This window comes from Pteropus vampyrus, unplaced genomic scaffold (assembly GCF_000151845.1).
Source record: "Pteropus vampyrus isolate Shadow unplaced genomic scaffold, Pvam_2.0 Scaffold340, whole genome shotgun sequence".
Lineage (NCBI taxonomy): Eukaryota > Metazoa > Chordata > Mammalia > Chiroptera > Pteropodidae > Pteropus > Pteropus vampyrus.
Window position 1 is genome coordinate 3,040,285 of NW_011889121.1, and position 63,431 is coordinate 3,103,715.

At 34.2% G+C, this 63,431-nt stretch overlaps 3 pseudogenes; all 3 read left to right on the top strand.

Annotated features, from left to right (window-relative positions):
* Positions 1-7,941: 7,941 nt before the first annotated feature.
* On the top strand, positions 7,942-8,688 carry LOC105304422 (annotated as a pseudogene).
* Positions 8,689-31,154: 22,466 nt separating this feature from the next.
* Positions 31,155-31,504, top strand: LOC105304423 (annotated as a pseudogene).
* Positions 31,505-56,513: 25,009 nt separating this feature from the next.
* LOC111730926 lies at positions 56,514-56,632 on the top strand (annotated as a pseudogene).
* Positions 56,633-63,431: the final 6,799 nt, after the last annotated feature.

Sequence of the window (63,431 nt, forward strand, 5' to 3'; positions counted from 1 at the left end):
TTTACCATATCATTTTTCATGACATAATAAAGTGTTCTGAACATGTTTATTAACTTGTCAAAGAACTGTTCATCATTTCCTTTGTTAGATGTAGCCAAATAATGTTTTCTACCATTATTAGCAACTATGCCCTAGTTCCTCCTGTGAATGAGGCATGATAAATGATACTTTTGCCTCTGGCTCCTCCTCTGTAAACTGGACACAATATATATTCCTCCTAAATTTCTTATGAAATCAAACAAATGGATTATGTATAAATCTCAATAATCTATATAACATGATTTTGCATGTTACCTGGCACAGAATTAGCATCCAGTATAATGTTGCTATTTTATGCAGCTTAATTATAACCAGAAAATAGAGGTAAGCTATATTCAGTGCATAAAGAGGAAGCAAATATCATAGGGATCTACTTATATCTCATATATATTTTTATTTATTGATTGTAAGAATGTGCTTTAAAGTCTCAAGATATTTAGTAGATTTCATGATGTTAAAGTAGTAAGACAGAATTTTGATATGGGTATACTTTAACTTCCTTATTTAGAGAAATTCTATGGCACTTGCACTAAAATCAAGAGGCAATGCTTCAACCATTCACTTTAACCATACTTTAACTAGCCAGCTAATATGAGTATTCACTTATCTAAAATATTCTAATGTTCAATTGGGCAACTTCAAAATTTTTCATATGACTATTCATTAAAACTTTTTTCTTTTGTACCTTGTATTCGCTTCATTTTTTTTCACTTTTCAAAAGAGTATATTTTAAAAAGGACTCATATCTAGGATATATAAAGAACTCTTAAAACTCAAAAATAAGAAAACCTAATTTTTACATATGGCATTAATTGTGTACTGCATTATATATTGTTTATTTATAAAACAAAGAAAAAAATTATGTCTTTTCACCAAAGAAGATATATGAATGACAAATAAAAGATGCTCAACATCATGTCATTAGGGAAATACAAATAAAATCACAATGAGCTATCACTACACACCTCCTAGAATAGCGAAAATCTAAAAACTGATGATACCAAATGCTGGCAAAGATTTAGTGCAAAAGAAACTCAAATTCATGACTAGTGGAAATGTAAAATGATACAACTACTAGGGAAGACAGTTTGGCAGTTTCCTATAGACCTAAACATAGTCTTAACATAGCAGCTTTCTGCCTAATTATCCCAACCTGGAAATAAATTGTCTTTCACAAGTAAATAGATAAACAAACTTGGTACTTGAGACAATGGATACTTCTCAGTGATAAAAAGGAAGAAACTATTGATTCGCACAACATAGATGAATCTTAAATGCATGTTGCTAAGTTAAAGATGCCAGGTCCAAAAGCCTACATATTATATGACTCTGTTTATTTGACATTCTGGAAAAGACAAATTATAGAGATGGGAAATGAATCAGTATTGGTCAGGGGTTGGAAAGGAATGATGCAAAGGAGACTCACAGGGAACATTTTAGGGTGATAAAACTGTTCTGTATCTTACTGGATGAAAGATACATGATTACATTTAAAAAAAATCAGAGTATCCCAGGATAGAATGCAGACTGTGACAAATGAATCTAACTGTATTACAAATATATAACATAACTGCACTAAAGGTTGGAGGGGAAAAGTTGCTGACATAAGTGCCTGGAAAATGATGTTTTGATTGGGAAATATAAGACCAAACAAAAAATAACTGTACACAAACACAATTTTAGTTGGTAAATTTGTTTTTCATCAGGGTATGGTTAAAAATATGAAACTACATGTATACTGGGGTTGAACAAGTAAATAAATGGTAAATAATATAAGTCAGATTTCTTACTATCAGTAAAAAATTACAAATAAGCAAGAGGAGAAGACTAGAATGAATTGTGTGATGCTGGATTAGAGTCTTAGACATTAGTATGAACTCATGTTTAGTTTAATATGTATAGAGACATGTACCCATAGAAATGATTATAGATATGTGTGTATATATTGGTTAGTATACATTCATATATTTCATAGCTCTGTCTGCTGAGAGACTAGAAACAATGACACCCAACAAGCAAAAAGCACATCTAGCATCCAGACCTTAGTTTCTAAATATCCTTCTCCAAAACAGCAAAAGCAAAACAAAACTCAGACATCCTTGGATAAATGACTAATTCAAGTGCTGGGGCAATGAAAATACAAGATGGGCCTAGAGCATTACGTAGTGCCAGAAAATATGGAAATACTAAAAAAACAAAAGGATGCAGGCAGATCAAAGGGACACAGAAGCCAAACTGAAGGAGTACTGATGGCCCAAGCTAAAAGAATTTGAGTAACAAAATTAACTAAACTTTAAAGTTACAGCACAATATAAAATAAATATCCATGAGTCCATACTAATATAAATAATTGAATACGTAAATGGGGAAGAAGGTACAAACCTTTCTTACAAAGAATTTCAAATAATATATGTAGATACTCCTTCCTCCAGGAAGTGGGGCTAAACACCCCCCTCGGAGTGTAGGCTGGATTCCAAAAGAATAGATTATAAGGAAGAGAACATAACCTCGCAGTGAAGAAATCCAGCAGACTTTCCCTTAATCCAATGAGCAAGGTTAACATCACCAGTTATATAGGTCATGTTGGTATTATGTACCCCCCGATATGTGATGAGAAAGACATTTCACCTCTATGATATTCTTCTCCAAAACCCAGAACTTGGGTCTAATCATGAGAAAAACTTAACAAACCCAAATTCGGGGACATTTTACAAAATACCTGACCAATACTGTTCAAAACTGTCATGGGAAACAAGGAAAGGCTGAAAACCTATGAAAGACCATAGAAGACTAAAGAGATATGACAATTAAATTTAATGTGACATACTGGATTGGATCATAGAACAGAAAAAAAAATTTTTAAAATAAAACTATAAATCTGAATAAAGTCTAGAGTTTAAAGTAATACATCATGGCCATGCCACCTTGAACGTGCCCGATCTTGTCTGATCTCAGAAGCTAAGCAGGGTCGGGCCTGGTTAGTACTGGATGGGAGACCACCTAGGAATATTGGATGCTGTAAGCATTAAAAAAATAAAATAACATAAAGTAATATATCAACATTATTTTTTTTAATTTTAATATATGTACTATGTAAGATATTAGCATTAGTAGAAAATGAAGAGTACATAGGAACTCTCTGTACTGTCTTTACAACTGTTCTGTAAATTTAAAATTATTCCAAAATAAAAGGTTTCATTTTTGTAAAGTATATATTGCAATATGATGGATAAACGTAAAATAGCTATTAAGTGCACTAGAGAGAAATGAGCTCCTTTAAAATGTAAATTTGTGGAATCCTGCTCCCCATATACCCTTTAGAATTTTCTAGAAATGGAGCCAAGAATCTGCATTTTACATGGTCTGAGACTTACTTTTCAAGAGCCCTGTGCCTTTTATAAGCCCAAAAGACTCTCGAAGGCTTTAAAAAAAACCCACAATAGTAATGGTATTATCCAAGGTAACCAAATTTAGAAAAAAATTAAAATTCAGCATGTGTAAAATGGAAAAGAAAATATCAAATAGAGGAGCCTGTGGACAAAATAATTCACTTAGATAATATGCATATAACTGGTGGGCACACAGGATAATAGAGTCATGCTAGAAGAGGTAAGAAGATACAAAGTTTTGCAAGTATCCAAGTAGCAGTAAACACACTAGAAATAGTAGCAACTTGCTTATGCAAAAATTCTTCCTGGGGTTAAAGAAAACTGACATTACTACAGAGTGCAGAGAAATTGCACTGGCCTGTTTAATCAACAGGCAACAACTGCCTCCATATGAAGTGTTACCCCCAAAATGAATAGTGCAGTACTGACAACCAAAAGCAACATCCACCAAGCTAATAAACAAATGCTCGAGCAGGTTGAAAGACTGACTGGAGCAGCATATAATGAACAGATGAACAAGGGAATGAGAACAAATTATGAAAATCAATGTGATGAAACTCATTGGTTAAATGAAGCTTAACTGGTCCCAATTCTGACATCCTGCCTCTGCCTACCCTCAACCGTCTACTTTGTTTATTGTAGACCTAAACGCTAGCTCAGGGAACCATTTTCATGCCCCAACAGACTCACTTGGTCTGCAACCTTGCTGCCTCCTCCACCCACACACAGCTTCCACCAGCCCTTCTCAGATATCCAATCACATTCACTCTGAGCCCACTTCATCATTCTTCTGCCTGCATCAGCCCTCACTGAGTTTACCATCTGTGATGATTAATTTTATGTGTCAACTTGGCTAGGCTATGGTGCTCTGTTGTTTGGTCTAGAAGTTGTTGTGAAGGTGCTTTTTTAGATATGTTTAACACTTAATTTAGTAGGCTTTGAGTAAAGCTGATATACTGGTTAGTAAACATGCATATATTTAATACCTGTCTGCTGAGAGACTAAAAGCAATGACACCCAACTAGTGTACGCCCTCCATAGCGTGCATGGGCATCATCAAATTAGTTGAAGGCTTTAGGAGCAAGGACTGAAATCTTCTCAGAAAGAAAAAACTATGCCTCCAGATTGCAATATAGAAATTCTGTTTCAGTTTCCAGCCTCTGGACTCAAGACTGCAACATGTCCGCAAATTTCTGACTTGCCAGCCCCCCAAATCACAGAAGCTAATTACTTAAATCTCTTTCTCATATATATTTATACACGCACTATATATCATATCATATCATATCATATCATATCATATCATGTAATGTAATGTAATGTAAATAGCCTATTAGATCTGTTTTCTGGAAAACTCGAATATGCTGTCCATTTTAATCATATTTCTACCGGTAACACTATAACTATCTTTTTTTTAAAGAGATATACTACAGCTATTTTACCACAGCTATGACCACTGACATTTTTTCTTAGCAAGGTATGATTTTAGATAAATTATAAGCAATACATAGGCTTAGAGAGTCCCATTTTGTTCTTTGCATCAAATAGCATAAAATCAGTATTCCATACCCTGGCTAAATATGAGTCACTTGTGGCTCTTTTTAAAAGTACATATAACAACAGAGTTCTACCCCAAACCTATGGAATCAGAATTCCCCCAATTGATTTTGATTCACAGCCAAGGGTTAAAATCCCTGGACATAAAATCATTTGGCCAAAGTATCTCCAACAGGATATAGTCCAAAACCACTTTTGAAAATAAAGAACGTGAAGCTAAAGGAGAACAAATTACTCAAACTCCCAAGATGAAAACATCAGGCTAATATTTTTTTCATGTTTCTAGAAGGTTCATTTGATTTTTTTATATAAATTCCAGATAAAAATATGAAGGGTATTCTTCTCTCAATGTATGCATATTTTATCATCTGATCCACAGCTCCAATTCACTAATATAGATCATAATATTTAGGAAGTAATCAAGCAGAAGCAACTCTATTTTATAAGGTGGTTCATGCTGGGTACACATGAAATTCTCTGGTATATAGTTAGAAGACCTCTCAAATGGCTAAAATCTTGGCCATTTATTGTGTTCTTAATGTTATAAAATTTTGTCTGAGGACATGTAAATGTTACTAATTTATGTCTACCTTCCTAGATATAGATAGATAGATAATCTCCTATTGGTTCAGTTTCTCTAGAGAACCCTGACTAATACTAATACGATATAAAAACTGACCACAAACATTTCAAAGAAACCTTTATTTTATAGTCCTATATTCATATTTTAAAAAATCTGCTCTTAAGTTTTCTCATTCTGTGCTTATATTTAGTTTTATATTTGTCATTAAAGAAAAAATGGACGGAATGCTTTTGTTTACACTTATCTGTATTTCCTTCATGGAATTCTAAAGTTCTAGCCATGTTTGTTTATCGACTTCCATTAAAAAAATTAGTTTTTAAACCTTAGGTTTCTCTTATATATCTTTTGCCATTACCTTCTTTCTTAGGAGGTAAAAATGAGGAATGAAATATCTGAGAAACACTATTATCACCCCTTAGTATACATATAACCATTCAATACAAGAGTATTATTATTTTAACTATCCGTAGGGTAAAATTGTGGGGATAAATTATTAAATAATCGGGACATAATGAGAAAATGTTCTACAAAAATCAAGATTTCTTCTATTTAAATAGATTCTTACAGTGCGGTCTACAATGAAATCTTGCAAGGAAATTTTGAAAGTGTACTTTCAACTGATCATGTAGTTCTTTCCCATCTCTAATGTGTGATTCTATCATTACAATCAACTTATCAAAGACATTATTACTCTAGTTTTTACAGAATCAACAACTAAATGCCTCTAAAACTGATTAGATAAGTTTACATTGTAATATTTCATATCTGATCCTTTATTTTCTTTATAAACACTGATTATAAAATAGCATAAGCTTCCAAAGAGGAATAGAAGCCCAAGAAAAGGTATGCTAGTCAAATTCATGGGAATAAAACTTGAAGTGAAAACAAGCAGTTTATCCATAACTTTAAAACCATTTGAGAACACTTATAATATTCTGTCACTCTGTCTTGTACCTTGAGAACAGAGACCACATTTGATTCTTTTTTGTATCTCCAGAATCAGTGTCTGACACATATTTGGAGTATATAAATGGTTGCTTAATTAATGCACAAATAAATTAATTATAAATACCTAGATTGCTCTTATATCTTCCACTATAATATCCTTGAATTCTAAGAATATATTTTCTATTTTAAATTTCCATATACATGTATAATATCTTTATGTATTTACTTGAGAAAATAAGGAGGGAAAAATGGCAATTTTGTGTTTGCTTTTGTTTTGGTCTGCTTCTCCACTAGAATATAAACCCCATAGGAAGAGACTTTGTGTCTCTTTGTTACAAATATATGCCCAAGTCCTAAACCAGTGCCTAGGCCATATTATACAATAAATATTTGTTGAATGAATAAATTAATGAAAGGCAATTTGAGATGGGTGGTACTCCCAACCATGGTGGCTCATTCCATAGAACATAATTGAAGGCTTGAAAAAAAGACTTGCTGAGTGGCGACGATGTGCAAATAGGTTGGAAGAAATAAATATATCTACACAGTTAAGTTTTTTGTCTAAGAATGTACCTAAATCTTTGTTTCCTGCCAGAGAAAACAGAGGTCTGTACTTGAAGGAAATTGGCAAGCTAGGTGAAGGGGGCGAGGAAATGTAGGATGTCAGTGATGAGGTCATTCAAACAGTCCATGTTTGGGGTCTGGACAGGGCAGAAGGAATGTGTTTCTAGGACCGTGCTGAAAGATTAAGAGATGAGAGAGAATGGGAGAGTTAAGAAAAAGTTCAAAAAGAGTGAAAGATGGAGAGGTGGAAAGAGTCACTGAGACTTTGGAGGTGAGGCTCTGCTGTCAGAGAAGTGTGAACTTGATCAGGAATAGAAGGAGAAAAGCGGAGATCTCTGGAGTTAATAAGGTCTAGGAACTGAGTGAGGAGGTCATCAGAACTGTCACTGGTCTGGACGTTGAAGTCATTCCAATAAAGCTTTGTGATAGTAAAATATAACCAGTGATACCACAAAAGCACTATGTGTCACGAAACAACCACGTTAGGACAATATTTAAATAAGTTCCTCAAAGAAATCATGCAGGTGATTAAATCAAAGTGGTTGCACCTATATTCATGAATAACATTTAAAAATATTATATATGCCAGACGCTCCGAGCCCGGAGCACCGAGCCCCGCGGTTCGCCCAGGCTCGGATGGAACCTGGAAGACGCGGACGGTGCCGCCCCCCTCGGACCCCTCTCCTGCCCTCCCACCGCCTCGCGCAAACCCTGCTGGGTAAGTAACCGTCACTTCCGGTTTACCTCAGAGCCCGCGGACTGGCGGCGGAGCGCGACCTCCTCTGACTGTTCCCCTAGTCCTTCGGAGAGGTCCCTACCACCGGCGCTGGTGACAACCCGTGGCTGCCCTCATCTACCACCATGGGGATGCTCCGAGGCCCCCGAAGCAGCCGCCGCCGCCGCCGCGGCCCCTGCCGCTGCCCACCTCGCACCTCCCCCGACAGTCGTTCGTTGGCCTTCATACCCGGAGGGGCCCCGCCACCAGCCATGCCTCTGCTGCCACCCATAGTGCCTGCGCTGCCAGTCCTGCCGCCTCCTGTGCTGCCACCTTTGGCGCCTGCGCCTAATGGGCCGCCCTCACAAGTGCGCCAGAACTACCACCGCTTCTGTGAGAATGCCGTCAACCGCCTGATCAACCTGGAGCTCTACGCCTCCTACGTGTACCTGTCCATGGCCTTCCACTTCGACAACCTGGAAGGAGCCTTGAAGCACGTCGCCCCCTTCTTCCTGAGGCAGTCGAGAGAGGAGCGGGGGCATGCCCAGACACTGATGTGGCTGCAGAATCTGCGCGGAGGCCGCATCCGCCTGCGCGACATCAAGATGCCAGACAGCAACCACTGGGAGAGTGGCCTGAAAGCCATGAAATGCGCCTTGCACCTGGAGAGGACTGTGAACCAGAGTCTGGCCGATACGCACCAGCTGGCTACCAACAAGCATGACGCCCACCTGTGCGATTTCCTGGAGCATCACTACCACCGCAAGCAAGTGAAGTCTGTCAAAGAATTGGGGAGCCATATCATCAACCTGCGCAAGATGGAGTCCCTGCAATCCACTCTGACAGAGTACCTCTTTGACAAGCTCACCCTGGGCGACAGCAACAAGAACTGAGCCTGGACTGCCTTCCCGATAGCCATGAGGCGACTTCCACGGGTCACCATGCTGAGCATTCATATTGCAGTATTGCCCTTGCAAAACATTCACTTGTTTTTTTCTTCAAATTTTGCGATTTCTTCCAATAAAGTTATTTGGTTCGTAAATAAATAATGGTCTCTGGTTGACTAGTGTGTGCAGAACTCTCACTTTTTAAGTTTTAAGCAGGTATCAAGGAATTTCCAGCCACCCATGCCCCATTCCCGTGCACCCCGGGATCTCCATGGATGGACGGAGAAGGTACTCCATAGGACCCTGGAAAACACAAAATTATTCTTACCCTTATAAATAATGTGGAGTGATGTGGGTGGTTCGGGAACCTGGTTAATGTGGGTGCATATGCGGAGTAAAAGTATAAAAACATGGCCTGAAAATCAGGATTGCAGTTACCTCGGGGGGAAAGGTAAAGGGAATGGGATTGGTTAGGGATTAAAATAAAGGAGGTCTTCAGCTTTATCTGGAATGTTTATTTTTATTAAATTATGCAAATACTAATAGTTAAGCCTGGGTAGCAAGACGGGAGTCTTAGAAGTCTGAATAGTAGAGCATCTCCTTGACAAGCAAACACTGGGCAACAGTGATAAAAACAAATGAGCCTTAAGCTGGCTTTCCTACAGACAGGGAGCTGACTTCTCATAGTCACCAATGTCTGGCATGCACGTCGCAGTTAAAAAACATCCACTTATGAATGTTTTCTTTCATTTGTATCCTGTGAGTGTGTGTATCCAGCAGCAGAGTTTATTTCAAATCTCCAGGCTAGATTCTGAATGTTTGCTCAGGAAGATACCCTTTGCTGAAAACCAATTCAGCGATTGCATTATTTGAAATGACATAGCTGCTTTCTAGGCCTTTCCTGAGCCTGGATGTATTTCTGCTCTTGAGTTTTGCGTATCCAACTTTGATTTAATTTTTGTTATTTGCTGCCAAGAGAACCTAAGCTAATATGTCTTCTTATCACCACACCTTTACCAGGCTCCGCTGTAACTACAGTAGAGTAAATAGCTCCTCTAAGGTAGTAAATGACATGTTTCTCTTTACCTCTTGTACAGATGCCACTAAAAAGAAAAAAAGATGAAAGGGTGAAAGGGATAAAATAACAATTTTCTGAATGGAAATACACACTAGGAAGGGCCACTACAGGCATCCCTTCTCACCTGAAAAGTGTTAAGTATTTTCCTCTTAAGTTGCAGGGTTTTAATTTCTTAGGTCAGTCTTTCCAAGTTCAGTATCAGACAATGCCACAAAAATATTAGTAGGTATTCAGTGAAAAATGGAGATACACATTTATAAAATGTTTGTATTAATTGAATTAGGATTTTTTGTTTTGTGTTTCTGTTTTTGTTTACACTAGGAATTTTTTATCTTTAATGTAAAAAATCTACATTGTAAATTTATAACATGGTGGTAAATTACCAAGAAAATAGCTTTGGAAACGTTAAAAAATCTCATCATGTGTTGCTTCAGAAGCACGTACCTGGGGTACCTAAACCTCACTCATTTTCACTAAGAAGTCATGAGCAACTGGAAACTTTGCTGTGAAGGTTCACACATATTCATTTTGTTTCCTAATGGATAACTTCTAACACCATATTTTTCCATCATATTCTAATTTCTATTTCTAAACGAATGGCTTTCTGGGAATAATAACATTGATATTTTTTTCCAGTACTTATATCAGAGTTGAGAGAAAGGCTGCTAAGTAGCTAATATTCTTCACCTCCTTCTACCTTTGTATTCATCTCACTAGCAGCAGAATTGTTCATTTTGATTTTCCAGAATAAATTCCTGAATTTTGGTAAGTAATATACCTTTGGGTCAAAATCAGTCTTTGCCTGCATTTTTTTGGAAATAAGATGCTGAAATTCCTCAAAATTCAGACGTTTAATTATTAGAAAAAGGCATATATGCTACAAATATTTTAATAAAGTCCAAGATTGTTAAATAAATATATAATGAGTAATGTGCTTAATGTGTAGCATCTTACACATCCATCTTTTTCATCCAATAAATATCATCAACATTATTACCTACATTATTATTCAATTTTGGATGAGTACCTGATTGCAATGCATTCTGCTTTAGGTTCGACAGACAACCTGTCAAGTTTCTCTCCTGCCCTGAAATACCTGATGCAAGTCTATAAATTGAAACTGCACTAGTCCCAAACGGTAGTTGGTGTGAGGCAATATCTAAGTATGAACTCCTGCAGATTTTTAAATTTAAATGTGTTTCCACAACTACTCTCAGATATCAATTCTCATGACACTTCCAATGAATTTGATAGCATGCCTATTTTCACCTCAGGCAAATATCAACATAATACAAAGCTATTATTTTCTCAACATGGAAAATATTCTATCATTTTAATAAATGATTATATTATGCTCAAAAATAACAAGGTGATTAAGTAAGCTTCTCAACAAGAACATTATTTGAGTCTGATGTATCTTATTAACAATTTTCATTTGTCTTCTCCTTGGCTGCTTAATTCAATTCAATGGCATATATTCTTTTAAAAAAACAATAGAAATTAAATTTTTTTTTCAATTACGCTTGACATTCAATATTGTATTACTTTCAGGTGTACAGTATAGTGATTAGACATTTGTATAATTTACAAAGTGGTCCCCTTGATTAGTCTAGTACCCACCTGGCACTATATATAGTTATTACAATATTACCGACTATATTCTCTATGCTGTACTTTACATCCCCATGACTATTTTGTTAACTGCCAATTTGTACTTTTTAATCGCTTCACCTTTTTTACCTAGTCCCTCAACCGCCCTCTCATGTGGCAACCATCAGTTTGTCCTTTGTATCTATGAGTTTGTTTTGTTTGTTCCTTTATTTTGTTTTTTAAATTCCACATATAACTGAAATCATGTGGTATTTGTCTTTCTCTGTGTTGTTTCACTTAGAATAATATCTTCTAGGTGCGTCCAGGTTGACACAAATGGTAAGATTTCATTCTTTTTGATGATCAAGTAACATTATATCGTATATATGTATCATCTCTTCTTTATCCATACATCTATCTATGAACACTTAGATGGCTTCCAAATCTTGGCTATTATAAATAATGCTGCAATGTGCATAAAGATGCACATATCTTTTCAGATTAGTGTTTTGTATTTTTTGGATAAATACGCAGAAGTGGAATTGCTGGGTCCTATAGTAGTTCTATTTTTAACTTTTTTGAGGTCCTCCAGACTGTTTTCCATACTGGCTGCACCAATTTACAATATCACCAACAGTGCACAAAGGTTTCCATTTCTCCATATCCTTGCCAACACTTGTTGTTTGTTGATTTATTGATAATAACCATTAGGACAGGTGTGAGGTGAGATCTCATTGTGGTTTTGATTTGCATTTCTCTGAAGATTAGTGATGTTGAGCATCTTTTCGTATGTCTATTGGCCACCTACATGTCCTCTTTGGAGAAATGTCTATTCAACTACTCTGCCATTTTTTAATCAGATTTTTTTTGGTATTAAGTTGTATGAGTTCTTTCCGTATTTTCAATATTAACCCCTTATCAGATATATCATAGATGAATATCTTCTCCTATCCCATAGGCTGACTTTTCGTTTTGTTGATGGTTTCCTTTGCTTTGCAAAAACTTTTTAGTTTGGTGTAGTTCCATTTGTTTATTCTTTCTTTCGTTGCCCTTGCCTGAGGAGATATATCCAAAAAAAAAAAAAAATTACTAAGAGCAATGTCAGAGAGTTTATTGCCTATGTTTTCTTCTAGGAGTTTTTTAGTTTCTGATCTTGCATTTAAGTCTTTAAACCATTTTAAGTTTATTCTTGTATATGGTGTAAGAAAGTGATCTAGTTTTCATTTTTTGCATGTATCTGTCCAGTTTTCCCAACACTATTTATTGAAGAGGCTGTCTTTACCCATTATATACTCTTGCCTCCTTTGTCATAGATTAATTGACTATAGAAGTGTGGGTTTATTACTGGGTTCTCTATTCTGTTCCACTGATCTATGTCTCTGTTTTTATGGTAGTACCATGCTGTTTTGACTACTATAGCCTTTTAGTATAGTTTGATATCAGGTAGTCTGATTTCGCCAACTTTGTTCTTTCTCAAGATTGCTTTGGCTATTTGGGGTCTTTAGTGGTTCTACATAAATTTTAGAATGATTTGTTCTAGTTCTTTGAAAAATGTCATTGATATTTTGATAGGAATTACATTGAATCTATATAGTGCTTTAGATAGTATAGACATTTTTAACGTTAATTCTTCTTATCCATAAGCACGGTATATGCTTCCCTTTATTCATTTCCTCTTCAATTTCTTCGATGTCTCATTTCCAAACACAGATCTTTTACTTCCTTAGTTAAATTTATTTCCAGGTATTATTTAATGCAACTGTAATCGGGATTTTTTAAAGTTTCTCTCTGATAGTTTGTTATTAGTGTATAAAAATGCAATGGATTTCTGAATATTAATTTTCTATCCTGCTATTTTTCCGAATTCATTTATCAGGTCTAATAGTTTTTTAATAGAATCTTTAGCGTTCTCCATACATAGTATTATGTCATCTGCTAATAATGAGTTTTATTTCTTCCTTTCCAAGTTGGATGCCTTTTATTTCTTTTTGTTGTCTGATTGCTGTGGCTAAGACTTCTAATACTATATTGAATAAAAGTGGTGAAAATGGCACCCTTACTTTGTTCCTGAGATTAAGAAAAATGCTTTTAGCTTTTCACTAATGAGTATGATGTTAGCTGTGGTTTCGTCATATATGGCCTTTATTTATTATGTTGAGGTATATTTCTTCAATACCCACTTTGCTGAGAGTTTTTATCATAAATGAATGCTGGATTTTGACAAATGCTTTTTCTGCATCTATTGATATGATCATTTGATTTTTATCGTTCATTTTGTTTACATGGTGTGTCACCTTAATTGATTTGCAAATGTTGAACCAAGCTTGCATCCCAGGAATAAATTCCACATGATCATGGTGTATGATATTTTTAATATATTGCTGAATTCAATTTGATAATATTTTACTGAGGATTTTTTGCATCTGTGTTCATCAGGGATATTGACCTATGATATTATTATTTTTGTAATGCCTTTGTCTGGTTTTGAAATCAGGGTAATGGTGGCCTCTAAATGAGCTTGGGAGACTTCCCTCCTCTTCAATTTTTTGGAATAGTTTGAGAAAAATTTATTAGATGTTAATTCTTTGAATGTTCGATAAAATTCACCTGTGAAGCCATATGGTCCAAGATTTTTGTTTGTTGGGAATTTTTTGATTACTGGTTCAATTTTGTTAGTAGCTATCAGTCTCATAGATTTTCTGTTTCTTCTTGCTTCAGTCTTGGAGATTGTATGTTTCTAGGCATTCATCCATTTCTTCCAGGTTATCCGAACCATTGGCATATAATTGTTCACAGTTTTTTCTTATAATCCTTTGTATTTCTGTGGTGTAGGTTGTCACTTCTCCTCTTTCATTTCTGATTTTATTTATTTGGGTCCTCTATCATTTTTTCTTGATGAGAATTTCCTTCCTAGAACTGCTTTGGCTTTGTCCCATAGATTTGGGTTGTTGTGTTTTCATTATCATTTGTCTCAAGGTTTCTTTTGATTTCTTCCTTGATCTTGTTCTCAAGCCATTTATTGTTTCGTAGCATGTTATTTAGCCTCTACATGTTTGTGTGGTTTTCAGTTTTCTTCCTATAATTGATTTCTAGTTTTATACTATCATAACTGAAGAAGATGCTTAGCATGATTTCAATCTTTTTAAATTTATTGAGACTTGCTTTCTGGTCTAATGTGGTCTATCCTGGAAATTGTTCCATGTGCACTTGGAAAAAAATGTATATTCTGCTGCTTTTGGGTGAAATGTCCTAAAAATATCAAGTCCATCTGCTCTAATGTATCACTTAAGAGGGCTGTTTCCTTGTTGATTTTATGTCTGGATGATCTATTCATTGATGTCAATGGGGGTGTTAAAGTTCCCTACTATTACTATATTATTGTTGATATCTACCTTTCTGTCTGTCAATATTTGCTTTATGAATTTAGGTGCTCCTATATTAGATGGGTCACCGTTTACAGGAGTTATATCCTCTTGTTAAATCGATCTCTTTATCATTATGAAATGTCCTTTTTTTCCTCTTGTTATTTTAAAGCTTTTATTTTAAAGTCTGTTTTGTCTGACATAATTATTGCTACCCAGGTTTTTTAAATTGCAATTTGCATGCAATATCTTCTTGCATCCCTTTACTTTCAGTCTGCATATATCTTTTGATCTGAAATGGATTTCTTGTAGGCGGCATATTATAGGGCTTCTTTTCTTATCTGTCCAACCGTCTTATGTTTTTTGATTGAAACATTAAATCCATTTACATTTAAAGTAATTATTAATAGGTATGTAGTTATTGCTATTTTATTATATATATATGTATGTATAATAAGGAATACACATATATATATTCCTTCTTCTTAAAGAAGTTCCTTTAATATTGGTAATACTGGTGTGGTGGTGATAAACTCTTTTAGCTTTTTCTGGTCTGGGAAGCTCTTATCCCTTCTATTCTAAATGATAGCTTTGCTGGGTAAAGTAATCTTGATTGTAGGTCCTTGCTTTTCCTCACTTTGAATATTTCATGCTAATCCCTCTGGCCTGCAAAGTTCCTGTTGAGAAATCAGCTGACAGTTTTATGGGAGCTTCCTTGCAGGTAACTAAATGCTTTTCTCTTGCTGCTTTTAAGATTCTCTCTCTGTCTTTTACTTTTAGCATTTTAATTATTATGTGTCTTGGTGTGGGGCTCTTTAGGTTCATCTTGTTTGGGACTCTCTGTGCTTCCTGGACTTGTATGTCTATTTCCTTTGCCAGGTTAGGGATGTTTCTAATCATTATTTCTCAAATAGGTTTTCGATTGCTTGCTCTGTCTCTTTGCTTTCTGGTACTCTTTTGATGCAAATGTTATGCTCGATGTCATCCTAGAGGCCCCTTAAACTATTCTCATTTTGTTAATCCTTTTTTTTTTTCCTGTTTCATCTGGGTGTTTTCTGCTACCTTGTTTCAAAATCAAAATGATTCGATCCTCTGCTTCATCTAATCTGATATTGATTCCATCTAATGTATTGTTCATTTCAGTTATTATATTCTTCATTTCTGACTAGTTCTTTTCCATGATTTCTATCTCTTTGTGTAATTTGTCACTGAGTTCATCTATTCTTCCCCCAAGTTCATTGAGTATTCTTATAACCAGTGTTTTGAATTCTGCATCTAATAGATTGTGTGCCTTCATTTTGTTTAGTTCTTTTTCTGGAATTTTGTCCTGTTTTTTTCATTTGAGACCTATTTCTTTGTTTCCTCATTTTGGCTGCCTCCCTCTGTTTGGTCTCTGCTGTATCTCCCAGTCTTGGCAGGGTGACCTAATATTATAGGTGTCCCATGGGGACCAGTGACACAGTCTCCCTGGTCATCTGAGCTGGGTTCTCCAGATGTGTCCCTTGTGTGGATTGTGTGTACCTTCCTTTTTTAGTTGAGCCGTGACTGCTTTTGGCATGTCAGTCGGTGGGATTGACCATGAGGCTGACTGGCAATGAAGACTGGCTGTGACTATAGCAGACATGCTATTGTGTGGGGACTGACCCTACAGAGTGGGCTTTGCTTTACTGGTGCTCTGATACCTGCCAAGACCACATTTTGGGTGTGTTGTTTGTGGAGTGAATTGGGTGGTGGCCTGGTGTGGTTTAAAGCTGGCCACCATGAGTGTTGGTTCTGGGCCCTCTTGGGAGGGCTCCCAGCAGGCCTAGGTCAGCCTCTGCCTATATCCAGCCTGGAGCCACCTGGTAAGAGCTACACAGTAATCTGCTGTTGGGAGCTTCCTGTGCTGGACTTGAAGGTGCCTAGGAGTGCTTAAGCTGTGAACTGATGCTGGCTACCACTACCGACAGCCTTGAGGCCACATGTAATAGGTTTAAGGCACACTGAACATACATACATACATACATACATACATACATAAATAAATAAATAAATAGATAGATAGATAAATAAATAAATAAGTTTATGCTGGGGAATCAAAGTTAAATAAGACATAGACTTAGTCCAGTTAAACCAAATATATTAGTATTTTGCCAATTTTCTAAAAGTAAAATACAAGTTCCAATATGTGATTATTTTAATAACCAATTAATTAAAGAGTATAGCTAGGTAGTGTTTTCATTTATCACTCTCCACTTTATAAAGAGGTATGCTACACAGTCATTCAAGATACTTGCACAAGTGAAAATGCAGCCATTTTTAATAAAGTATGAGGAAAAATGTAGGCCAACTATTCTTCCTCCCAGTGGACACTAAATGAATCTAAAGCATCATTATAATGACAATTATCTGGATTATGCCATCAAAATAATATGTTAAAAAATTTCCTCTTCTAGATAATGAGGGCTGTTACCTGAGAGGGAGAGAGAATTTGCGGAAGAGCAGTAATACAGCATGATTAACAGATTAAATTTTAGCAAATAAGGTTATTCATTTGTTTACATATTTTATGCTGTTGTTGCCTAGAAACGGAGGAGGCACTTGATGGTATGTTTTACTAGTGTGGATCGCACGAGAGTCTTCTAAGGGACTAGTTTAAAAACATTTTTCAAAGCTAGAAAAAGTTATTTTCACTGTAATTTGAACCTGTAAGCAATCTATAGGTAAAGGTAATCTAAAAAAAAAAAAAAAATGAGGGCAGCCTTAATGGTAACTCTTTATTTAAGAAAAACGTACATGTACTTATTGAAAGGTTTTAGAGCATCACTACTTGTATCCAACAATAAAAACAACTTGTACTTACTGAGAACTCATTATGTATTAGACATTAGATTAAGACATGTAAATGAATTACTTCATTCTTTCCTCACAATGTCAGAGGTAATACTATTTTTACTTCCATTTCACAGATGATCACTGTGAACTGAGAGATATATGAATTTCCTAAATGTCCCAGAGGTTAATAAGTGGCTGAACTTAAATTTAAACACACTCAGTATAACTTGGGGACCTGTGCACTTAACCATTAGTCTATATGGTAATGAATAAATGAGAAGTTTATAAGCCCTATGAGTTACAATAATGTGACAAAGTCTGTAGCAAGAAGTTTGTAGGAAGAGATCCTACAAGCCTGGTTTAACAGAAATCTCAAGCCAATAGGAAACACCTATAACAGGTTTATTCAGTTAAGTGCCAATTCACATTTCCATAGCACAAACTGACAGGGCCAATGGTCTGAAAAGTCAAAGAGATTTCTGGAATTATTCTAAAAAGGGCAGTAAATTTGAACATAGAGCTTTATGCCTTGTAGTACTGTAATGCACAGGTTTAAAAAGGTGATCCCTGGCTCTGATTGAGCAGAAGTCTGTTGCTGGGGATCTTTTGAAGAAATTCATTGGCGATATGAAAGAAAAGACGATGAAATGTAACTAGAAAGAGATTATTTTAAATGGCTAGTAGAGTGAGCATATTTAATCAATTAATATAATGCTTAGTAACAAATAAACTTTACAATGAATTAGCATTGATTTTCTAATCCAACATTCTGTGATTAGTAACAGTATGATTACCCTGTTGCTATCAACCTCAATCTCATTTTGAGAACATCTTTTCAATTCTTCTAAAGGTTTCTAATAAAGTACTAGAAAATGGCACCTCTTTTTGCTATATTCCTCCAAAGTTTACTTTTCTGGTTCTAAAAATCATAGAAAGAGTGAGAATGGCAGGTCCCAAGAGTCATTGTTGCCAATGAAGTAGGACAGGATAAATTTATGATAGAATGCAAGTAAGTGCTTTCATTTAGAATGTACTTAAATCTTTGTTTTCTACCAGAGAAAACAGAGGTCTGTACTTAAAGGAAATTGGCAAGCCAGGTGAAGGGGGCAAGGGAAATGTAGGATGTCAGTGATGAGGTCATTCAAACTGTCTATGTTGAGGTCCGGACAGGGCAGAAGGAATGTGTTTCTAAGACTGTGCTGAAAGAATAAGAGATGAGAGAGAAAAAAGAGTTAGGAAAATGTTCAAAAGGAGTGAAAGATGGAGAGGTGGAAAGAGTCACTGAGACTTTGGAGGTGGGGCTCTGCCTTCAGAGAAGTGTGAACTTGATCAGGAATAGAGGAGAAAAGTGGAGATCCCTGGAGTTAATAAGGTCTAGGAACTGAGTGAGGTTATCAGAAGTGTCAGCATCAACATGGACTCTTCTCTCTGTATATCTAGGTGATTTGCTTTGTGTTTTGGATTCCATGTCTGCATGATGCCGAGACCTTAAAATAATAAAAATTATAATAATTCACATTTCCATAGCACATTAAAATGTGCTAACAAGGTGTTTTTTTTCTTATTTTCACCTTATATAGAGCCCTTATTATAATTGCATATTCCATTCAGTTTCCCTTCTATAGCAAAATATTTTGAGACTGTGAAAGATGAAGAGGTCAAGGTGTTAGATATTAAGGTGTTAAGATATTTTTAGAATTGAACATTTTAACTGAGCATGTCTCTGGCTTGAGCAAAGCCAGTTTGGCAGTTTAAAGTGTGTTTGTTAAAAACACACATGATTTATCTGATTTGGGGTCTGAGGGCAGCAAGAATAAAGGGAGGATATATAATATATATAGGCTATTTAAAGAAAGCAGGGAATTCAGGGATTGGGCCTCACCTGCCATTGAAGTTATTTGGAGAACAAATATATACGTCTGTTTTGGGTGATTAAGTCCGTTAAGCTATAGAAGAGTAGGTGCCAGCATGGAAAATAATCAAACCACCATGGCCAAGAAACAGCAATTCAGTGGCTCTGAGAGGTGAAAGGAAAATGATGTGTATGTGTGCAAACATGATTCCAGTACCACATCTTCAGTGCTAGCTGTGTCAGAATTTCCTTCCCCAGTTATACAAAATCCCTAAATACTACTGATTTATTTATTTTTATTTTTTAAAGTGACAAAAAATTCTATATTCACTGAAGTAAAAAAAAATTCTGTCTATGTTTATCAAACAAAATGAGTTGGTTTGTGCCTTAAAGTTACAAAATGTACAAATTTATATCATTGCTCCTACTTTATAACACACTTATCTCATTTTTGTCGGAAGAAACTAATATATTTATATAAAACATAAATTAAAATCTAAAGTCCACAGTGGGAACTAAAATTATCACTAGAGTTTGAAGAATGCAGTGACACTTGTGAAATTATAGCTATTTATCACTGGACTTCCTGTTTAAAGACATCCGACAATGATTATAATCTTTGTGTGTGGTTGTGATTGAGAAGCAAATATGTGATCAGAACATTAAGGTGATCATTTAACTTTTTTACTAACATACTATTTTTAAAGTTCTGTTCTATTAGCAAGTGTGTATTATTACAATAAATTTTCTTAAACAAAGAATTGCTTAATTAGGTATTTCTAAGAGATCTCATTTCTTTTATTTATTGTTTAGATAGGAATAACTCAAAGGCCCAAAGAAGTCTCATATCTAAATAGTAAATTGGAAGTAAAAGTATAATCTCCCTTCTTTCAGTCAAGTTCTTGAACACGAAGTTGACAAATGTTTTCCTTAAAGCAGCAACCTATAAGGCTGATAAATCACTACTGCTTTTTATGAGTCAGAGCATAATTTTTAGGGGTGTTTCAATGTGAGCCTTTGGATTTTCTTGTGCATTCCCTCTTTATCCAATTTGGTTTGGTGAGCTGTAGCTCTTTCTATCCATCTTTTCCTAACTATTGTGTATATATGCTAATAGTTAAAATGATTACTCAAACAAATTCAATTAAAACCAAAATGAATTATATTCTTGTTGCCTTAAATACCAGTCCTGAAGTGAAAATTTGCCTTAAACTTTCAGGTTTATTGTTCCCAGAAGACTTTTTAAAAATGCCTCATGTAATCATCTGCCTATAGTCACTAATGCCAACAATGTAGGCCCTGTCTCAGTTTTAGAAAGATTTCAAGCCTTGTCGGAGGGGGAAATCATGATTTCAGTCAACACTCAAGTTGATCTGGCTGCTCCTGGACATATAGTTCTACTTTATGTCCTAGTTCTAGAAACTTAGTTTCTTCTTGGGATCAAGACCTCATCTTATGACCCAGTTTCCTATCTGGACTTTGCTGTTACTCCTGATTGTGATAAGCAACCCAGCACATTAGTGACTTCAGGATTGAGATTCTGATACCCCCATACTTGGCACTTGAGATCTGATTCTGAACTTCACACCCCATGCCTTAGGGATGACTTCCTCTTTCCTCACATCTCTTGACAAGTAATAGTCTGTCTGCTTACCACATCTCAACACTATATTGCTTCCCTGTAGATCCTTGTGTTTTGTGTCCTGTACGCCAGCTATACCACCTTTATTGTAATTCCTCAGGCTGACCAGTTACCTATCAGTTTCTCCCAGGATAATTGACTTTTCCTATATGGCTGGACTTACTCACCTGTCAACAACTTTCTTCCAGTGAGTACATCTAGTTCCAAGCCCAAACTCTCTAGGATTGGCCCTTGTCTTGCAATCAAAGCTTCTGTGAAGAGCCATTCAACAGAGAAAACTGAAATCCTCCATGCTAGCTAACATTATCTGTTCCAAGATTTCTTCGAAGATGGCTATCGCAACATTTTATATTATGTATAGATATTTGTTCAGAATTTTCCATGAATCTTTTATTATCTCCGAAAATTACAGATTCATATCTCCAAAACTCACTAGACATAAAGGCTATGAAAATTTAGATAGACTATGCCTATTCTTTAAAAATATCTCTTTATTTTATCACATATAAAATTTATCTATCAGAAAAAGGATAGCAACATTTCTGTTTAATCTATTAAAACATGCTACCTATTTAAATGAGTCATAAACTTGTCATATAGAAGACATCAATTTAAACACCACAAAAGAAAACCAATGCTTCCATTAGCATGACATCCAAATCAGTCAATGAGCTACAGAGACAAAGAAAAAGCACCAGAATTACAGAGAGGAAAAGTATGACCTTGTGCTTGCTTCTTTCAACATCAATAGATTTTTTTTTTAATGGAGTTAAGTTGAATTTGATTTATGTATTCAACTGTGCTTAAAAATATTTTTATCTAGAAAAAATAAAAGCCTTTTCTTCACACTAATTCCCTTAATCCATGTCAGCTTCAGAATTATAATCTAACCTGATGAAATCATGTTACTTCTTAAATAGACCTCATATTATCCTCTCGATATTTATGCATTAACATCATTTGACATAAACATAGGAGGTAAATGCATTGTGATGTCGTTCAGAAGCACATCCCCATTTCTGAAACAGTTATTTTCAGGATGACACTAGGAAAATAGTATCAAATAAAATATAAATCTTCCACAAAATCTCCCACCCCCCATTTCTAAGGATATATTCAAAAGCAATGGTAACTTCTTTTGAAAGGCAGTATATCAAGGATTTTAAGAATTTGTCAGGCAAGAATGGGTAAAAATCCTGATTCTACATTGTATTTGCTGTATGACTTTTGACCAGTCTTTCTTCCATTTTATCATTTGTCTACATTACCATACATTTTAAAAAATATTGAATGACCTAACTTATATAAACTGCTTAGCACTGTGCCTGGTATGTGGAAAATGTTTACTAAGCAGTAGCTAGTATTATTATCATCATATTATCAATAATCACTATATTCTTATAGTTCTTGACCTTTATTTTTATTTAACTTGTATTATAATATTCTGAAATTCCTTTGATGGCACTCACTTACAACGTTTTATCACAGACTATGTGTGCTGATTTTTAATATTTAATTAGGCTGGCGGTATTTTGCTTCTGCAAAAGGGTATGTTGAGATATGTAGAAAAGATAAATGAGAACATTAAAAAGGAGGCTTTTAAGTAAGTTTATTCCTTGACAATACATTCAGAGCACTGGAAAATCTATTCTTTCATATGCATTCTTTTGAAACCTCTTGCCCAGAGAGGCTACAGGATCATTCATCATTTCTTACCGTTTCTGCATCCATCACGTCTTTTTCCTTTACTCTCCATATGACCTCCTTGGCTTTTCTGATTGTAGTAGTTAGCAGAACTAATCATGAATAAATTGGGATTTGGGATAAAAGAGAAGCACTGTGGCCAGATATGACCTTAGGTCTCTATAACCTTTGGTCCTCAGGGCATTCTTATCTAACCTAAGAAAGAGCTTATTACATACCAGCTGTGCAGAGGCTAGGGTGGGCTTCAGAGAAAGGAATTTAAATGGGCCTGATCTGCCAGCTCTGGCAGACATCTTTACCTGTTGATTATTTAACATTTATCAAATGTTCCCTGTGCTATCTCTATCAAAACAAATCAAGGTCTCTGCTTTAAAACAACAACAACAACAACAACAACAACAAAAAACTTGTGTCTTAACAAAACTAAAAAGAAAATAGCCAGAGTAGATATATATATGAGATTCTGAACATAGATTTATGTATTTTATGATAAGGAAAGTAAACAAGTAGAACATGATCCTCTTCTTTCTCTGTTGTAGCACTATGATATTAGTACTGCTGAGTTAAAATGTTGACAATGGGCATAAATTCAAGATAATGAGGCGGTATGAACTATTGCAAAATATCTCCATCTCTTCTTTTATTCAGAAGTCCCCCCCCGCCCCCTTTTAGTTTTCTTTTTCTCTGTAAGTCAGAAAACTCACATTAAACATATTCGATGTTCCCAGAATTATGCTCTATCTGGAGGAATGGATCAAAATAGAGTAAAAAAACCTAAGAATTCCTCATCTCTAGGAAGAGGAGACACATATACTTGAAAATACTAGCAAACAATGCTAATAAAAATTTTAAATTCTACATTTTATCAAATAGACAATAGGGGTTGAAAAAGAAATCAGAGACTAGAATAGTTTTTAAAATTATGGATTCAATTAAATTGTAAGCAAAGTTTTTGTATCAAATTTAATACATTATATAGTTATTTTATTTATATTTATCCTTATTTTTTTCTTTAAACTGAAGAATTCTGAGATAATGTTATGGAGTGAACGATTCTAAGACCTATGGAGCCAATTGAGATTAATTATGAGCCTTTATTAGCTGGCTGGCGACTGACTCTCTACCACACAGGGTTAGAGGAGATCAGCCCCGAGCTTCCAGAGGAGGCAGTTTATAAAGCCTCCTACTACATCCTTGAATAAGCAGATTACAAGAAGCAGAAGTTAGCCGTTAACGTTTTGTGCAAAGATAAATGTTGCGCTTCTGGGGAACTCTCAGATCAAACAGGGCCTAGTAGACAGTTTATCATCTGCGCCTTGGAATGTTGCGCTTCTCCTGGGGCTGGCGCCTGGAGATATCACATCCCTGAAACTGGAGAATTTCCACTTTTACAATAATACTCAAGATTTGCAAATGTTATTTAAACATAAACACAGTATAAATATATAAATTCCCTCATAAAGTAATGAAGAAGGAAAAAGAAAGAAAGGACTTTTGCATAGCTTGATTTCTCTCTTGTTCTGGGTGACAAAATTATAAAGGTAATGATTGATTAAAGATCTATGGAAAACCCCCAAATTTAAGAATTGGTCAAGAGGAAGAGAATCCAGAAGATAAACCGGAGATAGTCATAATGGTCTAAGGAGAGCCAGGAGTATGGAGGCCCAGGATATAAATTTTCTATTGCTTCTTTTAAAATTTTTTTTTGTTGTTGTAAGAGTTCTTAACATAAGATCTACCTTCTTAACAATTTTTTTAAGCATAAACATGTTGTGTAACAAATTACCACAAATTTAGCATCTTAAAACTGCATTCATTTATTCCATCACAGTTATGTTGGTCAGAAGTATTGGCATGCAGTCTCATAATCTAAAATCAAAGTATCAATCAGGTTGGTCCATTATCTGGAGACTGTGGGGGAGATTCTATGTACAAGTCCATTCAAGTCGTTTGCAGAATTCGGTTCCATATAGTTATAGGACTGAAGTCCACATTTTCTTACTGGCTGTTGGTCAGGGACCTCTCTCAGCAAGTTGACTGCTCACATTCCTTCACACATGCTCCCCTACCCTCCATTCCATCTTTAAACAAGCACTGGTGAGTCAATTCCTTCCCATACTTTGAATCTCTCTGACTTCCCTTTCTACAACCAGCTGGAGAAAACTCTACCTTTAAAGGCTCATTTGATTAAGTCAGGTCCTCCAGGATAATCTCCATATTTTAAGACCAATTGACTTGAGATTTTGATCACATCTGCAAGATTCTTTCACAATAGTCCCTATATTACTATTTGATTGAATAATCAAGAGGGAGGAATTTTCGGGTTGAGGCATCTTTAGAAATTTTCTCATAACCAAAGAAAAAAAATTTCAACAACAAATAGATAAACCAAGTATAACCAGCTATGGCAGGGTAAAGAAGGTCAAGTACTAAGTAAAAGATGCTGTGTTGTTAATCGAGTGGAGCAGGGTGACTTTGGAGTGAGCTACTTTGGCAGAGAGATGGAGTTGAAGAGAGTATTGGAAGAATGATGAAATTGTAAAGAAATAAAGATTAAATGGGTGGTTGGAAAGCATAGACATTAAATATAGCATAGTCAAGAAGAAATAGAAATTGATTCTGAGATACATATAGAGTAACATTGAAGAAACCCAAAGGTAAATAGAAAAAACTTAAAAAGCACTTAGGAAAGATAGACTACTAGAGAGAAATGAGAGTGAAACTCACAAAAACAAAACAAATGAAAAACAAAAAATTCAACAGTAATAATGAAAGCTAGAAGATAGTGGAATATTATTTTCAAATTGTTGAAGAAAAAAATTATCAATCTAATAGTGTGTGCCTAGCAAAGCTGTGTTTCAACAAGGAGAAGAAAACAATAACATTTTAGGATACATGAAAATGGAGAGATTTTACCATAAATAAGCCTACATTAAAAGAACTTCTAAAGGATCTACTTTCTGACAATAACATTTAACAGTGAGAACAAAAAGATTAAAAAGTAGGCATATCTAACAAATACTTTCTGTATAAAATAAGAATAAAAACAATAGCTACAATAAGTCTAATATGTGGATTTCAAATAAGGCAGATACAACATACTTAATACAATATAACATGTGAAAACTGGGATGATTAAAGTTAAAATTCTAGGGTCTTTGTATTGGTCAGTAAGTGTTTAAACTATTAACTTTATACTGTTAAATAAATTTGCAGGATAAAATATCAAGTATAACCAGTAAAAGAAAATTGCTGTATGCATTCAAAACCAATAGAAGAAAAAATGATATGGAAAAGCAAATGAACATAGCTTAATCAAACCCTAAATAAACAATCAGAAAAAGAAAACCAAGAAAGGAGAAAAGAAGCAGCTCAGAGAAAATTAAATAAATATAAAAGAAAAATAAATTTATAGAAACTAATCTAGGTATTATCAATATTTATTATACTCATTGTCATGTAGAAAACTTATATGGCTATAAGCCCACATACCAGACATGCCTGGAGTAGTGTTTATTAGGGAAAACCCATGGAAATAGGAGCAATAACAAGTGTGCATGTCCTGTTGCCCATTGAATTCTATGAGCAATGAAGAGATTTTTCAGGGCAGGACTCAGACTCTGGAAGAAGGTCCTCACACACAAGCTGTGGAGCTTTAACACATCCTTAATCCATGGGAAGCATTACTCCCTCCCATGGTTAGATCAGGAACCAGACTATAATAGCAATTTGACATGGTAGAACCTTGACTCCAGCAATTTCAGCATTTATGTTAGGTAAGGAGCATTATCTGCCCCTTTTCGTTCTAGCCATGTGATTACAGCCATATGATATGTCAACACAGCAGCAAGATTTGACGTATTCCCTTCATATAATAAGGAGCTTAGGTCCAAACCCTCGTCTGCCTCAAGAATGATTTTCTTGGTCATCAGGCCATAACTCATTTCCACAAAGCTTTACAACAGTATATGAACTCAACGTTTTTGTTTCTGGGGACAAACTGCCAGAGACCATTCTAGGCAAATTAAATCTTACTTCTCAATTATATATGAACTAAGCTTATTAATTAAGATAAATATTTTCAGGTTATTAAAAAAAAATCTAATTTCAGCTATACGCTCTTTATAATAGGTGCACCTAAAACCCAAGGTCAAGTAAAGATTGAAATTTTTTAAATTAATAAATATGTATCAGGCAAACACTAATACAATTACAGTTGAGTTAGTTATACTAATATTAGAAAAAATAAACTTAAGCAGGATAGATTTAGTATATATTAAATATAGGTATATATTTATATATAGAAAAGTGCCAGTTCTCTAAGAAGATATTCAAATGTAATTCTTGTACATGACAGAATACTCTTAAAATATGTGAAACAAAATTGTCTAGAACTACAAGTTGAAATAGACAAATTCAACAAAATAGTAGGAGCTTTCAACATTCTTAGAGGTGGTATGGTTTTGAATTTCCCTTAGTTTCTAACAATTCGAGTGAACAAAAGAGCCAGTAAAATATAGAAAATCTGAAAAAAAAAATGTGAACACACGTTGCTTAGCGGCCATATGTAGAACTCTACAGCAATAAATGGAGGATAACTTCAGTATATACTATATATATGCATTTAGAAAAATGGTCACTTAATCCATAAAGCAATCTCAAAAACCTGTCAAAGCAGTATTACACAGACTAATTTTAAATAACTTATTGAGCAAAAAAGAAATCATAGTAGAAATTTTTAAAAAATATTCAGAACCAACCAATAATAAAATGCTATATATCGAGATGACATGTATTATAGACCATGAGTACTTTTTAAAATATAAGATATTTAAATGCTAAAATAAAATTGTACTAGTATTAAAACAAAATATGAGTGAATTCCTTTATTATCTAGAAGAGGGTAAAAAAAATGCCTTACTGTGATTCAAAATCTAGAAGCAGAAAGGAAAATTATTGATAAGTTTGATCACATTAAAAATGTGCATGGAATTAAAGAAGAAAAAGGAAAGGAAGGAAGGCAAATGACAAAGTTGGATAAAATAATGCCATCTTACATAACATATAGAAGGCAAATACTGCTATTATAGAAAGAACTTCTAAAAAATAGAAAGAAAAGAGGAAGGAAAAAATGGCATAGATGACAGAGGCTTTGTTCATCCCTCTTGCGACAAAATCAAAGTTAGGACAGAAACACGGAGCAAACAGCAAGGAAAGTTGCTTGGGATCTAGAGAAACAGAAGCACTACAACTAGGGAGAGAAATAATTAATCAAACTGCAACAATAGAAGGTAGAAGAGGGTGAGGACACGAGGCTGCCCAGTCCCCAGTAGCTGAGTGGGACAAAGGCTACAGCAGCAGCACCTGGCAGCTGCAGACTCCTCTTAAAGGGACTGTGTCCGTGACCAGACTTTCGCAGTGATGGACCTGCTCGCTCTGAGCACCAGTGCTGGGTTGACTGCAATGGAGGCATCAGGGACTTACAGGGGGATACTGAGTTGTCAGAGTGAGGGCCAGAGGCAAATATCTCTCCTAGATAGATGTGACTGCAGTATCTATAGTTCTTCTGTAGAGCCTTCCCCTTCCCATTGTGTGGACACAGCTCCGCTGTAGCTGAGACATCATCAAACTGGATAACAGAGGTCACTCTGCCTAGAGGATTCCCTGAAACTCCGCCTCCTCCAAATCGTGGCTCCACCCAAGCCATATCCAGGAGTGTCCTCAGCAAGTCAGATGCTCCTTGCTGAGCAGTGCCAAGACTCACAGTGGTGGCAACTGGCCTCGGTTTCTGGCATGGCCCCTTGAGGCAACTATAAGCACAGCATCTGTGGATTGCTTGCTGAATCTTAACAGGTAGCCCCGGAGGGGCACAGGTTGGGGCTAAACTTGGCCTGCAGCTGAACCCCTCTCAGGACTGTGCCACTGGACACTTACCACACAAAACCATACTAATAAGACCAGGAGACTTAGGAGCTTTGCTTAGTCCATAAAAACAGACACAGAAAGGCAGCCAAAATGGTAAGACAAAGAAGCAGAAACCATATGAGAGAACAGAACAGAGATCCAGGAATAATGGAGTCAAGCAATCTAATAGATGCAGAGTTCAAAACACTGGACATAAAGAATCTCAATGAACTTAGGGGAAGTGTAGATGAATTCAATGATGATTTTAAAAAAGAAATAAGAAAAACATAAAAATGGAAATGGAAATTATAAAAGGGAACCAGTCAGAAATGAAGAGGATATTACAGGGAATAAACACAGTAAATAAAGAAGAGGATTGAACCACCAATATAGAGGATGGGGAAGCCGAGGACACCCAATCAGAATGGCAAGGAAAAAAGAGCCAAGACTAATGATTTAAAAAGCCTATGGGACACTATTAAATTAAAATATCCATGTCATAGGGGTACCCGAAGGAAAACAAGATGTTGAAGAGCTATTTGAAGAAATAATGATGGAAAACTTCCCTTACCTGGTGAAGGAAATAGAAATACAACCCCAGGAACTCAGAGAGTCCTAAGAAAAAGGAACACAAAGTGACTCACAACAAGACACATCATAATTAAAATGCCAAAAGTTAAATACAAAGAGAGACTCTTAAAAGCAGCAAGAGAAAAGCAGTGAGTTACCTATAAGGGAGCATCCATAAGACAGGCAGCTGATTTCTCAAAAGAAACTATGCAGGACAGAAGGGTCTGGCACAAAATATTCGATGTGATGAAAACCCAGGATCTACAACCAAGAATACTTTATCCAGCAAAGTTATCATTCAGAGTCAAAGGAAAAGGTAGATAAAGAGCTTCCCAGACAAAAATAAGCTAAAGTAATTATCAACACCAAGCCAGTATTACAGGAAATGTTGGAGAAACTCCTTTAAGAAGAAAAAATATGTATCAAAAAGAGGATTAAAGAATGGTAATAACTACATTCCTATCAACAAGTATCTCAAATGGAAAAGAATTAAATGCTCCAACCAAAGGATAGAGTGGCTGAATGGATAAGAAAACAAGACCCCTACATATACTGCCTACGCGATACTCACTTCAGATTAAAAGACACGCAGACTAAAAGGAAGGAGATAGAAAGCAATATTTCCTTGATGGATCTAGAGGGTATTGTGCTGAATGAATTGCGTTGGATAGAGAAAGACAAATAATCGCATGATTCCACATACATGTGGAATCTAAAAAACAAAATCAATAACAATAACAAAAGTGGAAATAAACTCATAAATATAGAGAATATTTTGAGGGATACTAGATAAGAGGGGGGTTGTGGGGATAGCAAAAAAAGGCAAAGAGATTAAGGGGTACAAATGGATAGTTGCAGAATAGACATGGCGATGTAGAGTGTAGCATGGGGAAGATCGTTAATAATGTAATAAATATGCAAGGGTGAAGAGGGGTACTAGATTTAGTGGGGTGATTGCTTTGCAAGTTATGTAGATCTCTGATCATTATGCTGTACAACTGAAACTGGTATATTATTGTAGGCCAACTACAATTGAAAAAAGAAAAAGACTCATCGAATTGTAAAATATAAATACAAGCAGCTAATATTATATTTCAAAAAAGCCAGAAAAAAAAAAAACAGATAAGGTAAGAAGCAAATTTTACAATTGCATAAATAAATAAATAAATAAATAAATAAATAAATAAATAAATTTAAAAGTAGGAAGAAAAGTTCCAAAACTTGAGAGAAAATAGGCAAATGATATGGAAAACAGGTCACAGAAAAACAACCAGCAATGGTCCTTAATTATATGAAGTAATCATATATATATATATAAAATACAAATTAAAACTACACTGAGGTATTATTTATAACCTTTGCAAAAACAGAGTCCTTTGACAACACATTCTGTTGTTAAGGCTGTAAGAAAACAATCACTTTCACATTGCTAGTGGAAATGCAAAACCATACCACCTCTAAGAAGTTGATATTAGTAAATTATTAATTAGTAAAATTAAACATGCATTTACCCTTTGATTCAGTAATCCTACTGCTAAGAATCTATCCCTAAGATACACTCACAGAAATAAGAAATGGCTTATATATAAGGCTATTTATTTACTTACAATTTGCAATAAAAAAAAAAGAAGAAAAGAAATCTGTTACACTTTTTTGGGAGACCTTTTGGGTACCAAAGATGTGGGAATTCATGCACACTCATATACATATACATGCATATTTTCTAATATTTTCAAAAATAAACAGTGGAAGGATGAACCAAAAATTAATTAAAAGAAATAATAAAGTTTAGATGGGGAGAAGACAAAAGAGAGATGGTGGGAAGAATGAGAATAAAAGCTAGACAGGCTCTCCATCCCTGGACTCTATTGGCAGCGCAGTTCCCCCAGCCTCAGGCTGTTGCCTGAGGTCAGAGCCTGTGCTTAAGAAATCAGGCCTCACTGGAGACATTCAAGCACAGGTTGGATAACTACTTTTCCAGAAAAGAAAGGAAACTCATGCATCAGAAAAGGCAACTAATAAACGTACCAAAAGAATATGGCTGCACAAATGCTAGAATCTGATCAGATCAAACAGTTTAAGGAATTTCTTGGAACCTACAATAAACACAGAAATTTGCTTTTTGGACTGTGTTAAAAGACTCCACAAGAAGAGAAGTAAAACCTGAAAAGACCACGTGTTCAGAACATTGCTTACAGAAATATTTAAAACTGACACAAAGAATATCCATGAGATTTCAGGAATATCATATTCAGCAGAATGAAACTCTGCCAGCCAAAGCAGGAGTCCTTGGCCAACAACAATAGAGAAGCCCTGATGAATGAACTTTTCATGAAAGATTGCCAACAGCTGTTGCACTGGAAATGAGGATTCATCTGATAGAATCCCCTGAAAGCAGTAGCCACCATGTTAAACCATCTGTCATGACTGGCAAATGGAAACCACTGGAGAAACAAAATTGCTGTTTACCAGGAATAATAAAAATAGAAGGTCTTATTGTTCAATAAAAATAAGAAGATGCAACATTTGTTGAAGCTTTAAGATTCAACAGCTTAGTCATTTGATTGGAAAAATAAGCCATTGTTTCAATTGTGACTTTTAATTTTAAAGCAAAATATGTGTTCAGTCATTTATGAGATAGAAAAAAAAAGTTTTATTACTAAAAGTAAAATATCTGGGGAAGAAAATAAAAGCTAGATATTTTCTAATGTGCCTTGTTTTACAATTTTCACCTTAGAACCTTGTTCTTTTTTATATATTTGAAAGATAACAATAACTAAAAATGGAAAAAGTGAAGCAATCCTTAAGATAAAAAAAAAATGAAACTCACTAATGTTACTTTATATCAAATTTGTGGCACAAAGCCAAGGATATTTATCCTAATGAATTTAAAAATACGATTTTGGCTATATATCCCTAAATAGTTTCGCTTACATAACAAATACTGAGAAAGGTAAAAGTAAAGATCACTAAATCAGAAATTGCAATTAGTGGTCCTGTTATTAAGTTTAATGTTGGTATAATTTAAAAACTATTATACATACATACTCCACTACAAACTAGATTATAGCATATAAGTAATTATACTAATACCATTAGAAACCAACATTTTTAGTATAAAAGACAAGGACATAAATCAAATAAGTTAAATAAAAATCCTATAATCTCCATTTAAATTTGGGGATTTAGTATTATGAATTTAGAATTTATTTACTTACTTTTTTTTAGAAACTTTAGTTTCCATCAACTTTATATTTCCATTTTTATTTAAGGGTCTGTGGAAGATAAGATCACTCGGTGGTTGTTCCTACCCATTTAGTGGCCTGAGCAGTGGTATCTGCTCACCAGTCTTCGGTGGGAGCTGAGAGCTAGTCTTTAGTAGGGAAACACTGAATAGGCACCACGGGCACTTGCGCGCCTTCAGCCCAGTCGGCAGCCTTGAGTTTAGTAGCAGTAAACTCAGAAGTGGAGAAATCCGTTCACCCGGAAATTCCTCCTTGGTCACAGCCTTTTTGGCAGCAGCCTGCTTTTTCTGTTCAATCTCTTCAGGGTCTCTGTAGAAGTAAAGAACATCGCATGGGTGTTCACACAAGATAATGCTGCACAAGCGGGACAACTCCCGCCCAGCACCCACCACATCAGACCTACAGAGTGGGCTTCCTTGTTGTTGCTGGGGATGACAATGTCCACATAGTATGGAGGAGAATCTTTGTTATGCGGAGATACTTGTTACATAGGAAGCCTCTGTGAGAGGCTGATGGTCAGCCCAGGGATCAGTAACCACCGGAAGTCGCAGCTCCCAGGAGGCTGCCCTCCATCTAGTTCATGAAGCTTCTGGGAGTGAAGCAGCCAGCAATAGATATGGCCCCAGGGGCAGCTACAGTCTTCGGCACAGCCGGCTGGCCAGTATTCCTAAAGGGTATGACACTGACATCAGCCAGATTTTCAGTGGTAATAATGGCATGAGCTGCCAGCAGAAGCTTCTCCCAGGTTCTGCTGAGAATTTTGAGGTAATGCCATCACTTTTCCTTTTGTAGATATAGCATTCTATTTAGAAGTCAAGGTTGGTGCCACCTAAGTCCCTGCTACAAGAAATTTGAGGACATCATCCTCCTTCATTTGCAAAACATCAAGGGCTCCTGACATTGCAGTTTCCATTTCTCATAGGAACCCAGAACAATGCCATATAGATTCCTCTCTGGGTAGCATGGAAAGATAAAATTTATTTCTCTTGCTCTAAAATAAATAAAATACATGTTCCTAGCTCTCCACTGAAATGCCTGAGAAACTGTGACAATCCAGTAGAAAAAGCAAACCTACCACCCAGATATAATTTCCAAATATCATTTTCCACTAAGAGAAACTACCAAGGCTCCTTGGAGATATATATAATTCAAAGCTATGACCAGAAATTTCCAAGATGAGACTGATTATCTTGTTATTTCAGAAATCCTATGTCTAGACTTTATCACAGAGTATAAAAGCACATAGGAGGCAACATGGACTCCCATTAGCCAAAGATGGAACAATTTGAGCTTCGAAAAGAATGAATACTGAAATGTATGAAATCTATTAAAATTGATAATTACCATGATTATTATAATTATAGTTAATATCTCAGTGTTCATCTCTTGAGATTTTATTTAGGTAACCAGTTCATTATTCAGGAGATACATACATAAGGTAAAATAATCAATAGGAATTACATAGCACCAGTTATGAAAAATTCTTACCAAAATAAAGAATAAAAGGAAATAAACTGAATCATTTGGACATCTAGATCTAAGTTACATAAAATTTTGACAAGTAACAAAAAATTATGAGAATTTCAAACACACAAAACAGAATAGTATATGAAAAGTGAGATAAACCAAAGAATATAGATATTAGGAGATAATGAATATAAGATCAGAAATATATGAAATTCAAAACAAATATACAATGGAGAGAACCAGCAAGATAAAAGTTGACTATTTTAAAAAGTAAAACTGCACAGTCACTGGCAAGAAGAACAGCAGCACATGTAAGCAATGAGGGAGGAAAAAGGGGAATAGGGCAAAAGTAAAGATAAAATTTAGATTACAAAGAGAAAACAAATGTAGAATTTTACAACAATAAGCTTGAAAATTTAGATAGTCTACTCGATTTCCTAGAAAATAATAAGTTATAAAAATTGGCTCAAAACATTGTCTTATAATAAATAAATCGAATCAGTGTTTTAAAATGTAAAATGATAAACACCAGGCCTAAGGTTTTTAGGCAAAGTCTATCGAATTGCAAAAGATTAATCTTTTTAAAAAAATTATTTATTTAAATTAGTTTCAAGTACACAGTACATTTGTTAGACATCTATATAGTTCATAAAATGATCTCCCCAATTGCTTTCTCCCTCCCCTGGCCCTCCACCTAGCCATCATATTAATGCTAACTGCTGTGCTCCCCATCCTTGTGACCAACTATCAACTACTAATTTGTACTTCTTTAACCTAATCTTATAAACGCATTTGCAGAGAAAAGAGGAAAAAAAAGAAATAAATTACTTCGCAATTCATTTAATGATGAAAATGTAACCTCAATAGCAAAACCTGATCATGGCAGGCTGAGAAAGAGAAATCAGAGACCACAGGGCTTAATAACATAAATGCCAAGATATTAGGCAAAATATTAGCAAATTTAACCCAGCAGTGTATAAAAACCACAATACGTTGTACCCAGTTGAGCTTTTTAGAACTTTTTAAGATTGAGTTGCATTTCTATAATTGTACTCTTGCTGCCACGTTGAGAAGAGACTGATGTAGGAGAAGAGGCAGAAGGTGGGAGATCAGTTAGGAATAGGGTTACCAGATTAAATTTTTATTAGCTAAATCTAATAACTTTAGTTAATAAGTTATTGCAATAATTAAGAAATGTTGTTGGCTTGTACCAGGACGGTGAGCAGTGGTCAGATTCTGGAAACATTTTGATGTTAAATTCAACAGGCTTTTTTTTTTATAATTTAAATATGGATTCTTTTCTATTCTTCTGTCTGTCATCACTTCTCCACACTGTTCTAGGCCATTACCCTCCCTTACTGCAGTTCTGAAACAGTCTCCTAATTGCTCTGTTGCCTCTAGCCTTGTTTCTCTACTGTTCAAAATTTCAGTCTAAGTTATATTTCTAAAAATACAAATGTTATTATTCACTACTTAAGTCCCTTCAGTGACTTATTTTTGCCCTTTCAGTAATGTCTGACTCCTAAAAATAGATAACATTCACTGCGCAAGGCCATCACTTCCACTATGTAATCTCCACCTTCTGTCTGACTAACTCCTATTCATTCTCTAGTTCTTAACCTAAATGTGGCATTCTCAGCAAGACCATCACTAAGACAGGTTTTGTTCTATGGCCATAGATTCCTATAAATTCTAATTTCTCCTACCATATAATTTGTCAAGCTACATTATAATCATTTGTTTAACTGGATGTTTTCTCAACTGTTTTGTAACTTTGGAGAGAAGAGAGATGTAAATATCTCGTTTATTATCGTATCCCTAGACCTTGAAGAATGTTTGACATAGAGTACATCATTAATAAATATTTTAAATGAATTATTAATAAATTAACTAATTATGTACTTCCATTTCATATTTGCACAAGGATTATTGAGACCTCCAAAATAACAAATGGTGTATTTCATAACAGCACACTAAATGCTGCCACTAATTATTATATTTGCTGAAAATAGCTCCATAGAATGAGCTTTTTTCTTTAACTTAAAACATAAATTTGTACATATATATCACAAAATGAAATTATGACAGTATACATTTTGACATTTTGCTTTAAAAATAATTATTTCAATCTCTGATTAACTAGAACTTACTTTATTTCTACAATATAAAAATAAAGTAAACTTTTATTTCTGTATATTTTATTTCACTACTCATCAATAAGATGACCGAAAAGAACAGACACATTAGAAAACATTTTTTTCTCCCACTGTAACCAATAGTGAAAGACAACGAAGTGACTCTAGAATGGAAGTCAATGAGATATAAGAATTATAAAAGAAAAAGGGGCATATTTAACTTTGAGGAAGGATTAATAATCTAAGTGAACATGTCATTGATAGAATAAACTAAGCTTCACATCAAAAATAAAGATTTAATAACATTAAACAGTAAATAATATGAATTCATGATCCTTTTAAAAGTAGTATCTTTTCTAGTTCTAGCTAGAATTTGACCCAGCAATAATCTCATCCTATCTACCAGAATTACTCATGTAGAAAAATCTGATTTGCAACCCTTGGTGCCAAGATATTAATTTCTAATACCTTTTCTCTTCCTTTGTAAAAAAACAAGAACAAAATAAAACAAAACCAAAAAACCAAAAAATACCTAGTACTTCTTGGATAACACTACCATAATTATTTGGAACAAGTCGACTCTGTGAATAAAAGCATGACATGACTCTTTTATTTCTAGCTTTATTGAAATATAATAGTTGCTCATATTTACATTGTACAATTCAATCAGTTTTTTGCAATTATTGTTGGCATACAATAATATATTAGTTTCAATTGTACAGCATAGTGATTAGAGATCTATATAATGAACAAAGTGATCAATCCACTAAATCTTGTACCCCTCTTACCCCTTACATATTTATTACATTATTAACTATTTTTCTTATGCTACACTTTATATCTCCATGTCTATTTTGTAACTATCCATTTGTACTTTTTAATCCCTTTGCCCTTTTTCACCATTCCCCCAACCCCCCTCCCATCTAGTAGTTCTCAAAATATTCTCTGTATCTATGAGCTTATTTCCACTTTTGTTGTTGTTGTTATTGATTTTGTTCTTTAGATTTCACATGTACGTGAAATCATGCGATATTTGTCTTTCTTTATATGACTTACTTCATTCAGTGCAATATCCTTTAGGTCCATCAAGGCAATATCTTTTTCCATCTCCTTCCTTTTAGTCTGTGTATCTTTTCATCTGAAGTGAGTCTCTTGTAGGCAGCATATGTAGGGGTCTTGTTTTCTTATCAAATCAGCCACTCTATCCTTTGGTTGGAGCATTTAATATTTCTATTTGAGGCGTCGTTGATAGGAATGTAGTTATTATCATTCTTTAATCCTGTTTTTGATACATGTTTTTTCTTCATAAGGGAGTTTCTCCAACATTTCCTGTAATACTGGCTTGGTGTTGATAATTACTTTAGCTTATTTTTGTCTGGGAAGCTCTTTATTTGTCCTTCGACTCTAAATAAGAGCTTTGCTGGATAAAGTATTCTCAGTTGTAGATCCTGGATTTTCATCACATTGAATATTTTGTGCCAGACCCTTCTGTCCTGCATAGTTTCTTTTGAGAAATCAGCTGCCTGTCTTATGGGTACTCCCTTGTGGGTAACTAAGTGCTTTTCTCTTGCTGTTTTTAAGAGTCTCTCTTTGTATTTAACTTTTGGCATTTTAATTATGATGTGTCTTGGAGTGGACCTCTTTGGGTTCACCTTTTTGGGGACTCTCTGAGCTTCCTGGAGTTGTATGTCTATTTCCTCCACCAGGTAAGGGAAGTTTTCCATCATTATTTCTTCAAATAGCTCTTCAACATCTTGTTTTTTTTTTTTTCAGGTACTCCTATGACATAAATATTTTTACATTTAATAGTGTCCCATAGACTCCTTAAATTATTATTGTAGTCTTGGCTTCTTTTTTCTTGCCATTCTTATTGAGTGTCCTCGGCTTCCCTATCCTCTACATCAGTGGTTGGATTCTCTTCTTTATCTACTTTGTTGATTCCCTCTAATATACTCTTCATCTCAGATAATGTGTTCTTTATTTCTAACTGGATCCCCTTTATAATTTCTATTTCCATTTTTGGGTTTTTTTTTTTATCTCTTTGTTAAGGTTCTCACTGAATTCATCTTCACTTCCCTTAAGTTCATTGAGCATCTTTATAAACAGTGTTTTGAACTCTGCCTCTGTTATATTGCCTGACTCCATTGTTCCTGGATCTCTGTTCTGTTCTCTCACATGATTTCTGATTCTTTTTCTTTGCATTTTGACTGCCTTTCCATGTCTATTTCTATGGACTAAGCAAAGCTCCTAAGTCTCAGGACTCTGCCAGCACTTCTGTCTGGGAGAAAGCTGCCCCTCCAACCTTTGCCCTGAAGCCAGTCAATTCAATTCCTCCTCATATGTCCCTGCCCCCTTTTGAGCTGCAGCCACAGTGCTGGAGCTCAGAGCAAGTGAGTCCAACACTGAATAAATCCATGTGTGCAGTCTCCTTAAGGGGAAAGTCTGTGATTCCCGCAGCCCTCCATTTCACTCAGCCACAATCTCTGCTGTTTTTCACAGCCAGAAGTTGTGGGGACTTCTCTTTTTAGCACTGGACCCTGGGCTGGGTAGCCCAATGTGGGGCCAGGATGCCTTGCCCCTCTCGGGGTACCTCCACAACCAAGATATTTCTCTGGATTCTCAACCGCCACACATGGGTGTGGGACCAATCCACTTCACATCTCCACCCCTCCCTCCAGTCTTGAGGTGCCCTCTTCTGTGTGTCCCCAGTTGTAAGTATTCTGTTCAGCTAGACTTCAGGTGACTCCCAATGATGGCTATTCTGTGATTTAGTTGTAATTTTGATGTGGTTGTGAGAGGAGGCAAGCACAGCGTCTACCTACTCTGCCATTTTGACCAGAAGCCTGATATAGTAATTTTTACTTACTTAATTAGTTAATTTTAATGATAAGAGTATAATATACATAATATCCTTTTTTCTATTAAGTAATTATCTTTTTATGAAAAGCAAAATTTTATCTTTCTCAGTATTTGTTATGTAAGCCAAACAGTTTATGAAAATTAAATCCTACAGAAACAAATTGATTCTAACTGGTGGTCTCTCACCATATACAGGAAGAAAGAAATTTCAGCTGGTTTTGCAAAATGAAGAATGAAACAAATATTATATTCCTCATTGATCAGGACATGAAATCTCTGAATGGCAACACTAAAGATAATCAGATGATGATAATGCTTACCTGTCTCCATTAATGGTAACAGACCAGATCAATATACAATATTTAATTGGCAGTAGGCTATAGAGCTTTGGACAAATAAGAGTGAAAGAATAGATTGTTTTGGGAAAGCTGATCAAGGTACCAAAACTTAAATGAATGGCTTAAGTTTGACATAGCTACTTAATCTTTATTATTAAAATAATGGGACCAGGAGCTCAATTTGAATTATCTTAAAGGGCACAACAATAGCCCATACCCCATTCAAGAAGCATTTAGTTGGTGTCCAGAACCTACAACTTTGACTGGTCTTCTTGACACTTGAATTGTTTCCGACTTAAATACCATGATGACCACAGCTATAAACTTCCCAGCTCTGCTTGGTGAGACAAAATTACTCTGTTTCATTAGAACAACTTTCTAAAAGTGAAAATACTCTGTCAAACTGTATAAACATTTAAAATTTTTGAAACCAATTTGCCAAAATTTAATTCAGAAAGTCTGTAAAACTTCATACCATAAACAGTGTATGAGAGTGATTTCCCCCACAGTATGTTTATAGCAGAGACAACTAGTTGCCTCCTCAATGTTTATTCCCTCCTTTACTAACAGAGAACACATTTTATTCCAGACAGCAATGTGCCCAGCCCAAAAGTGCATTTTCCAATACCCTTCCACCCAAGAGTAAACAAAGAGATGGAACATAAATCAGGTAAGTCTCCCAGATATTTTCCATCTTTCCTCCTTTACCTACCTGAAACAAGGACATGAAATTAGGGCTACAGCAGGAATATTGGAACCAGAGGAGAACTTGAGAATCAAAGTCATTTGCTAAGGATGATGATAACCTTGAAACTACCAAACCAGCCCTGGATCACACACACATGTGATTTATTTTAGGTGAGAAAAAAATAGACCTCTTATTACAGCCATTTATTACATATCTTCTCATAAGGAATTCTTTTGTAAAATTATGTTTATAAAAAATTGTATTCTTAGTTTAATTTTAACTTCTTTCAGGGCTTAGTACTAGTTCCCCTTTACCAGGCTTATATATTTGTGAGCTCTTTCCTCTGTCCTATCCAGTTCCAAAGTTTTAATAAATCCTACATGTTATTATTCAACTTGTGTCTATGAAAACTCTCCTCAGAAATGCAGACCTAACTGCTTTCTCAAAATTTGATATTTTCATTTAAATGTCTCAAAGGATACACTTAAAAATTCCCCACACTGTACATGTAACTTTCTCCCCAACACTGAACTCATTCCTTCTGTTTTATTTTAGTGAAAAATATTAATGTTCAATAAATGGGCACATCAAAAACTTAGTTTTCAGTCCATCACATCTATAAAATGTCCACTTTTGCCATTTCCATCACCACTACTCTAATTAATCTCCAGAGGTGTGCAAATAAAATAACCCCCTAGATTGTTTCCCTGTATCTATATTGCCCCAATTGTTCCCTTTTAGTGTATTCCTCAATACTCAACCACTGTGAACTTTTGAAAATGTAAATCTAAACACGTTCCCCATACATACACACACACACACATACACACATACATATGCACATGCACACACACACACCTCAAATCAATCAATGGCTTCCCATGCTTTTCAGATAAAGACCAAAAATGTTAATATGGCCTATAAGTCTATGCATGCTCTGGCTCCTATCACTTACCATTTGTCATGTGACACTATGATCCTCTTTTCTCCTTTATAGTCACAGTGGTTTCAGTTCCATGACCATGTCATGGTTAGTCCCTTCCCAGAATCTTTGAATACAGTTTTCCCTTTATCCCAATGCTTTTAATTACTCTTGCTCATTCTTTAGTTCTGAACTAAATAAAAATTTTCTCAGGTATCCTTGATTCCCTCTGCAGGTCTTATCTCTTAGTTACACTCTCTCTAGCACTGTGTAAGTACAAGTATCATCTTGTAGTATTATGTGAAATTTGGCCCATCTTTTTATCCTGAATGCCAAGCATAGCGTCTGACTGTAATAATTGTACTACAGATAGCTATCGTTAAATATTTAATTAAGAAATTCATAAATAATTTATATTTATGCTGACCAGAATATATATTCAAGTGTTTCTTATGAAAGAATATGGGTAGGTCACTTTCTCTTCCCTAGACACATAATTGACAAACCACCTGGCATATGAATTTTTACTTCCTTTCTCTCTCAATATGTTGTAAAATTTACTCTCTTCTGTACTTATTATTGCAGAAGTTTCAAAGGTCACTTTTTATTCTTTGGAGTAAGAATCATGCCTCTTTGATTGTAGAATTATTCATTTTCTTTGATTGTAGAATTATTCTGCCTCTTTGATTGTAGAATTATTCATTTTTCCTTGAAATGGTTTACAAATTCGCTAGGATAAGATTAGATATTTTTCTTAGTAAATACTTTGTCTTATAAGTCAAATCTTTCTTCAGTTGTATAATGTTTTCTTAAATTATATCTCGTATTGATTTTCCTTCATATCCTTTGGTTTTAATCTCCTCCTTAGGAACATAAATTTTCTCATTTGACCTTCTCAAGTCTTATCTTGTGGTTTGTAATTGTCCCTTTTTCTTTCTGTTATTCCGTTTTCAGAGTAAATGTCCTAGATTTGTCCTCCACATGACAGATTCAGTTTCTGCAACACCATCACTACACTTCATTATTTCTAAGACTGAATTTCAGTCTGCAATATTAAATCCTTTTACATGTTTCCTTGTCTCACTGTATTCTCTTTTCATTTCTTTCTGACACTAAAATCAACTCAATTTTCATCATGGTTTCTTGTGTTTTCATCATAGCTTTCAATACTCTGACTAAGAACATAATAGAGAATCAGCTTCCTAAAACTAATTTCAGTTCATGTGGTATATCTTCACATGTTTGGGTTTTTGTTTTCCTTTGTTATTATCGTTTTTGCAACTTGTGACATCCATAAACTAGAAGATATAAAACTTCATCTGGTGTTATGTTGATATCAGCTCTAAATCAGTGAATTCCCCTTTCTCATCATAGCCATGAGATTGCTATTAGAATTATTTTCTTAATTTGAAAAATAATGAGATAACTGATTAGCCCATACCATAACTGATGCAAAATAGTTTTTGTTGTTGCTATTTTATAATTGTTCAGTTTTATGTAAATTTTCTGGTCTAAAGAAGGACACCTTGGTCTCACTGCCTGGTTATATACCCATGAGAAAGAGATCTGTTTCTGAATACTTTTAAAAATTCTTTTTTTCCTTCATTAGCAGTGATTATAAAGAACAACATTCTCCATAGAACACCATTCTCACAGCTCTCTCAACTCAAACAAGATTGATTGAAGAATGAGGGACATAAACGGGGCAGATTGTGGAGGACAGATTATATAGTCCTCTTTTTCTTTCATGGAGAAAATTAAGCAATTTAACTTGATAAATGAATGAAATTTTCTATGGTCTCTTCTTCCCTCCCTATCTCTATTGTTCACACAACATTCTACTTCATGACCTCAACTACACTGTAGTAAATAGAAATACTTCTTTGAGTTTTGCAGATTGGAGATTCCTGGCTTCCAATGCTGTTGAAAGTTTGAAACATTTGGAAGATTTGTTGTGTTTTCTAATGGTTCAAGAGCAAATTATTAGTCATTATCTGCCATCATAACTTGAAAATCCCTAAATTATTATAGTTTCCAAAGACTGACAAAAGATTGTTTTGGTGCACAAATAAATAGAATGTTTAGACTACCTATCAGTATTTTAATTTTTTCTCTTTCTGTACTTTCGATTAAATTTTGAAGCCTAATAATATTTTTATGTTTATATTTACAGTCCAAACTATCAGTTAGAATATTACCATGTACTGCAGATGACAGAATATATAGTCATAGGCAGTGTTAGATCTTTTGTTTCATTTAGTCAACTGTACATTGATTAATTTAGTTGACATTTGTGGGAAAATGAATACGTTTGATCAATCTGAATTGTTGGTGAAGTAATACTACTAATAACTTATTTTTATGCTGGCAATTTTTATTTGAACTCACCACATAGAAGGCAAAGTCTCCTAGAAGTTAGAATTCAATTTTTGCATGTATTTAATTATCCCTCTACACTAATTGCCTTGATCATCTCTTTCTCAATAGAAAATGTCGCACTTTTCTTACTGACCTAGTTAAAGTATATATCCTAAGAGAAAATATCTATTACTACAAATTAACAATTTTGTGGAGATTCTTTAATTATTCAAAATTCATGGTCATTCCCACATTCAAGGTAGAAAAAGTATTTCTCTTTCAAAATTATCTTGTTTTCTGTAGGGTTTTTATTGAATAGGTATATGAATAATATTATAACAACCATTTCAGAGCTTTTATCAATGAATATTTTACGAGTTAGGTATAGATGATATTTATGAAGTATAGTTTATCTGGTTAACAACAAAATTTGAAAGGATCTATAAAAATACATGAGAAATTATTAAAATGGAAAGGAAATACTTTACAAATTGTTGAATTTGTAAGAAAGTAATATAATAATGACCTAGGGTAATAGTTTCTGTCATTTAGTAAACACTAAATTTTTCTAAAGCAAAATAAAATTTAAAAGGAATTATGAGTCTCATAATGCAATAAAAGGAAATTTCAAATGAGAAATCCTTTGACCAGTTTAAAAATTTTTTATATTATCACAGGATTAAATGGACTTAGATTAGGCCTATTCATTTATTCATTCATTCACTTCATTTGATTCAATTAATTTGTGTGTATTGAGCACTTACTATGTACCAGACACATTTATTAACTAGTGGGTTATAGTGGGAAGAAATATATAGACAAAATTCTGACCTCGTGAAGTTTATACTTTAGTAAGGAAGAAAATTACCAAATAAAAAGGTATTATGTTATATGTTGATAATTTCCGAGAAGAAAAGTGTAAGGACTGCAGGTTGGGGATGAGGGGGAGTGTGAGCTTTTAAATTAAGATAACAAAAATCCTTATTGTCACCCAGATGAGATGACAAAATTATTTCTCAATTCTAAGTAATTTTGCCTATAGACAAGGTCAGCATTTTTCTTACAAACAGCTTTGAATTCATTCACCTGCTTTAGCAAATAGTGGATGAAGACCCCAGAGTTCCATATTGCAAACTACGGTATAGGTACTTTACATGGAAAATTTATAGGTGCATGTATATTCCATCCTGGCCAGAGGAAAATTTCGGTATTGCTCCTGTGTGGAAAATAATTCTAATTTTGTGCAACACCATTTCCCAGTGGCCTGCCAAGTTTGAGTCAGCTACTAAATGCACATTAATATAACTAAACAAACTGCTGCACTGGCTTCATTAGTATTCACAATATGACCTCTGGAAAATATCTACCAAAAATTTTGGCCTTGGCAGACTTACTGTTATTCTGCCATTTCTGAAAGTAATTGGAAAATAGGATCAGTTATTTCTAGAGACAATTCTTGGTTCACGACATTAAGACCATTTAGTCTGTGTTCAGAATGCCTGCCATTCTCTTTGCCATCACAGAAGGATACATATCTCATTAATCAAAATTCTGAATCAGAAAATTTAAATATAACTCAAGGTAAAAGGAGACTAAAATCTAGCCTTATTTTCTATTTTATGACATTGAAACGTCATATGATTACCAATATGAATTCTTTCCATAAAATGCAAGCTTTTATAAAATGAGCATGTAGAAAATATTTTATTAATGAGAAAACCACCAAAATGGTAAAATGTGCTCCAAAAGCATTTGATGAACAGGAGTTTATACCGTCTATCAAGAACGCCATCTAAAAATTTTTAGAATAGGACTGCTAGGTTAGATATAAATTTATTATTGTCCTATGGGGCAATCAAACTATAATCAGGGTTATCTTTTCTATCAGATGGAAATTTACATGTTACCAAGCAACTTCATACTGTCTGGATTCTGATCAAGTGGTAAATAGCAAAGTCAAACATAGGTACATTCCCATAGAAAATTATATAATCTGTGGGTGAGCTTACTTAAAGTGTCTCAGAATAACATCGAAAAGACATGTCACCCCCCCCACCTTTTTGCCTTTTTCCACTTTTAATAATTTTCTTTGAAATATCCTTTAGTCCAGGCTAGTACAACAAATACATTAAACTAGGTGGCTTAAATAACAGTTTATTTCTCACAGTTCTAGAGGTTAAGAAGTATAAGATCGGGGTGCCAGTATGGTCAGGTTCTGGTGAGAGCTCCCTTCTTGGTTTGCAGATAGCTATCATATTGCGGTGTCTTCACATGGCAGAGAGAGACAGATCATCTCTATCATGTCTCTTCTTATAAGTGCACTAATCCCATTCATGAAGGCTCCACCTGCATGACCTAATTACATCCCAAAAATCCCATCTCCAAATACTATCACATTGGGGATTAGGATTTCAACATATAAATTTTGGCGGGGGGTGGGGGGGAGGACACAAACATTCAATTCATAGCATTACTTGTCTTGGTCAAAAATTATCTCCAAATAAAATAAAATAAAATAAAATAAATAAAATAAAATAAAGTAAAATGAAATAAAAAGTTGGACTGATTATTTTCACAGATGCAATAAAAGGTGTTAAATAACTGTATAAGCTTCCTTGATTATATAGTATTCAACAGATACTAAGGCAAAACTATTAGCTTTTGTTTGTAAATTTTCTTAAAGAATCTAAGATTGAACAATTTAAAAGATTCTATTAAGCCTAGGCTAAGAAGTCAAGGCCAAGAAAAGCTCTCCCCTAGATATCGCTGTGGTGGTACCCATAGGACTAGCAAATTCCTCCTTCTTAAGGTCCTCAAAATATGCTAAGTTCTTGGCCTGCCAGGACATGACTTTATTTATCACTTGTGAGTCTAGAGTCCTATAAACCAAATAACAGGCCAATTTCCCGTGAGGGTTTTGTATTTATTGGCGCTCTTGTTCTTTAACAGTGTGCTTGTCGTGCCTGATTAAAAGTTATTCGTTCCCAAATATATTACTGCGGTATATCTTTGGTTGCACAATCACCTTTTCCAATTTGAGGTAAAATTGGAAATGATGGAAATAACTATTACTACAAAATAAGAAAATGTTAAATATATTTGGTTCTGAATTATGAGACTTCAGTGAGAATTAGATTCCATTTTTAATGTTTCATTTCCATTTATAAAAACATATAGTTCTAAATCGAGGGTAAGAGAGCTAGAAGGAAGAAAAAAATGATTCCTTATATATTCATCAGTAAATAGAGCAATAAAACATCAACAATATTTCAAACACACAACTGCTATTAAAATTTTCTCATCAGTTTATTCAGTCTTATGTAATTAATTCTTTATCCTGTGGACTTTGGATAAGCAGTCATCTTTCATGAAGTCATCTTCTTGTAAAATAAGGAGTCTTAGAAAGTCTGATGCAGTTCTCTGATACAGTTGAAAAGATTTCTAAGCTATAACAGCTTAACAATATTTAGACAAAACCTATTCATTGATGCATCAGTAATTAAGATACCTGGTAGAGTCTCTTTCTTGAGATACAGAAACTAGCCTTCTTTGTTGAAGACATGAGTTCTAACCTTTGAGTTTTCAAATATGAACCAGAGGAAAGCAAACTTCACCTGTAAATAAGAATAAATGTCTAATCAATAATATCTAAATAGAAAAGAGCCATTGGGATGTACTATACAAAACTATTTCATAAGAGTTTAATACTTTTTCCCTTTAGGATAAGAACCAAATATTATGAATAGTGAACATATTGACAAATATCCAGGGCCTTACTGTGAAGTTTTAAATCTCTTAAATTATTATATTAAAAACATTTCACATGTGAAAAATTAACCTAGGTAAGCATAAGCTTCTCTTATTTTTTGATTATTCTTCTCATTCATCTCTTACAATAGTATTGAGCTCATTAATAAATATAGAACAAACCAAATAAACCTAAATATTTAAACTATCTTTTTTTAATCAAGGGAGATTTAGATACTTGATTAAGGTAGGATGGATGATGGGAACCTGAGAAACAATATTTGGTTAATTAACCAAAGTGGCAATATAACATTTTTAAATAAACATAAAAGTTTACATGGCTGTAAGAAGTTTTAGCTCTTTCAAAAATGAGGACCCTTCATTCTTTTATTTCTGAATAATCTACTGCAGAGGTTAGCAGTCCATAGGCCTTTTCATGAGTTCATGGGTACAGTTTATAAGCTAAGAATAGTTTGTACATTTTTAATTGTTTGAAAAAAATGAAAATAGGAGTAACCTTTTGTGACATGTGAAAATTATATGAAACTTCAATGCTCATAAATAAAGTTTTATTGAACAAAGCCACACTTAATCATTTACATATTGTCTACAGCTGCTTTCCTGCTACAGTGACAGAGAAGTTGTACCAGATTTTATAGTCCTTATAGTTCACAAAGCCTAAAATATTTACCATCTAGGCCTTTACAGGGGAAAAAAAATGGTGACTCCTATTCTAGAATTCAATGAAGTCAACACAAAATGCTAAAAATCTTTCTGGTAGATAATGAATCTCTGCTCTCTGAGATTACACAAAGAGTAACTTTTTTACTACTCTTTGTTAAAACTAAAAATTTCAATATCAATTTTCATTTTAACAAAGAGAAAACCAAATAAAAGATTTACAAGCTCCTTTCTTTATAAATTGTCTTTTGAATAAGCCCATCAACAATGAACAACATTTGTCAAAATATTATACACTTCAATACTTCTTTTCAACTTCATCGTTTGAAGTTATTATAAACCAAGACTAAATTTCCTACCTGCAAAAATTCTGCAGCTTCCTATATCTGTCTTTTGTTATCCTCTTTTATATTTTTGAACAAACACTTTGTTTTACAAACTACTCTCATTTTTTTTAAATAAAATACATCCTAATGCCTTGCACACACAGTTGTCCTTTTTTTGCTATTATTAATTTAGTAGGGTCTCAGTTATCCACAGAAACCATATGTTTTAATCAACTTAACTAACTTATTTTTTACAAAGAAATGTCTATCATGCAAAATAATTAGCAAAATGGAGCAAAGCTCATGGTTCTGTATAAGAATCTTGGAAATTATGTACAGACATCCATACTACTTTGTACATAATTAACACTGACATATAAACTTTGTTAGAATTATAAACACACAATTTTAAATTGTTCACAGTCTTAAAGTATATAGAAATAAATTTGCTTATCTAATCAATAAGCTAATAAAAAGTTTACAAAACTCAGAATTATTAGTCTCTTCATAAAAAATAAACCTAAAATAATAAGAAATAAAATGCTTTGACTGTATTATATTTAACACTTATAAAATTAGAGAAAAGTCATATATTTTGAAACAATTCTAATTTGTACAAAGATTCAACTTGAATATGTGAACTCGGTTCTTATATAAACATGCTCACAGTTTCTGTAAAAAAAGGATTTTTGTCTTTTAAAAGCCTAGCACATTTAAAATTTCAGTTTCTTTAGTTTCTAAAATTCTTTAGAACTGCAAGATATAGAGAAGTATTTATAAAATCTCTATAAATCCATTAAAATAAAGCTCCATTAATTTTGGAGACCGAATAATCTAATTCACCCTCCAAAGATAGGAAAATATTTCAAATACCAAAAGGCTTTTCTCAATTAGACACTCCAGCACTGAGAGATTACAGATTCATTTTTCTACCTCAATCATATGTCAAAAATAAACATAGAAAGTGCCTCTTCAGATATCAAAGGACTGTTTTTGGTCCTATGCTAAATTTCTACAGAATAACTTTTGAGATTGTGGTACTAGGAAAGTAATCATCAAACATTTTTTGATAAATTCCATGGAATGAAACAAGCAAATAGTGAAGTCCCCAGGATTGGGTCCTGGAGGACTGGGGCCTGTGGAGCCAAGACCCTGGCTGCAGCCCAAGAAAAGTCAGAGAGGATATCTTTTAGGATACACCCTTCCCAAATGACATAGAAAGTTCACTCGTAGGCAGCACCTATAATCTTTTATTCTGTAATTCCTGTTAGATTCCCATTGGTTTCCATTTTCATTCCATTGATGCTTCCTTGGCTGCTTTGATAGGTTACTTCTGCCTTACTTCTGGTACACTAGATCTTAAAAATTAAAGCTTTAGTAAGTGCATCTGAGATGGGAAATTACAACATATCTCTACCAGAAGAGATCGCAGAGCTGAAAGAGAAGAAAATGCTTATACATACTTGTTAAAATTCACTAATGAGGATTCCAGGGAAGAAATTACTGTTATCAGTCCAAGACTGATTCAGAATCTAGTCTTTAGTACTAAATGCAGCCTTTATTGTGATCTTCAAAGACAAGTGCTGTTAGATTATTTTTCAAGAATGGTCGGCTTTGAGAATGGGGGAAAATGACGTTTATTAAACTTACCTCTAGGCTGATTTTACAAGTCATTTGTGAAGCTGTTATTAAAAGGCGAGAAACTAACAAATCTTTTGTTTAGGTTTCATAACTAGTTTGTCTTGAGCTTCTCATCAATTTCATAATATTTATTGTTTAAAAAAATCTTTGATTATAAATTTAAGGATTATGAGACAATGTTTTATGTGTATTCCAATCCAAAAATTCATGGTTGGTCTGAAAATAGTATTGAACTTAAGGTTGACTACTATTAACTCTACAAAGAGCAATTATTATATAAATGAACCATTTTTCTTATGCAAAATATAGGTACATATATATTCAATAAATTGACTGGATAGCACGTAATTTATCTCTCACTTTTCAGTAGTAAATAACTAAATCTAACAGAATAATAGTGAAATGAATGATAAAGTATATCAAACATATTCACTAAAAGGTTATTTACTCATATTTTACTTTATATATTACTTTGGCTGATTCTTTCTGATTTGGCCTATGTAATTTTATTACTACAGTTTTACCATCATATTTGGCAATGTATGGGAAAATCATATGTTATTTTAAACTCACCTAGGAAAAAGCATAAGTCACATAGCATCTGTTTTAAAAAGCTAAGAAAATACAATGTTGAATAAATGATTTTTTTTGCTCTTCATTAGGATTTGGTTGCAAAAGTTGGTTTGATTTCTAGTATTATCAAACCTAATCTCTTTATGCAAGATATAAATGAGTTGAGCAATAATAATAATAAATTATTTCATTTTTAAATGATGATTATGTTCCTACTTCTGGGGTAAAATGCCAATGAAAATTAGAAATTAAATTTTAATGAATTAAGTTAATGAAAAGCAGCTTCTAAGGCTATGTAAGGTGCCTGAGAATAAGTACAACAAAAGAAGTGTGAAACCTGTATGAAGAATATTATAGAAGTTTACTGAAAGACCTAAACAAACGAAGTTAATGGGTAAGAGGATTCAACATCAAATATTCAATTGTCCAAAATGCAATTCAAACAAGTATCCCAAAAGTGTCCTTTATGGATCCTGAGATCTTGAGCTTGTGTTAATTGAAAAGAAAATGTATAGGAAAGGGCAAAGGAAATAACAAAGCCACTCCTAAAGAAGAAAAAAAAGTTGAAGGGGGGCACATATTCTGCCAGAAAATGAGACAATACCCATTAGTAATTTAAAAGTGCTGTACTAACATAAGGGTAGATAAGTAGATGGATGCAATCATATTATAATGTCCTATTTTATAAACTTGGGGGGAGGGGCAGTGTCATGGATGTTTTATTACTATATTTTATAATAAAATATTATAACATATTTATAATATGTTAGATATAGTCTTTTCTGTGGTATATTATTTATCTATTGCTGTACATTACCCCAAACTTTAGTTGGGCAGCAATTCAGGAGCAGCTTAGCAGGATGGATCTGGCTTCAATTTCTTCAAGTTTATTATGTTCTATAAATGAGTTAATTTATTCTATGAGGTGAGAAAGATTACAGTGTGCGCATGATGGTCAAATGATGAAGTAGTATTTTTTTTTTTTACAGAAAGAGAAGGAATATTTTCTTTAAAAATTTAGACATAGTCTACTATCGAGATTTTTCTTGTAGACAGAACCTGGGAGATATATTTTTAATGAATGGAACTAAACACTAGGATACATTAGAAATAAATATCACCAAAGATTTAATTCAGTCAGAATTAGGAAGTACTGAGCCAGCCTATTTAAATTAGAAGCACAGATGTGTGAGGGTGGAAGATAAAGTCAAAAGATCTCAAGAGAGAGTGGCATATTCCATCAAATATTTACTCTACACTGGCACTATACAGAACTTACATTGTACTAATAGAAACACAGTTTAATGGACCTGTTCCTTTAAACTGTGGGTTGTATATTAGGCCGTTCAGGACACTAACAGGAGTAGATAGGCCGTTCAGGACACTAACAGGAGTAGATAGTGAAAACTACACAAAGTTAAAGTAGTATAACAAAACATCAATCAAAAAATGCCATAAATAAAAGTAACAAAATATATTTTTTTCTGTAGAATTCAGCGAATCCAGTGAAGCTTCAAATTACAATTAAAAAATAAATAGTATATGAAAGCTTAGGTGATATGGATTACAATAACTGCTCACCAGTGCATTCAAATGGGCCTTTCCTTAGTGGTCAAGAAATAGTTAATTCTACTTTCAAAATTAGTCAGTTATTATAGAGTGTAGTTATATGCACAGATACACTCTAGGTCTATAAGTATAGTAGGTTTTGAACAATTCTTACTTATCCAAAATAATTATGTAAGGGAAATTAATACCAATACCTTTCAAGCTGAATTTTCTAAAGTGGTTATTTTTGTAGTATTCAAGTGAGGATTTCTTTGTAAGACTCTCCCTTTTGGAGATAAGATCTGGGAGAATCTCTGAGGAAAATGAAAGGTTAAAATATGTATCCACTTATCCTATATATAGTTGCCTGCAGTCAAATATAAGTGAGCTCACTTCTGAAGTGATTGACTTTCTTGTAGAAAATATGGCTTTAAGCAACATTCTCTGTGCTTACTTTCCTGCTCATAGACTAAATTCAGTATCAACTATTCGAATTCATCAGGATCCAATTTTGTTTTAATTGAAATGTATTATGTAAAATGTTAATAATCCACTTAAGTTACAATTTACTAAATCATACCCTAGTGACTCAAAGAGTCAACATAACTTCCCAAAGTATCTAACATACCACAAGGGAGTAGTTTATGCCCCTGATGAAACTAATTGAGTATATATGTAAAATTCTAGATATTGTTTGCTTATGTATTTTAATCGATTTCTTGTAAAAGTTCCTTTAGTAAAAAAAATGAATCAAAATCCATGACTTTTAAGTAAGAGACATTTCTACCAATTTTAATTGTGTGTGTGTGTGTGTGTGTGTATATACAAAAATATATAAATATATATATATATATATTATAATAAAAATATTTGGTCTTTGTCCCCATTTCCTGGCACAGAGCTCCTAAAATGCTTGGAATTTCCTGGGTGATAAGAACATTTTTTCTTCTAATGTTCTAAGGAGGTGACTCTTGGTGAGCCCCTAAATAGTTTCAGGATGAGGGCTGGTCCTAGAAAGATCAAGCCTTTATTAAAAGCTTGGAACTTTCAGGCCCTCCCCTCAACCCCTGAGGAGTAGAGAGGGGCCGAAGACAGAATTAATAATCAATGGCCACGATCATGCCTATGGAATGAATCCTCTACAAAAAAACCTAAATGATGGAGTTTGGGGAGCTTCTGAATTGGTGAACACATCCATGTGCTGGGAGAATGGCATACCCTAATTACACAGGACAGAGGCTCCTGCACTGAGGACCCTTCCAGGCCTTGACCTATATACCTCACACCTGGCTGTTCATTTGTATTTTTTGTAACATACTATAATGGTAACTTTGACTTTTTCTTAAGTACAGATTTCATTACTTAATAGTTTAAAACAAATATAATATCCAAATCAATGCATGAAATTAACCAAAAATTTTTCAGTCAAGATGACAGACCAAATATACACTATTTTCTCCCCATGCACTCTTAAAACCCCATTAAGTCACACCAAAAGAATAAAAAATATATAAAAACTCAAAATAACAGAGAGAATGGAAAAAAAGGGATTTCTGTGAGTTCCTATAAGATAAGATGCCATGGACTAATGAAGCAAGGTAGAGGAAGCAAAAATCTAGAGTATGCATGGAAGATACATGCATACAGCCAAAGGGAGATTTACAGTACATTATAAAGTGCCAACATTTGAAATGCCAGAAATATTAATTAGCAGAAAGATAAAATAAATTCAATCTTCTCTTATTGCTCACTGTCTTTCAAATGGAGTATAGAAAAATAAGTTGGGCAGATGCACAAATGAAATATCTCTTGAGTGCCAAAAATAGTTAATAAAATTGATACAAAGCATTGACTACTTCGGAAAAGGGGTGGTTGCTCTCTCAGTCCATTCAATTATTTTCAGAATTACCTAAGAATAATGCAATTGAATTCTTTGCAATGAGGTAGATGCTAATACTTTACAAAGATGATTTTTGTCATTAGGTGGTTCTATGAAGGTTTACTTATTCTTCATTTATTTTTAATTAACTAAAACCAGCATTATTTCCTGTCCATGTGTTAAACAATACTGGGACCAGGCATGCTTTCTTTCCCTATGTTTAACTGTACTGATACTAAAGAGAAGTACTTGAGCTCTTGAGCCAAGAAACATCACTCCTCAAAGGTAAAACTATAAGCTAACTAAAAAGTTCTTTTAGCAAGAATAACAGCTTGCTCAACAAGACTAATTCAAGTCCTTGCCCCACTGGATTTACCAATTGAAAGTTATTTTTATAAACTCCACCTACCTGCAGTCAATTTCCCCACATTGCAAGACCTGCCTTAAAATCATCCATCCCAGGCCCCCAAACCCTATAAATATCCTTTACTAACTTCCTCACTTTGAGACATTGCTAATCTTCTGTCAAGATGTTCCTCCTTACTACAGTAAATCTAATAAACGACTTGCTTGATCAACAGGTATTACATTACCTTAAAAATTACAATATTCATGTCCATTATTTCAAATGCTGGAGTGCCACTCCGTAAAAGGCCAATTTTGGATTACCTGTCATTACTACAGATCCCATAAGTAGGCATGCATTTAGTCTAAATATAAATATTTTATATGCTCTCACATTAAATCTAAAATACAAATACTTGAATCCTCTTGTGTTCCAGGATGGTATTTTCAACTAAAAAAAATTACAATTATTGAAAGAGAGGGTAAACTAGAAGGAGAAACTATCCTCATATATATTTTCCTTGCAGGTCTTGATCAGCTATTTGTTACTAGATTTATACTAGACTTAATTTACTTCTAGAATCTAGGAAATAAAAGAGGCTGGCAGATAAAAACAAAGTCTGTCTGTCAATCTAGAATGATGTTGATATGAGCTGAACACAAGAAATGTTGAATCCAATCAATAAATTTTTTGAACTAGATTGTCTCAAAAACAGGCACAGAAGACATCAGTAGGAGTTGATGAGTAAAATGTTCCTCTGCAATAAATTCAGTCTTTATTATATTTATCCTAATGTTTACCAGCCTTTTGCATGGAAAATATTTCCCCCTAGAAGAAAAATAGGTTTTATGCATGATTAAGCAACGAGATTCTCTGGTAATAATACTGCTAAAAACACATTGCATCTAAAGAGACAGAAATTTATAGTTCTCAATCACTGAATCTATGTGTGGACATCAGAGAGAGAGTGAGAGGGAGGCGGGGAAGAAGCAAGAGAGAGAGAGAGAGAGGGAGAGAGAGAGAGAGAGAGAGAGAACAAGAAAGAAGAAAAAGAGAACGAAAAAATAAAAGAGGAAAGAGAAATGTTGAAAAAGAAAGGCAGGCAGACAGGCTTTTGGAAAGTGTTTAGAATTTTCCTAAGTCTCCCAGCTTGTCAGTGGTGCAATTGAAACCTGAATTCAAGTCTGATGCCAAAGTCACGTAACTATAATGTCTTTAGATTTTCTATCACCAATTATTCCTTCTATTGCTCCCTCTCCTTTAAGTTATAATTTTCCACAGGTTTCTTCAATGTTATGCATTTATATAATTATTATAATCAAATAGTCATCTACATGTTAGAAAAGGAGACTTCACTTCTTTAACATGAGCTTAATGTCTTTAAAGTTTGAATGTCTTTTTAACAGATCCTTTAAATCTTATACTTCTGAATTATATTTGTTATTCATATTCTTTGGTATTAATATGCCATATTCTATAAGGCTTCCAATCATTCATTACACAGACTTAAAATCATTGATACTCTACTAAATGCTTATTGAAGTCCAATTAGTAATTTAAATAGTGTTTCACCAGTTTGCAAAGATTAATTATCTCATCCATTATGATGACATTAAAATGTGTTTTACATTGTAATTAGCATCGATAAAGTAAGGAGTGAGACTTTTCATCTATTATGAGAAAAATGACATGAATTTTAATATCGACGAAATGCAAATGTTCATATCTTAAGTCTGTTCATGGTGCTTATTAAATGTCCCCAACACTAAATTTATTGTATGTATTCAAATTTGTTGATAACTCTCTGCCAGACTTTAGATATAGCATATTATTCAAAAAGCGGTCATCTGTACTTAGATGAGAGATATATATTCATTTATTCACTCATCCATTAATTCAACACCTACTTAGTATACTCCCTTGTGCTAAAATCTCTTCTTGGTGCTGGGTTTACAGTGATGAATCAAACAGAACAGGATCGTGACCTTTTGGCATTGAACAAATAAATATCTCTTGGTAAGTGCCATAAAGAAAAAACAAGAAGTATATGGGAACCTGAGGCCTATTTAATATCTTTAATGACCAATTGACAAATCGGATTAGACAAATGAAAAACAGACTTTGTTTTGGAGCAGCATCTTCGAAATTACCTGCTGGGCAGTTTCTTGATCACGAAGAGATTTGAGGGCCCCCAGGAGTGAAGGTAAAGAGTCTGGGCAGCAGAGGTCTACTCAGGGGGCTTACAATAGAAGCTCTTTATTAACTTTATTAGGATTTCCTTAAAACACTATAGTGTGCTATGTGGTATCCAAAATTTAATCACATGAAATATGGTGTCATGTATTGTGAGTTTAAAAAAAAGATTTTCAAATAGCCTGAACTGTCAAAAGTGCAGAGAATGAAGCTTATACTTTACATAACTTACTGTACACTGAACTCAGAAATTCCCCACAAATCAAGTATTCATCACTTCCTAATCCTCTCATGATCACCATTTCCAGTACAAGAACTTTTCCCAGTTATATTTAAGAAAAGATTATGGACAAAAGAGAGAACCTGGGAGTCTACTGCCATGCTACCCTGAACGAGCTCGATCCTGTCTGATCTTGGAAGCTAAGCAGGGTCGGCCCTGGTTAGTGCTTGGATGAGAGACCACATAGGAAGACCAGGTGCTGTAGGCATAAAAAAAAAATATAAGGGATTATAAACTGACCAAGGTCCTTGCAATCTGTGAGGTCAACCAAGGGTTGCCTCGCCTAAAAAATAAAAATTAATTAATTTAAAACAAAACAAAATCAAGGTGCCTGAGATGCCATCTTCCCACAGTAAGCTATGGAGGAAACTCCCTTTGTTTAAAAAAAAAAAAAAAAAGACAGCAGTTGGGAGTGGCAATCATCATCAATCATGCTATATCCAGAGCACATTACCATCGAGTATTACTCTATTTCAACATTTTAACACCTAAAATGTACTTTAACATATGACATACTCATGGTGAAACAAAGATTAAGTTCTCGTGATTTCTTTTTGTTTCTAACATTTTCAGGAGTAATACATAAAGACAGTTATAATGCATTTTCTTGGTCTTCTTTTGTCCAAGTTAACTGCTATATGTTCTTTCAACAACTTTCCTATGTAAACTGGTTTTTGTATTTCAACTGTCTGCTTTTTCTAATATATTCTCCTTAGGGTTAATGATGTCAAGTATTATATAAAGCTCCCAATCCAGGTACTGTTCTCAGAGGTTTATGTATGTTAACTTATTTAATCTCACAAAAATCCTATAAAGTAGATTCTATTGTTATCCCTACTTTATAGATGAAAAAACTGAGGCATAAAGTACATTGCTCAAGGCAACACAACTAGTACAGTCGGAGATAGGAAACAAACCCAGGAAGATAAGTTCCATATTCTGTGCTTTGATAAAATGTCCAGAATCACATTTAAAATGTGAATGTTTTTAATTGTTTGACATTTATATTATACTTTATGTATGCATTTATTTATAGTTTACACATTATTTCTATCTGTATGAAAATCATGAAATACATGAATTCTTTCTAAGCCTGATATGGGAAAGTTGCCAAAGTACATGCTAAAATTACATTGGCTTTATTTTAGTTAAAATTTCATTCACTGTTAATCCACAAAGGAAAGAAAAAAAAAATTCAAGTCCAGAGTTTGATATACATATACTTGAAAAGAAGGGGGTGGGGAGGAGGAGGAGAAGAAGGGGAAAGAAACAAACTAGCAAACTAAAATCACACCAAAACCCCCCCCTAAGGAACATTTGGTATAAACTTTCTCCCTTTTTTCCTTGTAAATAGACTGAGAACTTAATATTTCTCTTGATATAACGAAGGGAAAAGAGACATAGGTATATCTAAAATCAGAAGAATGAAAATTTATGTCCTTACCTGTCTATAGCTTACTAAATTAGCAAATATTGGCACTTAGTAAGCCAAAACTTGCTAAGTAATGGATAAGCAGAGAGCTTCTGAAAATATATAACTCATCCATGTTCTTTGCTTTTCTGAGGCTCGCTGTAGATATGCATTTTCAGAACTCTCTCCTAAGCATTTTTCAGCACAGTAAAATATTCCTATAGAGTACTTTATTAAAATATCAATTTACCTATTCTGAGAGTCTAAGCCTCTGCCCCACACTCTTAACAATATATAGTGAACTCTCACTGTAACAAAGCCCATAAGCAGTAGTATTTGTCCTTATTTTCCAATATCTGAACTAGGTCAGAGTTTTATAGAATGATGCTTGTTTAATAAGTGCTGTTATCTCTTAGTAGGTCATTTTACCCTTGCTCCCACCAAGACCGTAAAGGAAATGTCATTTTGAAGGAAACATTATTGCACATTTATAAATTCTAATATTAAGCAATGTCCTGTTTAAAAATGAACAGTTATTGCTTACAACTGAGTATGATCTAAAGAATAAATCATAAATAGATTGCACATACAAAACAACTCATGAATAGAAAATTTTAGAATTACGAATGTTATTCTAAAATTTTGAACACACAAAAGGTTGCAACAATATAAAAGTTTGAATGCATAAAAGGTTGCAATATTATAAAATTGTTTAGTTCTTCTAATCAAAGGGTGAATGCTCCATTCAAAAAGAAGGAAAGAAAGGTTATATAGTGTGGAGCTATTAAAATTTTTTAAATAAAATTCTAATCTTGATAATTACATTTCTCAACATTAGTAATAAAATAATAAATAAAAACAAATAACATTTTTGTTAATAGTTGAAAAAAGTCCTGCATTGTCACTTTATAAAACGAAAATTGATCAAGTTCATATAAATACTTTGTGTCAGTCTTTTTAAACTGATTTTAATATGACATGCATTTATCTTGATGTTCTTTCTCTCTCCCTCCCTTTCTTCTACCAATGATTTTGAAAACACAGTTCTCAGTGTAAATGAGTATACCTTCCAGATTTGATACTGGTCATGCTTTCAGATTAAATTCTAATCTAAAAATATGAAATCAACTTATGAAAATATAATTAGTTAAATATCTGTAAAAAAATTCAAGTGAGTTTTTATACACAAGGCCAAATAAAACATGTTTTTAATTTTCTAACTAAAGTTAGATTGGGATCTATAGTTTATTCAAAATAAAAGTGGAAATGATCCCTACACCATCCATTCAAAAGACATCATGTCAAAATGGAAATGCATTTCTGCAACTGGAATGTGAAGTAGATTTTTTTTGTGTCCCATTATATTGTGTATGGACAGAGAGATGGGAGCGGGGTAAAAAGATTTTAATAGAAAATAGAGTATGCCACATGTCACCAAAACATCCAACTGCCTGAATGTCTTATGATTTACTGACATTTCCCATTTTGGAACACTGCATTTGTATAGTCCATAGTAACACTGTGCCTATTGTAACTTGGTGTTTTGCTCTTAGGCATTGCATAAAGAAAGACTTTAGTTTTAAACTCCTTGGAGATAACTGATTTTAAACATATAAATGTTGAGAAACTAAAAAGATAACTCTACAAAACTTTTAGAGAGAGACAGAGGGAAAAAAAAGAGCGAGAGAGATTTATTTATGAAGCAGCATCTGGATAAAAGCAAATATGGAAAATTCCATAGATTTTTAAAAATTCATTTAAAAACTACCCACTGTGAATGCTAGGGAATACTCTCTGTTTTCTATGTATGATTATCAAAGTCGAAGCCAACGTATACAAGTCAGTTTGAATCAATAGAGAATATAGTCAATCAATTACTCATATTTTATTTTAAAACTGACCATGGTTTGAGAAATTAGCTCATGCTTGATTTTCCAACAGTTTTATATGAGTGGGCACATCGAATGAAGGACTTAAAAATATTGTTGCATTCTGATGTCAGAATTTATTTTGATTGCATTCTGTTCGATCTTAATAGCCTGCAGCTGTGTGAATGTAAGGGCTGCCTTCTCCTTTTCCAAAAAACAAACTCTACATGATAGAAGATAATTTCCTTTAGTCTCACTTGGACTCAATAAGTAAGAATATAAAATCACAGTGTTGGATAGTTAGGCATGCATGAGTGACAAGAGTGAAGCCCAGCTATGTAACCATAGAAACTTCTCTTGAAGATCTTCCTTAAGAACCTCCCAGAAATACCTCCCTTTTAGGGTTATAAATTACCCCAAATCCTAGAACACTAAGGTCACAAAAGCTGCTGGTTAAACCAGTCACAAATGCATACAAAGTAAGTACTACCCCAACCTGCCCACAACCTCAGCCTTATCATACCATCATTATAATATCATGACTATGGCTGGAAGCTCATGAATCTAATAACGGACTGAATTCTGGGTAAGCACATGCATAGTAGGCAAAGTGTTAGAGCGGCCAGCTGTCAGTCAAGATAACCTCACATACAGATCATCGAGTATCTCCCATCACAGCCCAAGTATAAACAGACCTTCCCACTTCAGCATTGTTATAACTCTCCTTGTTGAAAACCTACTCCTCTGTCTTATCTATTCATCTCTCAAATTCCACAGGGCTACAGCCTTCCTTAGTGCAGTCTGTCTCCTTCTAAATGTACTTTCAATAAATCTTTTTCTAAATCTCACCGACTTATAATTATTTGCTGCGTCGGTGGAGAAGAACCAAGGGACAACACACCACACAACACACAACAGCAGATTTCGCATCACTCCAGCAGTAACAATAGCATTTAGCCCCAACTTCCCTCTACTCTCTCAGTTCTATATGAACAATAAATTTATGGTATGAAAAAATCATGTGATTCTCAAAAGGTGGATTACTGAGGTTACTGTGGCAACCATTTTTTTTTATAAAGCATTGTAATCCAATTTAAACTGAAAGAAGATACTTGAGGAGCTAAAGCCTATTGATTGCTTTAAAGCTGTTAGCCTTTAGCTACCATATCTGGGCTACTTCTTATGATTATGAAGTCACAACTAAGAAAAGAGTGGCAACCCTAGATATACATGTAGGCTAAGCACCCAGCAGTTTAAGTAGTAGATGTGTTGTATGGAAAAAAGATTAGAAAATACAATCTAAGTTGTAAAACTGGTTTAAACTTTGATATAAACTTGCGTTAACTCTTTTTGGCTTATTCGCTCCAGCTTCTCTTGGTTGTTGGAAAAATATTTTTTGGTACTAAACATCTTTGTTTTTCCTGCTTTGCCTTCCTTGTCAGGTTGGGGAAATCATTTCTATAAGAATTAAGTTCCGAAATAATAAAGTAATTAGTAGGCTGGCCAAGAATGACCCTTGAGCAAGATGGATTTTTTTTTTTTCCTGCGTGGCTAACTGTATTACCTTAGTTAAATGGTTTAATCTTTATTTCCTTTATTTCCAAACTTACTGATGAGAATGGTTCAGGGAGCAAGTGAGAAAATAGAACACACTTTAAGACTTCTGGTTGTATGTAATAAAGTAGGAGAAGTCTTACTACATGTCTTCTCTCAAATTTCTCCAAAAGGAAAATATAATAAACAAAATGGAGAATAAACAATACAATAAATAATTCCTCAGCTCCACGTTGCTAAGAATGAGCAGTCAGGACTGAAATAATGCTGGAGGTTACCAATACCACCTTAGAACTGATAAAAATTAAGGACCAGCATCCTGAAACACATAACCGATGTTCCTTCCATAATGTTGGCGGGGGGGAATTTGCCCCTTATCCTTCTTAGTTCTTTTGGCTGATCTAATGAATTGACACAAAACAGATTAACAAGAGAAACAAATAAATGTAATTTGTATATACAGAGGTCTCATAGAAATGGAACCTAAAGAAATGATTAAAAGAGGAAGCTTTTATATTTTTTAGGCAGATGAACCATAAATTTGTAAAGCAAAGAAAAAGAAACCTAGGCTTGGGTGCTTAATTAGTAAAAAAAAAAGTAACAAGGTTTGTTTATACAGACTTATCAGACCTGAATTCTCTATCTGTGGTGATAAGGATGTTGCTCTAACCCCTGGTACAGGAAGGGTACCTTTCACATGGGATTTTTATTTCCTGCTTCAGGGGGCATAAAGGAGGGTCAGAATGTCTTTTTTGCACCAGCTGTTTCTCAAGTAACTTTAACTCAAGATAACCAGTATGCCACTTTGGCATATTTTGGGACAACCTGTCCTGAGCTGCAACAGAATACACTGAGATCTAGGGTCATAGGAAAGGTTGAGAAGGTTCCTGTAGAGGCCCCGGTGTGATAATACAGAACTACAGGAGAGGGGAGTTAAAGGAAAACATGTGTGCTTATAAGCCATTTCTCTTTGAAAGAAAGCAGAATTTGCCACCCAAAAATATGTTTCTGGCATAAGAATTATCTCGAGCTGGTTATTTTTAAGAAACAGCAGACACAGGGAAAACTCTGAAAACCTATTGGAATTTACCCTTTTGTAAGGAACATTCACATTTATAAGGAAAATCTCCATTCCTAAGGGTGTCTACCTTTCTATACCAGGAAGAACAGATAACTCTGAATCTCTAGAAACTTATCACTGGAGAAGGCAAGGACGTAAGTCTTCATAACAACCTTATCCTTGTTTACTGTGCTTTGCCTGGTCACCTCCCACAACTGCTCCCTATCCCCAGCATTTTTCTTCCACTTTAGCTGGAGATCGTATTTAAGGTGATGGCTTGGACCTTTTCAGGAAGTTGTTCAGTTTTCATGGGTCTCGCCCATGGATACAGGAGGTATACACGTTATTAAACTTCTATTTGTTTTTCTCCTGTTAATCTGTATGAGACTAAGGAGTCTCAACCAAGAACCTAGAAGGACAGAGGGAAAATTATTTTTCCTCTCCACATAGCATACAAGATTAAACTATGAAAAATAATTATATTTCTATATATTAGCAATGTTCACTCTGAAAATAAAATAAAGAAATAATTTTATTCACAATAGCATCAAAAAAGATTAAAAGAAAAAAACTTAGAAGTAAATTTACCAAAAGAAGTATAAGATTTGAATACTGAAAACTACAGAACGTTTCTGAGAGACATTAAAGACCATCTAAATAAATGAAGATGATCATAAATTAGAAGACTTATTGTCAAGATGGTAATTCTCCCCAATTTTATCTATTAATTCCTGGGAATTCTTCTCAAAATACAGTTTTGTAGGAACTGGCATGCTAATCCTAAAATGTATATGAGAAAGCAAAAGAAGTAGAATAGCCAAAACAATTGGAAAAAAACAAAAAACAAAAAAAGACTATTCAATTTCAAAACTTAATACAAACCTCTAGAAATCAAGGCAGTATAGTATTGACTCAAGGATAAGTATATAGACCAATGGAACAGAATTAAGAGTCCAGAAATAAAGCTTTACATTTATCATTATTTGATTTTCAACAAAGATGCCAATGTAATGCAATGAGAAGTTAGTGTTTTTGAGAAATGATGCTGACCAGAAATTAATATGTTATATGCCAATTATACTTCAACTGAAAAAAAGAGAAAAGAAAGGAAGGA